The sequence below is a fragment of the Megascapheus bottae genome, chromosome 5, assembly GCF_031878675.1.
Source record: "Megascapheus bottae isolate mThoBot1 chromosome 5, mThoBot2.hap1, whole genome shotgun sequence".
NCBI lineage: Eukaryota > Metazoa > Chordata > Mammalia > Rodentia > Geomyidae > Megascapheus > Megascapheus bottae.
The window spans coordinates 8,741,270-8,813,358 of record NC_143513.1 but is presented as its reverse complement, the minus strand read 5'-3'; the positions used below and the strand labels follow the sequence as shown (position 1 = coordinate 8,813,358).

At 39.2% G+C, this 72,089-nt stretch overlaps 1 protein-coding gene across 1 annotated transcript; it reads left to right on the top strand.

Annotated features, from left to right (window-relative positions):
* The first annotated feature begins 25,379 nt into the window (after positions 1 to 25,379).
* On the top strand, positions 25,380 to 60,573 carry Septin7 (septin 7). The gene is made up of 13 exons (XM_090332643.1): positions 25,380 to 25,456; positions 27,268 to 27,370; positions 34,587 to 34,693; positions 39,242 to 39,342; positions 40,220 to 40,354; positions 45,469 to 45,586; positions 47,552 to 47,644; positions 48,570 to 48,666; positions 50,164 to 50,215; positions 52,061 to 52,186; positions 56,141 to 56,276; positions 58,110 to 58,249; positions 59,522 to 60,573. The coding sequence occupies exons 2-13, from the start codon at positions 27,361 to 27,363 to the stop codon at positions 59,559 to 59,561; spliced, it is 1,155 nt and encodes a 384-aa protein (XP_090188769.1). The 5' UTR covers positions 25,380 to 25,456; positions 27,268 to 27,360; the 3' UTR covers positions 59,562 to 60,573.
* Positions 60,574 to 72,089: the final 11,516 nt, after the last annotated feature.

Here is a 72,089-nt window from a genome sequence, read left to right as displayed (position 1 = left end):
ATTTTTGGCAGATTACTTTTAGTAGAACATAAAACATTATTGATACAACTGAGCTTGTCTTGTCACAGTCCATTCCCTTTCTCTCTGGAAGTAATTATTATCCTGAACTTGATATGTGCGTTATTTATGGGATCTCACCTTGCCTTGCTGCAGGTATTATGTGAATGCATGCTATTCATACAACACTAGTAGCTTTGTTCAGTGATTTTTTTTTTTTTTACCCTTTAATGTTCTGGTAAGTCCATGTCTTCACCAATGTCACTCACCCGCCAAGTTTCCTTATTCGTGGACACTGTTTCACTAACACAAACTATGTTGCTATGAACATTGTTCGGTGTGTTCATGATTATTTTGTATACCTGCATTTGTACATAACATTTCTTGACGTGCAGTTGAGTGGGGCAGACACAGATCCGTGAACCCTCCCTGGAAAACAGCCTGCGGCCTGGAGAAAGGCCCACGTTCTGTGGAAGGGTTTGTCGTGCGTCCACCGAAGGCCCCTCCACCAGTAAGTACCACGGAGGGTTCGTCGTGGCTTGGGATGACACCACCGGCCCTGCCTCATTCTTTCATCCTCAGCTAACCACAAGTCCCACCCAGGCCCACGGAGGAGCTTCGCGGGGCCTCCACCCGGCCACAGCAGGCCCAGTCCCTCCCGGTGTAGCCCAGCTGGACACCCCGGAAAGTGACAGCTGGAAAGGGAGCGCTGGGGGGACGGGGCCTAACCTCACTTTCCACCCCTGAAGACAAGCAAGCCGAGGAAAACGTCGGCCTCTTCCCTAGGATTCACAGAGACGCCAGGTCCCAGAGCTGAAGGCCCCGCGGCGCCCCCAGCCTCACGCCAGCTCGGTAGGGAGACGCTGCGGAGGCGCCGCGCCTCGCCTTACTCCACCTCCGTAAGGCTACGCCCCCGCCAGCCCCGCAGCCCCAGCCGCTCCCAGACCTGACGCAAAATCGCGCGGGGCGACACTGGCGGCGGCCATCTTTGATTCGGGCAGGACCCCACCCACGCCAACCACCGATTCCTCCCTCCCAGCCTCCCCACGGCGCCCCCGCCCCCTCCCCCACCGCGGGAACACGGTGTAACCTCAGAGGCAGGGTTGGAGAAACACTCGGACAGGCCCCAGCCGTCCACGACCACGGAAGTGACAAAAGCGGCCACTCCAAACATGGCGGCTAAAAGCGTGCAGCCAAACACCGCCGACACCAATGAAGTCATGCTCCACACGGAGCCCGGCGGCCCGGCAGGGCAAGACGTAGTCTCGCGATATCCCAGGCCGGCGCGGCCGGGCCCGGAAGCCTCGTGGAGGGGGCGGGTGCGGCGTAGGGAGCGCAGTCGGCGAGAGCCAGTGAGGAGCGCGCCTGCGGCCGTGTGCGTAAGCGGCCCGGGGACGCTGGGCGGCTACGCCGCGGAATCGGCGTAGGCGGCTTTGGAGAATCGGCGGGCTGCGGCGCGCCCGGGCTGGTCGCGGCGGGGGGAGGGGATGTCGGTCAGTGCGAGATCCGCTGCTGCCGAGGAGAGGAGCGTCAACTGCGGCACCATGGGTGAGTCTCAGCCCCGGGCCGCCGGGGCTCGGGGTGGGCGGCGGCGGACGCGCGGGGGCCCGGGGCCGCGGGGGCCGAGCCGGGGAGCGCCTGAGCGCGGCCGGGGGACCGCGGCGAGGGAGGGAGGGAGGAGGGAGGGAGGGAGCGGGGCCGGCGGGCCCGGGGCGGCGGCGGGGGGGGAGGGGAGACGGCGGCGGTGACAGTTTGAATTGAACGTGAGCGGATCGCGGGCGGCGGCATTTCCTGGGCGGCGGCGGGCCCGGAGCGCGGGGCGCCGGGGGCCGAGGCCTCCGCAGCCGCAGCTGCCCGAGTGGGGTTGTAGTGTTGGCTCGGCCGTTGCCTCCCGGTGTCGGGCGCCTTCGCACAGCCGCCGCCCTGGCCAGCGGGACTCTGCGTGTCCCCTGGCCGTGGGGCCCTGCACATCCCCGAGGTCGGGGGCGAGGTTGGCTCGGGGCAGACCCGGCCTGGGGAGGCCGGCGGGGACGAGCGTGGGACGGCGAGAGGGCACAGGAAGGATGCGCCGGGCCGGGCCGGGCTGCGGTGCGGGCGGCAGCCCCGGCCCCCTGTCCCCGGCCCCCGCGTCGCTCGCCAGCCCGCCAGCTTCTCCATCCCCGCCTCTCAGGCCGGCCTCATCCCGGGCGCTGCCCCGGAGGCCGGTGGAGGGCGGGAGGGTCTGGGGCGGGGGATGGAGAATCGGGGGCTCGGCTTGGGGCTTGGGGCTTGATTTTAAGGGCAAGGGAAGAGATCGCCTGGGAAGGGCGCCCTCCCAAGGAGGTGGAGAGGGGAGGGAGGAGAGAGATGGATTGGTGAAGTTGAAGGAAATTTTAAGTTTCGAAAATAATTTCAGTTATTCTCATTAGGAAAAAAAAAATCTCCCCCCCCCCCACACACGTATTGGAAAAAGGACAAGCCATTTCATTCACATTTTCCACTCCGGAGTTCCATTTCATACTGTGTGTAGTCCGAAACTAGCCAAGCCACTGAGGTTTTTTTTTTCTTTTTCTTTTTGCAATACATTTCCATTTGCTGATTTTTGTTTTTTTTCAGTTGAGCGTACACTGTTTCAAATCTAGGTTTTCAAAGAACCTGTGGTGCTCAGGTGTTTGTTTAGTTACTGAAATAACTAAGGAGATTTTTTTTTTTGAGTTGATTGCTACATTTAGCAGTAACTTTAAGACCTTGAATTATTTCTTTTGGCCTTGTTACTTTCATGAAATGAAAGAATATCTTCCCACAGAATTCAGATGAACCAGGTAATCTAGATTCTCAAGCGATTTCATTTATTTTGTATGTTCATACAAGTGATAAGTATTGTTAGCTCCACCCCAAAGTTATACAGATGTTTCCTGGGGGGGCTTGATGCTGGTAATTGGACCCAGGGCCTTACACATCTAGGCAAGCTGCCTTGAACTACATCTAGCTCAGGCTGAAGTTTACATTTAAAGGAGAAAACCCTTTGGGCTTTTAAATATACAGGTAGGGATGAAATTTATAGAATCCTGAAATTTATAGAATCCTGCTAGGGTTGGATGGAAACTATTACTAAGCCAATTGGCTGTCTGGATTCTTTATTTCTCCAAATAGTAAGGGAAGGAGTGAGGGGCAGCCCTGGCTGGGGGAAACAGGAAACAGTTTTTCATCCCACCCAGCTGTTCAGTGGGTGGAACCCAGAGAGAGTTGAGTGGCACTGTGAAAAAAAAAAAAAAAACCAACAACCACAAACATGGAAGCCCTGTAGATGTTTGTTTAACATCAGTGTCATTTTGTGATGAAGCTGGATCCTTTTAATATAGTTAATGACAATATTATAGGCTTACAAGATTGAAGACAAATTTATTTTGTGTGTATGGCCGGTAGATACTGGTTTATGAAAGGGATATCATGCTTTCTAATTGAGTTTAGCAGGTTTTAGTTTCTGGGTTTTGTTTAGAGAGGTTCATACATAATTAGATGAAAGACAATATGTCAAAGGATTGTACATTGGAAGTTTGTTATAAAATTGGTTGTTTGGGTCTGCTTTTTTTTTTTCCCCTCATAGAAATAATCTAGATGTTTAAGGTGGGGTCTGCAATAAAGTAGGATTCCTAACAGATCTTACGTCAGTTGAAAGGGTTATGCTTTAACAACAATAACAAGGCTAGAAGAGGAAGGCAGGAAGGAAGAAGAGTTAGATCTGTGGCTGTATTGGGGGGTTGATCAGTCATATGAAGGTAGTAGTTTCAGACTGGATTTCATGTGTACATGCTACTATAGATGATGGCTTGGAAATTGCTAGCAGACTGTTGTTACTTGATTAGATTGCCAGCAGGAAAACTATATTCCTATTTTGACTTAAAAAGCATCTTCAGTTTTTTATTAGACATTGAACATTTTTATTTTAACTTTATTGATGCATTTGTTTATGTATTTTACTTGTGTAAATAAATTTTATTTTTGGTACAAGCTTGCACTGCAGGTAATAGTTTTTGATGTAATGGGAACCCATGTAGAAAAACAGAGTGAAGGAGACTTCTTAAGGTATCATGATTATGGGGTTAGATTGCCAGATAGCTCTCATACTGTTAAATGTTGACAGTGGACTCTACAGCAGGTATACTGCAGGTTTTATATCAGTTAGTGGATCTTGAAATCAGTTTGTGAATTTCTACTAATACCTCTTTAAAGAAATAGAGAGTAGCTTGACATTGCACTTAGTCCCTAGGGAGGCTTTTAATTGGAAAGGAATTAAATTATGTTTTCTAACTGTTGTGTATTTTTTTTTCCCCTCTAAGGATTGTTATATAGGTACAAGATAGATGGGTAAAACTTAAAGTCTTTGACCTCATGGTGTAGGGATGGGTGGGTTTTGGTGTGAGGGAGATTTCAGAAAGTCCATTAGCTTTTTCTTGCATTCATACACCATGTAGCTAGTATGGTTAGAGAAGTGTAGGAACTATTCCTTCCTGAGCGGAGGTCATCTCCTAAGTTCCAGTAGGAAGCAGGGTGGCGGGACCCAACAAAAAACACCATTAGTCATTGACTGTGCTATAGGCTTGAGGAAAATGCACTTTTTGTTTTTTCTTGTCCTTTGCATCATCATATATAGAGACTAAGCTTTGAGCATGAGTTTGGAAAAGGAGGACCAAATATGTAGCTTTGCTTGTGCTTTAGATCAGACACACAGGAAGGCTTTGTGACTCATATCCATGCTTTCCAGCTCTCCAGGGGTAGAGATTACACAGAGGAATTTGAGTTCAAAATCTTAGTAGAGGGCTGAGAGTTTGCTTAGAGGTATAGTGCTTGCCTAATATGCACGAAGACCTGGGTTCAATTCCTTGGTACCACATAACAGAAAAAGCTGGAAGTGATGTTGTGGCTCAAGCCTTAAGAAAGCCAAGGGCAATGCTCAAGCCCTGAGTTCAAGCCCTAGGACTGGCCAAAAAAAACCTCCATGCTGTCTCCTAGCTGTCAGTCAGAATAGGTTAGTGCTTTTCAAACTGATCAAGACTCCCTCTCTTCTTTCCTGTCCCACGTCTCTCTTTCTTCTATTGTTTGTGGACTTATAGTTATTATAAATATAAGAAAAGTACTACAGAAATTTTAACTGAAGATGATATAATAAAGACAGCTTTTTTTAGGGTTAGGTCCTGCATCCATATAATTGTTCTACTATAAAAATATCATTTCTGAGATGGACTGGGGGGGTATAGCTAAGTGGTAGAGCATTTACTTAGTGTGTGTGAGGCCCTGTATTTGCCCATCATCAACCACCCCCCCCAAGCCCACATCTTTGTCTGTGCCTACAGATTCCATTGCAACTTGACATAAACATCAGATTATTCTATGTCAATAGAATTCATACACTGGTTCATTATAATTTCAGAATAGTCTTAATGTTGTAACCAATAGTATTAAAAATTGCAGGGATTTAAAAATGAATATTTGGTGAATATCACTGTAAGTCCTCTATATATTACAATAAAAAATTTAAAAAAATGAATCTTGGTCTGTTAAGTTAAAGTTTAAGAAAAATAACCCAATGTTTCTTAATTTCCAACATACCTTGGAAGTCTAAGAAGATGAAGTCTGAGTGTACCTGGTGCTTTTGAGTGTACCATGAAGATGCTCTTACTTAAATTGTTTTGAAGTATTAATTTGGGGGTATTCATAGGCGTTTTATTCTATAATTGCTTTATATAGAATATAATATGATATTATTCATTTTTACTAATCCATAAATAAAAATGGACGATCCTGAGGATGTTATTTCTGTTGTTTAACTATGAGTAGTCTTGTAGATTATTTTGAAGTAAGGCTCCAGCTTAATTTCTCATTCTTAGCAGTATTGACATGTCATATTTCATAATTGTTTGTTGGAAGTGGCTGCTGACCTGTATATGTGGGATGCTTACTAGCATACCTGGCTTCTACTTAAAAGATGCCAATAGTAACACATGCTCTCTTTAGTTATGACAATGAAAAAAATGTATGTGGTGGTGTATGTATGTGCACATGTGGTATATATCACTGGGAACCACTGTACTAGATAATGAACTGTTGGAGGATTGTAGGAGATTAGAAAGATGTGTTTTTAACCAGTTTAGCATATATCATTCTTCCTTCAGGAACTCCTATCATATAGTATTAGTATAGTATTGGTAAGCAGAATCATTTAGGTAGCTGTTTGCATTTATTTTCACTGGTATTTTCCAAAGTATAACTGATAATTCTTGCGTATAAGAGGTCATTCATGGCCTTACGTTTAAAAAAAAAGTCAGACAAACATTCTCAGTATATAATAGTAGGTTGTTTACAATTTCTGTGATGGGCTCAGGAATCTCCATTTCTGAATGCTTCCCAGAATAAGAAACTGTGTATGTGTGTGTGTGTAGGGGGGGGGGGCATTACTAGGAATTGAGCTCTCACATGTGCGAGGCAAGTTCTTTACATTTGAACAATGGTCCCTACCTTTATTTTGAGGAATAGTTTTTGTATAGTTAAATGTATAGACCTTATTTATTTCTGTGAACTTTCACATATGTGGATAAAATATACATTGTAGCCTTTATTACAAAGATAAAGACATTTCTATCACCCTGGTGTTTTTTGTACCCCTTTGCAGTTTCCCCCTTCTTCCCCAAGTTATGTAACCACTACTCAAAAGTGTTTTTCTTGGTAACTTATACTTTTTTTCCCTCTAATTTGTTTATATGATTTCAGATGTGCAGAAAATCTGGCAAGTAACATGGGAAAGGGGTAACAATGTTCAAGAAGTAATGTATCCACTGATGAATGTAACTGTAATCCATCTGTATATCGCCTGGTCAATAAAAGAAAATATAAAGAAAATCTGGCTAGTTAAAATGATCATCTTGGTACTTAAAAAAAAAAAAAGTACAGATTCTTGAACTGTTCCAGAAGTGGCAACCATTGATTGCTTTTTAGGAAAATCAAAAGTTTTTTCCCTCATTTTTCCTTTGTAAAATATATTTGAAATGTTTTTTTCAGTGGTTACTAAGATCTTGGAGCTTGTACTCTGGGCCTGGGCACTATCCCTGAGCCCTTCAGCTCAAGGCTACCACCCTACCCCTTGAGCCTCAGGGTTACTTCTGGTTTTCTGGTGGTTAATTGGAGATGAGTCTTACGATCTTTAGTGCCTGGGCTGGCTCTGAACCAGCCTCCTGAGTAGCTAGGATTACAGGCATAAGCCACTGCCCCTGGCAATATGGTTTGCAAACCATATTCATTTATGGGCCCAATAGTTGGTTCCAAGGCTCTACCACACATTGAAATTTAGACAGCTATGTTTTATACCTCCACAGATATTTTAGTAGTTGTGCTTTCCTTTCTAAAGCAGCTTTTTGTTTGTTCACTGGTAGTTCGTTTTTAAACAGGTGATAGAAATACTTTATTCAAAACTCAAGATTGTTACAAAAGAGATACAGTTAATTCATCTTCCTTTTTTTGGTGGTAGAACTGAGGCTTGAACTCAGGGAAGGCTTTACGGGCTCTCACTTTGGCTTTTTTGCTCTAACTATACCACTTAAGCCATGACTTCACTTCTGCCTTTTTGCTGATTAATTGGAGATTGGAGAATTTTTTTAGATTTTTCTGCCTGAGTTGACTCTATAATTTGATCCTCGGTTCTCAGCTTCCTGAGTAGTTAGTATTATAGCTTGGATACGGCTGTATGCACTGGGCCTGCCATTTTGTATTCTTATATAATCATAGTTGAGGATTTGGGTATGTACTGTCAATCAGTTTTAAAGAAAATAAAACATTTTGAGTGAGACTTTGTATAAAGAGAAAATTCTTACAGTATTATTTTATAGTTTATATTTAAAAGTAACTGGGGTATTTGTTACATGTAGCATTCTTAGTATAAGGTGATTTTCTGAAAAAAATCTCCAGTAGCTAGTATGATTTCATATGTCAGCATTTTAAATGATCTTTAATAATTCTTACAAATATATTTGCCTTTATGATTAAACAGATTAGCCAGCAGGAGGGAACACCATTATATTGTTCTAATCATTACAGGTTAAATTGTATTCTTTCATAATTAGATTTTTTTTCATGGTTGTAATGTGTTTGTGGTTAGTTGTAATATGTTTATGGTTAGTGGCTCCAAAACTGGACATTGGAACTATTTTCAGTGCTTTACATAGTTGGTATCTCATTAGTTTACTAGGTGGGAAATGGGTTCAGAAATTCGTGTTTTAAGTTCCATAGGTGATTCTGAAGAGCAGAATTGTGAACTTCTGTGTATTGTGTTTTGAGACAATATATGTGAAAGTATTTTGTAAACTTATTTCTTACAAAAGCATGTTTTTACTAAGTGTAGTTTTGATACATATATACAGGCTATATTGCAAATGTATATATGATGCTGTTAGTTTGTTTAGCCATTTTATTCCAGTGCTTTTGGATATGCCTTAGTGTCAGTATTCTCTCTCCCTCCCCTTCCCGCCCCCTTTCTACTCCTTGGGCTTCAACTCAGGGCCTGGGCACTGTCCTTGGACTTTATTTTGCTCAAGGCTGGTGCTCTGCCACTGAGCCACAGCTCCACTTCTGGCTTTTTCTGTGTATGTGGTACCAGGAATCGAACCTAGGGCTTTGTGCATGCTAGGGGAGCAATCTACCACTAGGCCAAACTCCCGGCCTCTATTGCTCAGATGTTTATTTCCTGACTTATTTATTGATGGTGTGCTGTTAAGTTAGATTTGTATGTGCTGTTAAGTTAGATTTGTATGTTTGATTTCTAGTTATATTCTACATAATTGGGGTGCTGATCAAAAGAGATCAACTTAAATGGGAATTTCCTATTCTATGGCTATATAGACTAATAATGGAAATAAGTTACCAAAAACATTTAGGCAGTTGTGTTGCAAATAAAGTAATGCATTTGCTTCAGTGTACAGCATGTACATGATAGCTGTCTCATTACTGAGTAGGGTGAATTGAGTAGTATGGTTATGATTTCTCTGATTTAAATTTTGGGAAATGAGAACTGGCACAAATGGGTGACATATGTGATCTGTAGAACTTACCAGTCTTGTCTTGGGGTTGGTATTTGAATGTAAAGTTGGCTAAACACAGAACAATCAGAGGTTAGAGAGATTAGTTCAGCTGTGATTCAAAAAGATAACAAGAATGACATAGCCTCTAAGTAGATCCACAAAAACACTTAAATTTGTGTTGGAGCATTGTGTTATGTTGTTAGATAATCACATAATCATAGCTTCTTGACATTTTGGTAAAGAGAAGTTTAAAGAGTCATTTCTAAAGAACAGTCTCTAATGTTTCAATTACATTTCTCCTCACTAGAAACATAAGGCAAACCACATATGCATGTATTCTCATATATAGATTAAAAAATAAAAGTAAAAAGATGAAATTTAATAATGTCCAGCATCTTATGAAACCAAATTTATATGTAGGACTAACATTTAGTATTTTTGCTTCTTCTTATAATGGCAATTACTATTCATTAAGGGAGGCCCAGCTCAAAACTACTTATTCTGAGAAGCTTTCTCCAACTGTTTATGTCTATCAACTTCTATAACAACTACTCTTACAGCAAGTTAACTGAGTAGATGCACACAGTTGTTGGGGTATATCATGCTGTCTATAGTTAATGTTTAGGATATTCCTGGTATTGCTGTGTGTGACTGGTGGCAGACTGTTTTCAGCATACATTGACCTTTAACTTCATTGTATCATCTACCAGTCCTGTATAGACTATTCTGCTCTGTTCTTTTTTTTTTTTTTTTGGAGTTGAAAAAGCATTTAAAAAACTTCGTATTGGTGTGTATAGAATGTAGAAATAGAAGTACATTTTGAAGACCTAAGCTGTTGTTGGATAATTACATAATCATAGCTTCTTGACATTTTGGAATCGTTTTAGGTTTGTTGAAGAGTTGCAGCCTCTGCATGAAAATGAAATGGTTAACATAGTAGAAATGCAGAAATGATCTTATGAACATGCAGATACATTATATATATATATATATACACACACATAAGTACATCTTATACATACATACATGTATACACACTTCTTTCCCTGCAGCTTCTCCAGTGTTCTTTTTTGCTTCTGGCCTCTACCTACTTTATTAAAAATCTGTGTTTATTATTCTATAAGTGCCCTAAAATGACCTAAATGAATAAATTTAAAAAATATGTAAGGGAATCAAGCATAAGACAGTGTAAGCAGGCTGGGAGTTTGGCCTAGTAGTTAAAGTGCTTGCCTAGCATGCATGAAGACCCAGGTTCGATTCCTTGGTACCACATATAGAAAAAAGCTGGAAGTGGTGCTGAGGCTCAAGTGGTAGAGCTCTAGCCTTGAGAAAGTCCAAGGACAGTGCTCAGGCCCTGAGCTCAAGCACAGGACTGGCAAAAAAAAAAAAAAAAAAAAGACAGTGTAAGCATAGTTGGAAGTCTGACTTTCAGTAACTGCTCAGATCACACCTTTCTAGGTCTTCAGTGGAAAAATATCCTTCTGAGGTTACTGTAAGTACATATGAACTAATAATTTTCTGGCACTTCACATATAGTAAGTACAAATAAATGACAATTACAGTAATTGTGCTGTAGAAAACAGTTGTTAAGGCCGATGAAAACTCTTGTGATTGAAATCCCCACACCTGTCTGGTCAGGAAGCTTTGATAAATATACACTATTTGGTGGCAGCTTAGAAATAGGGAATTAAAACCCTACCGGTAAAGCTCACAAAGTAGTTTTTTGGTTTTGTTTTGGAATAGTTTTAGTTTTGTTGAAGGTTGCAGCCTCTGCATGAAAATGAAATGGTTAACATGGTAGAAATACAGAAACAACCCTATGAACATGCAAATACATTATATATATGCACACATAAGTACACCTTATAGGTACATACATACATACTTCTTTCCCTGCAGCTTCTCCAGTGTTCTTTTTTGCTTCCAGTCATGGGGCTTGAACTCAGGGCCTAAGCACTCTCCTTGGACACTTTTTGCTCAAGGCTAGTGCTCTACCACTTGAGCTACAGTTCCGCTTCTAGCTTTTTCTAAGTATGTGGTACCGAAGAATTGAACCCAGGGTTTTGTGCATGCTAGCGTACCACTAGGCTATGCTCCCGGCCCAAAAAATAGTATTTTTTAACAATAAACCTAGGAAACCACACTACAAATAACAGAAGGATAATTAAAGATCTGTAACAGGTAAATTATTTTACAGCAGCAGAATACTTGTAGAATAATAACCTAGAAAAATCTAACACTTACATTTGCTAGTTAAGAAACTTTCATTTTACCTTGTTCCTCAAAAGTGGCATTGATTCCTCAGCTTTTCTTCCTGCTCTAGCTGGCATCACCGTCCTGGGGGCATTTTTAGTGCCTCTGCTTAGAAGTGTTTACTCAGTTTTTTTCCTTGACTGTGCTTGAGTCACTTAAAAATTCAGCTAAGTAAAAACCAAAGTATAACAAACTTAACCATACTAAGTCTGGTTGATGCTGAAGTTCATGATACCTAGAAAACACTTCCTTTGTGGAAGCAGGATTGTAGTTAGTATGTGATAGTGCATTTAGGCATATATGTAATCAAGAAGAATCATAGAACTGGAAGCCACTAGAGAAGATAAAGCATAAAGAATGTTTTATCACTTCATCCCAGAGCATTTCACTTTTTTGAGGGGGGGGGCAATCCTGGGCTTGAACTCGGGGACTGAACCCTGTCCTTGGACTTTCTGAAGGATAGAGCTTTACCACTCGAGCCTCAGCACCACTTCCAGCTTTTTTCTGTGTATGTGGTACCAAGGAATCAGACTTTTCTCTCCCCTCCCTTTTTCTCTCTTTCCTCTCTACCTTTCTCTCCCTTTCTCTTTTTCTCTCTCTTTCTCTTTTTCTCTCTCTCTTTCTCTTTTCTTCTCGTCAGTTGTGGGACTTGAACTCTGGGCCTGGGCACTGTCCCTGAATTCTTCAGCTCAAGACTAGTGCTCTACTCACTTGAGCCACAGTGCTACTTCCTGTTTTCTGGTGGTTAGTTGGACATAAGAGTCTCGACTGGGAGAGAGTTGTAATATAAGTAATTGGAAGATTTTTTTTGAAAGATTTTTATTAACACTGATTTTTACATCATATTTCAAATGTCATGTTTAACAAACAAGTATTCAAGAAGGGAATCTATATGTAATCACTGGCACATAGATTTTAGAACATAAGTAAAAACTAAGCTGAGGGTTATAGGTACAGATCAGTCTATACAATATAACGTTATGTCTGTAGAGTATATAGCCCATCATAGATTTTTATGTCTATGTAGTTATGTTTATATCTCCAAAACTATGTCCATAACCTTGGATACTTGAATATTGAGTCATCGCTCTTGTACTGTTTGGATCTAATATCTACATATCAAGGATACCATGTGCCTTTTGTTCCTCAGTCTTGACTTATCTTACTCAACATGATTCGCTCAGTTCCATACACTTCCCATAATTTTATCTTGTCTGTTGGCTATGTAGAATTCCATTATATATCTATATATATGTGTGTGTGTATATGTATGTATATGTATATATATATATATATATATATATATAGTACCACATTTTTAGTATCCATTCATCTGTAGTAGAGTATCTGGGTTGTTTCCATGTTTTGGCTGTTGTGAATAGTGCAGAAATGAACGTGGCTGAGCTGGTGTCCTTATCATATCCTGGGTTATGATGCTCAGGGTAGATGCCCAGGAGTGGTATGGTGGGATCATAGGGAAGGTCTATTTTCAGTTTTTTTAAGAAACCTCCAAACTGCCTTCCAGAGTGGCTGTACTAGTTTACATTCCCACCAGCAGTGCAGTAGGGTTCTTTCTCCACAACCCCACCAACATTTGTCTGTTGTCTGAGTTCGGAGTATTGGCCATTCTAATTGGAGTAAGGTGGTATCTTAGGGTTGTTTTTATTTGCATTTCCTTTATGACCATGGATAATGAGCATTTTCTCATTTTTTTTTTTTTTGGCCGTTTTAACCTCTTTTGATGTCTCTCTTTAGTTCCCTTCCCATAAGTGATTGGTTTGTTGGGTTTTGGGGGGGATTAGTTTCTTGAGTTCCCTGTAGATATTGGATATTGAGCATTTCTCTGATGTATTATTGATAAATATCTTTTCCCAGTTGGTTGGCTGTCTTTCTACTTTAGTAGCTATGTCTTTGTGCAGAAACTTTTTATTTTTAGGTAGTCTCATTTATTGAGTCTTTCTCCAATCTGTTGTGACCCTACGACTCTGTTCAAGAAGTTTTTGCCTGTGCCTATGAGTTCCAGTGTCTCTCCTACTCTATCATGTAGCAGTTTCAGGGTTTCAGATCTGATATTGAGGTCTTTGATCCATTCTGATTTAATGCTTGTGCATGGCGATAGGCTGGGATCAATTTTTAGTTCTCTGCATGTGGCTGCCCAGTTTTGCCAGCACCAATAATTGAATAGACTGTGTTTGTTCCATTATGTATCTCTGGCTCCTTTGTCAAATATAACTTGACTATAGGTATGTGGTTCAATTTCTGGATCTTCTATTCTGTTCCATTGATCTTCTGGGCTATTTTCATGCCAAAACCATGCTGTTTTTATTATTATGGCTCTGTAGTAGAGTTTGAAGTCTGGTATTGTAATACCACCTGCATTGCTCTTTTTGCCTAGAATTGCTTGGCTATTCTAGGTCTTTTTTTGTTCCATATAGACCTTTGGATTACACCTTCTATTTCAGTAAAGAATGTCTTTGGGATTTTGATGAGGATTGCATTGAAATTGTTCATTAATTTTGGCAGTATGGCCATTTTCACTATGTTGGTTCTCCCTATCCATGAGCATGGGATGTCTTTCCATGTCCTGGTATCCTCTTTGATTTCTTTCTTTAGGCTTTTATAGTTTTCATTAAATAATTCCTTTACATCTTTGGTTAGTTCCTAAATATTTTATTCTTTTGGGGGCTGTTGCAAATGGAATCATTTTCTTGATTTCTCCTTCTGTTTGTGTATTGTTGGTATACAGAAAAGCTACTGATTGGGCCAGGAGTTTGTCCTAGTAGTAGAGTGCTTACCTAGCGTGTATGAAGATCCAGGTTTGGTTCCTTGGTACTACATATACATACATAGAAAAAAAAAAACTGGAAGTAGTGCTGTGGCTCAAGTGGAAGTGCACTAGCCTTGAGAAAAGTCGAAGGACAGTGCTCACGCCCTGAGTTCAAGCCCCACAAGTGGCAAAATAAGAGAAGAAAAGAAAAGCTACTGACCTTTGCAGGTAGATTTTGTATTCTGCCACTTTGCTAAAGTGGTTTATTAGTTCTAAGAATTTGGAAGTGGAGTTTATTGGATCCCTCAGGCAGAGGATCATGTCATCTGCAAATAGGGATAGTTTTAATTTCTTCTTCTTTCCCTATGTGGATCCCTTTGATGTCCTTCCCTTGCCTTATTGCTCTGGCTAAGGATTCCAGCACTATATTGAAGAGAAGTGGAGAGAGTGGACATCCCTGTCTTGTTAATTGGAAGATTTTCAATGCCTTGTTTTTCTTTTGGTTGGTTGTAGGACTTGAACTCAGGGCCTGGGCACTATCCCTGAGCTCTTCAGCTCTCAACACTAGCACTTTATCACTTTGAACCAGAACTCTGGTTCTGGTTTTTGAGTGTTAATTGGAGATAAGTGTCTCATGGGCTTTCCTACACAAGCTGACTTTGATCAGTGATCCTCAGAGCTCAGCCTCCTATGTCATGAGGAGTGGCATTGAGCCACTGGTGCCTGAAAGCCACAGATTTTTTCAAAGGGTTCATCCTCTGACAGCCAGTGCTTTGGGCTTTAGTTCTTCCTGTTCCATCCCTCAGTGCATATTCATGTGATTTACTTTCAGCTTGTTCTTCAGTATATGTCTGGAGCCTCTTGTTGAAATCTTGCTTTACTCCTTTGGTCTCCAAACCACCACCACAACATTCTGCTTTAGAACAGTCTTCAGTGCTGTCTTGCTACTTCTCCACCTGTACTCTTGAGTCATCATTTTAGTATTTATTGATTTTTTTTCAATGATGTTATGGAGTTAAGCTCCCACTGGCTCATGAGAATGGTTGTGTATCTGTCATTTCAGTGCACGTTAGGATATTTCACTTTGGCTTTTTTTTGTTCTTCCTTCTTTTTTCTTCCTTTTTTCCCCTCCTTCCTTTCCTGTAAGTAGAAAACTAGGGGGAATCAAACCTAGGACCTATGCATTCTGTGCACATAACTACTGAGCTACATCCCTTACCCAAACCATTTTTTTTTAAGAGTCATAGGTTTTTATATCTATATAGTTATGTTTATATTTCCATTACCATGTCCATAGCTTTGGGTATGCAGATATTGAGTCCTTGCTCTTGTACTCTTTGGATTTAATAGCCACATATTAAGGATACCATGTGCCTTTTGTTCCTTAGGTCTTGACTTGTCTCACTCAACATGATTCGCTCTAGATTCATCCACTTCCCTGCGAATACAATTATTTTATCTTGTCTGTTGGCTATGTAGAATTCCATTGTGTATATATATATATATATATATATATACTATATATACCACATTTTCTGTATCCATTCATCTGCAGTAGGGCATCTGGATTGTTTCCATCACCTGGCTATTGTGAATAGTGCAGAGATGAACATAGCTGAGCAGATGTCTTTATCATACCTTGGGTCATGATGTTCAGAGTAGATGCCCAGAAGTGGTATGGCGGGATCATAGGGAAGGTCTATTTTCAGTTCTTTAAGAAACCTCCACATTGCTTTCCAGAGTGGCTGAACTAGTTTACATTCCCACCAGCAGTGTAGTAGGGTTCCTTTTTCTCCACAATCCCGCCAGCAACTGTCATTGTCTGAGTTCAAAATCTTGGCCGTTCTTGTTGGGGTAAGGTGGTATCTTAGGGTTGTTTTTATTTGCATTTCCTTTATGACCATAGATGATGAACATTTTCTCATATGCTTTTCTGCCATTTTAATCTCTTCTTCTGATAAGTCTCTCTTTAGTTCCCTTGCCCATTTAGTGAATGGTTTATTGGGTTTGGGGGGGATTAGTTTCTTGAGTTCCCTGTAGATACTGGATCTTAAGCATTTGTCAGATGTATTGTTGGTGAATATCTTTTCCCAGTTGGTTGGCTGTCTCTCTACTTTTGTGACTCTGTTTTTATCTGTACAGAAACTTTTTATTTTAAGATAGTCCCATTTATCGAGTCTCTCTCCAATCTGTTGTGACCCTGGGATTCTGTTCAGGAATCTTTCGCCTGTGCCTATGAGTTCCAGTGTCTCTCCTACTTTATCATGTAGCAGTTTCACAGTTTCTGGTCTGACGTTGAGGTGTTTGATCCACTTTGAGTTAATGCTTGTGCGTGGCGAAAGGCTAGGGTCAATTTTTAGTTTTCTGCAGGTGGCTGCCCAAACCATTCTTTTAATGGCCTTAAAAGGTCTTAAATTTGAATTGGATGGTTCATTTTTTTGTTATGTCATATTCTTTCAGATACTCACTACCTTCCAACATTAATCTTTTTTTTTTGTAGGAACATTTTTTTTTATTGTAATTAGTAAAAGGGTTACATGATATTTGCCAGATTGAAGGTACATTAATTCACATACATTGATACCCTTTCACATGTCTTGGTACCCATTACCCTCCCTCCCACACCCCCCACCCATCTTGGTTTTCCCCCCTTCCCTATCAAATTTCAAATAACCAAATACAAATAAATTCAATATATCAGATAACAAAGTGAGATACTATAACAATATGAGATAACCAAGGGACAGCAAAGGAGATGAGAGACAACATAGTACATTAAGGACAACAATCATTCGTTATATGGCTTTTGTTTCAATATCCTGGAGGTCCTTTCAATTAGCTTCATACTATATGGCCTTATGTATCAAGATTTTGCTCTATTGCAGATCTCTGCTAGTAGAGCCCAAGGTTTCTACTGATTATGACAAATGAGGGAAACCATTGAGCCTATATTCCTTTGAGTCTGGCTTACTTCACTTAATATGATTTTTTCTAAGTCTTTCCATTTCCTAACAAATGGGGCGATGTTGTTTTTTCTGACAGCAGCATAGAATTCCATTGTGTACAAATACCACAACTTGTTGATCCACTCATCAACTGAGGGACATCTAGGTTGGTTCCATATCTTTGCTATGGTGAATAGTGCTGCAATGAACATTGTTGTGCTAGTGGATTTAGTATGCCCTTGTTTCTGGATGGTTGGGTAAATGCCAAGTAGTGGAATTGCTGGGTCATAGGGGAGTTCTATCCAACATTAATCTTTTCCCCATGTTCAGCGAATGATTTCAACTATATTTGTGTACTTTCTCAATCTCTGTTGTTTTGTGTATCCTTCATGAAAATAACCTTTTGTATTTTATAAATTTGTTTCTTAAATTTTTTCTAATCCTCCACTCCCTTCTTGGAATTAACAGGTTTGGTTTTGTTGTTTTTGTTGGGTCATGGGGCTTGAACTCTGAACCTGGGCACTGTCCCTGAGCCTCTTTAGCTCAAGTTGAGTGCTCTACTACTTGAACCACAGTGCCACTTCCAGTTTTCTGGTGGTTAATTGGAGATGAGTCTCACAGAGTTTTGTGCCTGGGCTGCTTTGAACTGTAATCCTCAGATCTCAGCCTCCAGAGTAGCTAGGATTACAGGTGTGAACCACCCAACACCTGACTGGGGAATATTTTCATCTCAGATGTTAGATCTACTTCCCTTTTTTTGTATTTCCTTTTACTTACTTTTTCTCTTTGGTTGCTCTCCCTCTTGAGCCATGCCAGCAGCCCTTTTTTTACTTTAGTTATTTTTCAGATTGATAGAATGTTATTTAGCTGGGGGCTGGTCTTGGATAAAGATCTTCCAAGTTCTTCTTACTGGCTGAAATTACAGGCCTTTGCCACCTTGCCTAGACCCTATTTTTTCCCTTCATAATTACACCTTCTTTTCTTCCCTACTTCCATCCTTGCTTATCTTTTTTTTTTTTTTTTTTTTTTTGCCAGTCCTAGGCTTGGGCTCAGGTCCTGCGCACTGTCCTTGGACTTTATCAAGGCTAGAGCTCTATCACTTGAGCCATAGCACCACTTCTGGATTTTTAAAATTTTCTCTGTATGTGGTACCAAGGAATTGAACCCGGGTCTTCGTGCATGCTAGGCAAACATTCTGCCACTAGGCCAACCTCCTGGCTCCCTATCTTCTTTTTATGATTAGAGACCTCTCTCTTTTCTTTTATCCTTCTGCTTTGTTTTATTGCTCCTCCCTTCCCAGGTAGCATTCAAAGAATAATTGTTTACACACTCTTCATCTTGCCACTTGCCACTTCGTCTTGCCACTGATAGAGCCTAGGTAAGAATACTCATTAATGGTAAGAGTTTTCTGCCTTATGTCCACCACTCCACAACATGTAGTAGAAGTAAACACTTAAACCCATTTCTGTTGGTCTTTTACTTCTCGTCCTCCTCCTGTTCTTCCTCCTCCTTTTTTGGTGATACTAAGCTTTGAACTTAGCACCTTAAGTTTGCTAAGCAGGAGGGATCCCTACCATTTCAGCCAATTTATCCCTGATTTTTCCTTCCTTTTTTACTTTTTCTTTTTTGCCAGTTCTGGGCCTTGGACTCAGGGACTGAGCACTGTCCTTGGGCTTTCTCAAGGCTAGAGCTCTACCACTTGAGGCACAGCACCACTTCCAGCTTTTCTATGTATGTAGTACCAAGAAATTGAACCCCTGTCTTTGTGCATGCTGGTAAAGCACTCTACCATTAGGCTAAACTCCTGGCCTGATTCTTCCTTTCTTCCACCTTCTTGTAGTTTTGTTTTTAGATGGTGATGATGGGATTCCTTGCCTGCTTCCCCTTCTATTGTTTATGACCATGATCCTTAACCACTTAAATGTTACTGATTAAAAATATTAATATCTGTTTAGCCTAGATTTATGTTGCATACATGCCATTGCCTTCTACTGGACATGGGTCTTCCCTGAAGTTGTCATTACCTTAAATTCAGGTGATACCTGTTTTAGTTGGTACCACTGTTTATCTGCTTACTTAAAACTAAATCTAGATGCCTGAAACCTCCCATAATTTAGTTATAGCAGCTTGTCATTTTAATTTCTGACCCTTATTGCTCACCAGACTAAAACCTACTTGTTCTTCCAGATCTGAAAGCTCTGGCCCCAGAAAAGAATGAAACGCCCTCCTTGGACCTCCTTCCTTCTCTCACTCTTTCTCTCCTTTCCCTCTCATTTTCTCTTGCCCTTCCCCTTTCTTTTTCTTTTTTTTGTTATAGTATTCTTCCTTCTGTGCTTTCTTTCATGACGGCATTTATCATTGTACTTAATGCCCTCTGACTTTCTTGACACTTCCCCATTAGACGCTTAGCTGCACAAACTGGGACCTTGCTTTTATTCTAATTGCTAGCATCCACATAGAAACCTGGTGTGTTACAGGGTTCATAGCTAAATGAATGAGTGGGGGCATGAGGCCAGATATTCTAGGAAGCAAAAGATCTGAACCCTAGCTTCAGAGCAAAGGGAAAATTTTTATTTCATTTTTACATATATTCATAGAAGTAAATATTAAAATCTTTCAAACAGAACAAGAATCCAGAATAAGATTAAACAAAGTGAGAAATGATATGCAGTTGTCCTTCTCAATAAAAAGTGTAGCTGTAAACAACCATGCAAGAAGATAACTTTTAAAGCAATTAGAAGGTTGAAGACTTAAAAACTTATGTGCCCCTATTTACCATAGCGAAGATATGGAACCAACCCATATGCCCCTCAGTAGATGATTGAATCAAAAAGATGTGGTACTTATACACAGTGGAATTCTGTGCTACCATCACATCAGAAAGAATGACATTGTGCCATGTGTAAGGAAATGGAAAGATTTGTAAAAAACCATATTAAGTGAGGTAAACCAGACCCAGAGGAACATCTGCTCAATGGTTTCCCTCATTTATAATTAGTCACATCTAGGACTCCCCTAGCAGAGTATTACAGTAGTTCAAAACCTAGGTACATAAAATCATATAGAATGAGACTAAATGAAAGGATCTCTAGGATATGGGAACAAGAACTTTTTCTTGTGTGATTGTTGTTCTTAATGTACCTATTATTTCTCTTCTTTTGCCCTTTGGTTAATCTCATATTGTTACTGTATCTGACTTTGTTACCTAGTTTAGTGTATTTACACGTTTATTTATTTGAAATAGGAAAGGGAAGGGAGGAAATAAGATGATTGGGAGGGGGTAGGGGAATGGAAATGGGGACAAAAGCATGAGAAAAGGTATCGATGTGTGAGAAGCAATGCACCTATTACCTGGTGAATGTAACTATAACCCCTCTATATATCACCTTGACAATTAAAAAAAAACTTATAAGGCCTGTGTAATCTGGCAATGTTTTAAAGTTTTCGTTATATTAAATAAAATTTTTTAAGAGCAAGTTTTTAAACTGACATTTAAGTGGTAGATGAACTCCAACTTTTCCCTTGGGCTATGTGAGAGGTGGTAGGAATTTGATTGCATCATAACATACACACTCTCTTTCTCTATCTCTTTCTCTTTCTCTCTCATATATATGTATATATATGTATATGTGTGTGTGTATGTATGTATATGTGTGTGTGTGTGTGTATATATATATAGAGTCTAACTCCTTGTTAGGAATACTAAGGATTAGATAGAGTTCTGTCAAGATCTTTGCTTTTACAATCCATAGTTTTCACATTATTATTATTATTACTGTTACAGTTATTATTTTGTTTGGGGTCTCACTTTTTTGCTTAGGCTGCCCTTGGACTCTTGTTTAAGCAATCAGTCTTCTTGCACCAGAGTCCCTAAATACTACTGCTATGTACCCCAGTGCTTGACTTGAGGTTTTTATGTTTAGAATAACTGAAACTTTAAAAGAGATTTAATTGTTTTTATTAGTATATATAACAATATGCAGTATAAATACACTTTAAAATTCAAAGAAGGAATATTAAACTCAAAGTTTAACTTTTCTCAGGCAATGGTGGCTCTTGCCTAGAACCCTAGTTTTTCAGGAGGTTGAGAATTGAAGATCATGGTTCATAGCCAAGGCAGGAAAGTCCCTGAGATCATCTCCAATTAACTACCAAAAAAGCCAGAAGTGGAGCTATGGCTGAAAGTGATAGAGCATTGTCCTTGAGCAAGAAAGCTCAAGGACAGGACAGGTCCAGGCCCTGAGTTCAAGCCCCAGGAACCCCCCCTCCCCACACACATATTTAAATAATTTTTCTAAATGGAAAAGACCAACTGTTTATGTTGCCAAGAGAAGAAATAGATTTCTGAACATATTAAAGCAATTTTGAAAGTGTGCATTATTATTGGTTACCGTTTTAGTAGCTGGGATTACATTCTGTGCCAACATTTGCCTAGCCCATTGTGAGGCTCCAGTCTATTTGGCTCCTATCCCTTGGATAACTTGTCCTTTGGCCACCACCCCTTGGAGATTTTTGTCCTTACCAGAAAGCATGTTTAACAGATTTCAGATATAAGGTCATTATAGCAAATACTAATATTGTTGCCTTTAAAAAATGATATTTCATATACAAAGATTTTGGTAACTGAATTCTCTGGAATAAGACCAAATGGTAAGAAACAAATACTTCTTTACACTAAAACATTAGAACTTGTTTGAACCAAAAGGTTCTTGAAGTGTTTTCAATTTCTAGAAATAACTTTACTCTTACCCAATGTAGTTACTTTCCATCAAGCAACAAAGTGGTAGTTTTCAAAATATTAATTTTGATGTAGAAGTTGAGCATATTAATAAGACTTTCAATAATTTGCTTTTAGAAAAGGTGATTAGTGTTTCTCTCTATATAATTGGCTTGACATGAAGGAATACTGTCAAGATCTAAGACTAGAAGTGAGTATCTCATGGTTCTTTCCTGGAAAATCAGTTATATGGGGGAGCTGAAAGGCTGTTTTAAATAATTTATAGTGTTATAATAATTATATGCAACAAAGTCTATTCTGAATCAGCTTATCTCTTAAGTCAAGTGACTTCTCATTCCTTGGGCTGGTTTTTATTTTCTTCCTCTCTTATTGGCTGGTCTTTTTTTGCCTAAAGGGTCAGTGTTTTTGTGTATTCCAAGGTGCTCCTGGGGGATCCTTCCCCTTTAGAAAACAACCTCAAGTCTGTTTACAGATGACTCCTCAGTGATGTTTCCAGCACCATCCAACCCTGGAATTTCTAGCATTGCCTCCTGGACTTTTGTTCTTAAATATGTAGTAGAAATACCAAATTATAGGGCTGGGAGTTTGGCCTGGGAGTAGAGTGCTTGCCTAGCATGCACAAAGACCTGGGTCCAATTCCTCGGTACCACGTACATAGAAAAAAACCAGAAGTGGTGCTGAGGCTCAAGTGGTAGAGCGCTAGCCTTGAGAAAGTCCAAGGACAGTACTCAGGCCCTGAGCTCAAGCCCAGGACTGGCCCCCCCAAAAAAAAGAAAAAAAAAGAAATATTAAATTATATATCAGAGCAGGCTCTCAGTACAAGATCTTTTCATCCCCTACTGCTCCCTGTTTCCCTGAGATCAAGCAGTAGCCATTGAGTTGCTCAAGCCCCAAATTCAAGAGTTATCCTTTGCTATCTTTTTCATTAAAACGACATCTAAATAGTCTGGCTACTATTCCTTCTTATTTTGAATTCTTTTAGTCTCTCATTGCTTCCTACTGTCTTAGTTCAATATACCCTCTTTTCTGTATGATTGCAAGTAGCCTCCTTACTAGTTTTCTTCCACTCCTTCACTTGGCAGTGAGAGCTATCTTTAAAACACTAATCAGGTCACTTGCCTGTGAAAAACCCTCCAGTGGTTTCCCATCATGCCTAAAATAACATCCAAACTTTGTACTTTGGCTGAGCCTCAAATGATCTGACCTCTGCCTGCCTCCCTGACCTCCTTTCCTGTCTCTCATCCCCTTTGTCTCCTGTTTCCTTATGCTATATATCACATACCCTTTCCTTTCTTTCTGGAAGTAATAAGCTTATCCCTAGTTTAGAGCCCATCCTTTACCAGGAATGCTTTCTGGGAAATCAGTCATAGGGGAAACTAACCAACTAAGTGTATTTGTTTATTTCCAACTATATGAGTCAAGTCAAAGACTGTATTGAGGATAAGGCAGTGAATAGACACAGAAACAGACTTTCTGGTGCTTTTGTTTGTTGCCTATACTAGGTCTTGAACTCAGAGCCTTGAGCTGATAATCTGGTTCTTTAGGCCTTGCTTCCAATCTGGCATTTTGCTTTTTAATTGGAGATGAAGTCTCAGTGAATTCCGCCTGGCTTTTGAACATCTGTCCTGCAGGTCACAGCCTCCCGAGTAACTAAGCTAAGATTACTGACCTGAGGTGTTTCTACTGACCTGAGGTGTTTCTACTATATCTTCTGTCTGGTGCAGACACCAGTTGCAAATGAAAACACCATATTCTTTGAAGCCTTTTCAACTCTCCCAGATGGCTTTATCTTTTTTTATATGAATTCGTTGTATGAATTCATTTAATTGCTACATTGGTGGAGCTTACAGTTCTAGTTAGAGACAAGTTAAGAGTGGGTGGGTTCCCAATTAAAAAGCTGAGTAAATGTATGTGAAGTGGTGGTAAAAGCTAAGAAGAGCTAGATGCTGGTGGCACACGCCTGAAATCCTAACTACTCAGGAGGCCGAGATCCAAGGGTCACAGTTCAAAGCCAGCCAGGCAGGAAAGTGGCATAAAACTGAAGTGGTGCCCTGGCTCCAAGTGGCAGAGTGCTAGCTTTGAGCAAAAGAGTTTAGGGACAGCTGAGTCAGGCTCCATGACCAACACAAGGTAGCACCCTAGTGCCCAAGTGCTGGAAGAAACCTTTTCAGTGGGTGGACTGGCAGGTCCTTCTGAAGGTGACATTTAAGTAATAGTGATGTTTGTGATGTTTCTGTTTCTGATGGGAAATACTTCTGTTGGGAAATAGTTCTGATGGGAAATACTTCTGTTTCTGATGGGAAAAGCAAAAAGTGCAAACATCAGGAAGTGATAGCATGCTGGTGTTTTGTGGCATAATTAAGAATAAGGTGGCTGGCAAAGATGTAAGCAAGGAGGCATAGCAAGAGAGGAGACTAAAATAACAGAACAAGATCATCCTACTTCAAGGCATCCTACTTTAGGCTAATGTTGCTCAGCTTTCACTGCACTTTGAACTATCTGAAGAGCTTTAAAAACACTAATGGAGAGGTCCTATTCCCAGAGATTGATAATTGATCTGTAGGCATTGATTTATAGGCATTTTCCAGGTGATTTCTGAAAGGCAGCCAGGATTGAGTTCACTGTTGACCATTACTAGGACTTAGAATTTTTCTTTTGAGGGCAGTGGAAAGTAAATCATGAAGAGTTCTGTTGTGGGAAAAATAAATTGTTAAGAAGTTGGCTTTAAAACTGGACTAACATTGGGCTGGGAGTTTGGCCTAGTGGTTAAAGTGCTTGCCTAGCATGCATGAAGACCCGGGTTCGATTCCTCGGTACCACATACATAGAAAAAAGCTGGAAGTGGTGCTGAGGCTCAAGTGGTAGAGCTCTAGCCTTGAGAAAGTCCAAGGACAGTGCTCAGGCCCTGAGCTCAAGCCCAGGACTGGCGGAAAAAAAACAAAACAAAACAAAAAAAAACAAAACCAAAACTGGACTAACATTTGTTAAGTCCAGTAGCTTTAAATTACAAAAACAAAAAACAAAACCCAAAAAAACTACAGGTAATGCCTTAACTACCCCAAATTGTTTGGAACAAGTTGTTACACAGTTTACAGATTTGTCATATTGAGGTCTGTTTTCCTCTGTGTGTTTTATTAGTTGCTTTCAGTTTTCAGCTCACAATTTACCTCAGCTTTCCTGATGCTTCTGTCTTTAGTTTCTTTTCTCTTTTCTGAAAGTTTTTTTTTAACTAAAACATGTTTTTCTGATCTTATTAGTAACTAAACAAAATTACATGGAATTTGTAGTATATGCTTCTGAAATTTTATACTTGTACATCTTCACCATTTACTTTTAATAAAGACTTGAGGGATAAAGAAATTGTGATTGACTTTTCTAGAAAGAGGCAAGCTTTTGTTGTAATATTTTACCAGGAATACTGCTGAAAATGGATTTCAACTCACTGGGCCTTGTTGTTCACACCACACACACAAATACAAATATTTCAACATGGCTAAAATAGAATCGCTAATTTGTTTTATGTTTTAATTTGTTGGGTTACATGTAAGTAACTTTAATTTTTCTATCTTTTGTTATGTTCCAATGGATTTGCCACTCTTGTATCATTACAATTCTTCTTGGAATTCCTCATTTACTATTCCTCTGTGAATTTGTTATATTGAAATCTGGAACACTGGAATGATGGAAATTTGTCCCTTACAAAGTAGCTGTAAGTATACGGTTGTAATTTACAGACACTGTTTTTAGCCTAAGTTAAATTTAACTTACAGTTGGATGAATATTAAGCAAGGAAATGTTAAATTATACATATATATATTCAGATGTTTGACTTTAAAGATACTGTATTCTGCTGGGCACTGGTGGTTCATGCCTGTAATCCTAACTACTTAAGAGGCTGAGACCTGAGGATCAAGTTCAAAGCCAGCCTGGGCACAAAAGTCCTATGAAACTCTTATCTCCAATTAACCACCAGAAAATTGGAAGTGGCCCTGTGGCTCAAGTGGTAGAGCACTAGCCTTGAGCTGGAGAGCTTGGAGTATGCCCAAGCCCAAAATTCAAGCTCCACGACCAACAAAAAAAATCCCTAAAACCTGTATTCTGATTAGTTTCCTAATTCTGTTTAAAATTAGTTGTTTTATTTAACTGCATAACTAGAGTTATCAACATTTAGATTAAAATTAGTTTAGAAGAATAAAAAGGATAGAGGATGAATAGATTATCTATATAAGTGATACTAGTGATGAATGTAGACTTCCATTTTCGCTAAATCCAAGTGTGGTGAATTGATGCTTTAATCTCGTCATTAAAAAAAAAAAGAATTTCAAGTGTCACAAAAAATTTTAAGGGAAATGTATACCTCTGAGGAATATTTTGTCTCTGTATTTTAATGATGAATAAGACAGACTTCTCGGGTAAAATTAATCATTCAGACTCCATTCATATGATCTGAGCTATAAACAGTATTTCTTATCAGTGGGTGAGTTAAAAAATCAGATTTATTTAAAATCCCAACTTAGAATTTCCTTTCTTTTTTTTTGTAGTCTTGGAGCTTGAAACTCAGAGCCTGAGCACTGTCCTTGGACTTTCTCAAAGCTATAGCTCTACCGCTTGAGCCACAACACCACTTCTGTTTTTTTTTTCTTCTGTGGGGTATGTGGTACCGAGGGATTGAACCTGGATCTTTGTGCATGCTAGGCAAGCACTCTACCACTAAGTCAAACTCCCGGCCCTAGATTTTCATTTTTTAAATTACTCATGAAATAATTGATGAGAATAACAAATCCATATAGCAAGCAGCATTGCAATTTAAAGTCTGGACACATTTGATTTCCATGAAAATAGGCACAGAATCATGTGAAACTTTGAAATGGTATAATTGGACCTGGCAGAGCAGCTTGAAAGATATTGTTTGCCAATTGACACTTATCCTGAAAGCCTTCAAGAATTTATGAAAAAATAACTTGACTAGGAGTTTCCTCAATACCACATACATAGAAAAAAGCCAAAGTGGTGCTGAGGCTCAAGTGGTAGAGCTTTAGCCTTGAGAAAGCCCGAAGACAGTGCTTAGGACCTGAGCTCAAGCCCAGGACTGGCAAAAAAAAAAAAATTACTTGAAGCTCAGCATTTTGATTGCATTTCACGAATCAGAAGACACATTCAAGAAACCCTTACCTGTAGTAATTAATCAATGTGACTAAAGATGATAAAAATTTCAGTGGACTTGGAATTTTTTTGGTGCTCTTTTGTTATTTTAGTTATTACAATTGTTTTAATAACTTATTGTCAATAGAAATCTTTGCTGTGAGGCAGTTTAAAAAAAACTTTGTTTTGGAATTTAACAATGTTAATATTGTACATTAATTTGTGCACAATTAATTTGTCCATTCTATAATTAACTAATATCAACTTCATTAGTAACGATATACAATAATCTGATTTGCTAAACTAGGTTATTGAAGGGAATTTGAAAGGTGGGTTGGGATAATATTATTGATACTTGCTTCTCTTTCTATTTCTCAGCAACAGAAGAACCTTGAAGGCTATGTGGGGTTTGCCAATCTCCCAAATCAAGTATACAGAAAATCAGTGAAAAGAGGGTTTGAATTCACACTTATGGTAGTAGGTAAGAGACCATTTCTCACTAAAATGGAATTTTGATCTAAGTATTAAACTGTTGATAAGCTCTGTATAAATTTAAGAAAATAGTAGCTCAAATAACTGCAGTGAATGTTGTATTTAATGCAAATACATTTTTTCTTTCTGGATATTATTTTTACTTGCCTTACTGCTTCACTTGAGAGTGTCACTAATTCTATTACATTTAAGTATTTATACTAAAGGTTAATTTTAAACAATAATTTACTTGTGTTTGAGAGAGGATTTTGTGAAAGTATCTGAGCTGTCCTCCAACTCCTGGGCACAAGAAATCCTCCTGCCTGTACTTCCTCAATAGTTGGGACTATAGGCATGTAGCACTGCATCATGCTGTACTTTGCTGGGGCCTACCGGCAGCAAATTGGGGTTCCTGAAATAGGGGGCAGGGACTGGAAAAAATGGAAGAGAGACAAACACATCTGGACGTCTGCAGCCCAGGTAAAAACTGCAGCCTCGGTTTATTGTCAACTCCAGGCTTATATTCCTTCTTGAAACCAGGGAACTTCCAGGTGTTACATTCATATGGTAAATCTCAGGTCATTTAAACAGAATAAGGCCAGAAAACAATAAGACAATAAAGCAATTGTCTGATGCAAATCAAGGTACAGTTTGATTCCACTCTGGCTCCCAACAGTACTTTATTGTAATTTTTTTTCTTTCTTTTTGTGTTTGTCTTTGTTGTTTGAACTCAAGGCTTGGGTAGTGTGCTACCACCTGACCTACAGCTCTACTTTTGGCATTTCTGGAAATAGTCATGTAGACTTTTCTGTCCAAGTGGGCTTTGAACTGGCATACTTAGCCTCCTGAGTAGCTAGGAATACAGTTGTCAAGTCACCACCCAATGCCCTAGCTATTGAGAAATCTTTTTGTTAAAAAAAATTAGTTGTATTTTTTTTATTGTAATAGAAGGGTTACATTATGTTCTCCAGATAGAAAGCTCATTACTTAACAATCATTGCTACCTCTTCTCATGTTTTTGTTTTCATTTCCCTTCCCCACCCTCTCCCCTCATCTTGTTTTCCCCCTTCCCTATTCTGTTTCAAATAAATAAACATATACAATATATCAGATAACAAGGTAAGATACTGTAACAATATGAGATAACCAAGGGACATAGAAGAGATGACAAATAACATAGTACATTAAGAACAACAGTCACACCTTATATGGCTCTTGTTTCTACATCTTGGAGGTCCTTTTATTTAGTCTCATCCTATATGGCCTTATGTATCTAGGTTTTGCCATGTTGTAAACCTCTGCTGGGAGAGTCCTAGGTTTCTACTGATTATGACAAATGAGGGAAACCATTGAGCCTATGTTCCTTTGAGTCTGGCTTACTTCATTTAATATGATTTTTCTGTCTTTCCATTTTCTTACAAATGGGGCGATGTCGTTCTTTCTGACAGCAGCATAGAATTCCATTGTGTATAAATCCACTTTTTTTGTGTGGTGGGGGTTGTGAGAAAGGAATGTAATGATGTAATGTTATTGTTACTTAGAAAATGTTAAAGTAATCTTCCTAAAACCATATATTATAAATTTGACATTTAAAAATATGCTTGAGCTGGGCACTGGTGGCTCATGCCTGTAATCCCTAGCTACTCAGGAGGCTGAGAATTGTGGATCAGAGTCAGCCTGGGTAGGAAAATCCCTTATCTTCAATTAACACTCAAAAACCAGAACCAGAATTGTGTCTCAAAGTGGTAGAGCCCTCACCTTGAGCAAAAAGATGATCAGGGATAGATAGCACTTAGTCCCTGAGTTCAAGCTCCAGAACCAGCACCAAAAAAAAAAAAAACAAGCCTTTTTATATGGCAGAGAAAAAAGTGCTAAAAATCACCTCTCAACTTTTTAAAAAAGAGGGGCTACAGTTATATAAGTAAGGTAATGACTACATTTCTTGTCACTGTTACCTTTTCTCTCATTTCCTTCCACTTTCACTCCCGCCCCCAAATTCCCCTCCCCACCAAGTTGTAAAGTTAATTTCCCACATAGTGTCCTATGAGTATTGCTGTTGCACTGGCTCATCCCTGGTCCTTTGTCTCACCATTTTGTTATAAGGTAAAGGATACAAAAACAGAACAAAACAAAGAGAAGGAAAGAAAAATGAAATAGCTGCAGCAGGACAAAGGGTGAACTAGTGCAACAATGATACTAGACACAAGTTAGAAATGAACTTTACAACTTGGTGCAAGGAGACTGGGGAGAGAGAGAGCCGGGAAAATGAAGGAGAGAGTAACATTGTCCAAAAACAAATGTACTCACCTTACTTATGTAACTGTTCATAATCTTGTAAAAAATAAATAGAAAAAAAATTACATCTGAAACCCTACAGACCAAGAAGAGACCTGAATAGTTTATCTGTACTCTTGGAAACTAAGAAAGGTGCTCAGGCCAGCCTAGGCAAGAAAGTCTGCAAGACTCTTATCTCCAGTAAACCACTCAGAGAAAGCTGGAAGTGGCATTGTAGCTCAACTGATAGAGCAAACCAAGCTCAGAGGTAGCACCAAGGCCCTGAGTTCAACCCTAGGACTGGCACACACACACAAAAAAGTGTCTCTCCCACTAAGTTTAGTAGTTTTTTTTAATCAAACTACTGTAATTAAAGTTATAATATATACTATATTAAAGTTATAAATTACAGTAATGTTATTGTGTGTGTTATTTGTTTAGGACCTTCATTGGTGTTTATGTTAACTAAAAGAAATAGGAAAAAAGTAAACAGAAACTAAAATAACTACAGATTCTAATTTTAGAAGGAAATATACACAACGGATTTTATTTACTCAGGGAATACCTGCCTCTAAAAAGGAATTTTTTTTTTCATGATAATGCCCAAATAATATGGGAAATTAGCAAGGACTTTAAAAAATTATAATGAATGAAAATGATTTACTATTTAATAAATGCTATAGTGGTACATATTTTATGGAATATTGTAAACAGCAGTTACTTGGATTTAAGGTGGTAATGTCTAATCAGTACTTACTATTTGGATTTAAGGTGGTAATGTCTAATCAGTACTTACTATTTGGATTTAAGGTGGTAATGTCTAATCAGTACTTACTATTTGGATTTAAGGTAGTAATGTCTTACTAGTCTAGTAGGATAGATTTCTGAATTCTGAAGCCATTAACTTATTATGTTAAATTTTAAATGCACAATTTATTTTGACCATTTTGTAAGTAGCCCATACTCCAGCTCCTTTTTACATTGGTTATTTTCAAGGTTCAGTCTTGCTTTATGCTTCTGATGGTCTGGGCTGTGGTCCTCTTGTTTGTGCTTCTCTGTTGTTGCTGGGGCAGATAGCATGACACTACCCAGCCATTGGCTGAGATGTAATCTCACTTTTATAAGGCCTAGGGCTATCTTTAAACCTCAGTCTCTGATCATCTCCAATCTAGTAGCTAGGATAATAGGCTCAAGCCATCATGCCCAGCTACCAAGAGTTTTAAATGTAGTTTGATTATTTTTCTCTTGCTTGATTTCCAGAAGTGGATGTTAGAGTAAAGAATATGCACTGAAAGTGTCATACCAACTGATACACAGGTTTTCATCCTGGCCAGTATTGAGCAGAAATCACTTCTAAATGCCAAATAAATATGATGTTGCTAATTAGGTACTTCATACAGGTAGCCACATTTAAAATGACATGCTTTTAATTAGTGACTGGAATTTGTTTTAACCTTTCTATTAACACTAATGACAAGTACATTTTAGTTGTCTATTTCATATTATCCATACTCGTATTTTTTTTAAAAACCAAGACAGATGCACATACTTAGATTTTTTTCTCATAATATAGTTCACCTACTTAAACTATGCAGTACAAAGAGTACTTTAATCTGAGGTTAGTAAGACAGATGTAGCAAGTGAAAGCCATTTGACCCAGCCAACAGGAAGGGTAGTTACTGAGTGGCTGTTTTGAATGTTTGTTACTGGATACAAAGCAGAATTGTTACTTCCCTCTTAGTCCTGTTGCTCAAGTACTATAACTAGAATAAGTGAACTTTAAGATAATTGCAGAGCCAGTTCCTAGAGAACCTGTTTAACTTGTATTTTAGGATTAGGGTGTTGGAGAATACTCTTAATAGATATATTAAAGAGGAGTAATAGTCTTTTAGCAAATTCCAGATTGCATATGTGTGGAGTGGTTTAAAAGTTACCAGTATCTAACTGTAGCCCATTCTTAATAGTTCAAATTTTAATCAGACAAACATATTGAAAAGCAAAACAAAAACTTGTACCCTCCCTGGCAGCCTGTCTTGAAGGATTTCATGGGTTGTATCTTGTCTTGACATACAGCTAGGTAAAAGGAAGGGTAGACGTCTACTTTTAAATTCCTCTCTGTTTGACTTCTTGACCTTTGATAGACTGTTAATAGGGCCTGTTATTGTGTTTCAGTCACTTTTTCAAAGCCTCTTGTCATTGCTATCTTATTTTTTCCCTTGAAATTCCTTCTTATTTTTATTGCTTCTTGGTTCATTGGTTATACTGAAGCCTGCTTTATTAAAAGGGTCCATTCCTGCTGGCTTGTCTTCAGATGGTGGTATAAATTGTGCATACTGCCCTGTGTCATCTTATTTTTACTATAATTTCTTTTGACATTTTAATTTTAAGTTATTTGTGAAGTCATCAAAATGTACTTGAAAAACAACGTGCTTAAATATTCTGGGCTTTTAAGGTCTAGGTATAGGGTTAAATAGTCATGGGTTTTGAAGTAGCTATTATGCGATAGTAGTGTGATTCTAGTTAAAGAACTAAAAGTCAAGATCCTCCTGATCCTCCAGCCTCTCCTGAGTGCTGGAATTGTAGGAGTGCCCCATTTTTTACCTCTAGGTAGTGTAGAAAGCTGAAATGTATACTAAAATGACACACTAATTTTCCCAGCAATTCTTTCACTCTGGAGTGTCTCTTTCATGATATTTGTTTTATGGTTTGCATAGTGTCCCTCTTCTGTCATACTTAAAATAAATTGTTTTTAGTGTATTTGGTTTTGGTGGTGCTGGCTGGGGTTAGAGCTCAGGGCCTAACACTTGGTAGGCTGATAATGTGCTACTTGATCCACACCTTTAGCGCTAGTTTTTGTGAGTTAAAGATAAGGTCTTACTTCCCACTCTTTGGCTGCACTCTCCTACTTTTGGCTCCTATGACTCCAGGATCACAGGCTCACACCACTTCAAACTCATTTTGGGGAGATGGAATCTCTAAACCTTCTTACCTGGGTTGACCTGGAACTGCAGTCTTCCTACATTGCTTGAGATGACTGGTACTTATTACTAGATCCACCTGTGGGCTGGATTCTGCACAGTCAGAATTGCAGTTTTCCTCTGTAACTTAGATTACAGGTGTGAGCCACTGGTACCCAGCTCAAGCTTAAAACCTTTTTGAGAACAGGGTCTAGATCTTATATTTGCATTCCCTATTTTTATATATAAATTTTAATTATCATCTACAAAACACTAAGCCACAGACCCAGCTCGAATAAACAGTCATATATAGAGTTTTATAGTGATTAAGGTGATTGAACACTTGCAATATGCCCTTTTTATAGTTGTACAATAAAATTGTTAAGTACATTTGCTATAAAGATACTGGCAAAATATCCATTCAGATTTAGACTCCATTCTGGTTTGCCCAGTTAGGAATGTACTTGGGAATATTGGGGTAGAGTCACAGCAAGAGTTGAGAAGAGATACTTTATTACCAAGATGGCAGAACATGAACTCCAGAATCTTGACTACTTGGTCTCAATTAATGTTATAATTTTTTAGCTGTGTGATGTCAGGAACATTATTTTACTTTATGCTGACATTTTTCACTTTTATCTGTTAAAGTATCCACAACAAGGGAAGGCAGGAGAATAATAATGGGCAAGAGATTGATTGTTAGACTGTATAAATGTGTGAATATGTCACAGTGAAATCCCCCTGTATAATTAATTAAGTTAAAGGTGAAAAAAATACAAAAATTACCAGCTGATCACTAGTGGTTCGCACCTGTAATCCTAGCTACTCAGGAGACTGAGACCTGAGGATGGCAGTTCAAAGTCAGCCTGGGAATGAAAGTTGGTGAGGCTCTTATCTCCAATTAACCACCAGAAAACTGGAAGTGGCCCTGTGGCTCAACGTGGTAGAGCACTAGCCTTGAGCTAAAGAGCTTAGGGATAGTTCCCAGGCCCAGAGTTCAAGCCCCAAAACACACACACACACACACACACACACACACACACACACACACACACACACACACACACACACACACACACACACACACACACACACACACACACACACACACACACACACACACACACACACACACACACACACACACACACACACACACACACACACACACACACACACACACACACCCCAATACTTCCTAATTCACTCATAGGAATCTGTTTAAGGACCTCTCCATGATCCATAATCAAAAAACTTTGGTAATTACTCTGTGTGTGTGTGTGTGTGTGTGTGTGTATGCACGTGCACGTATGTGCGCATGCACACGTGCTCGTGTAAGATTTAGAATTTTATACTGAAGTACAGTGTGTTTTATTTCTACTTTGGATGCTTTTTGGCTTTAGTTATTCATTATGGTCTATTATAAAGATTTTAGGTTTACTTGTTTCATTGAAGCAGCAATATATAATCTAATATATATTGTTTTCATCACCGGTTTTTAAGGAATATATTACTGTTAAAAGTGTAGGTTGATTATATAGTATTGGGTATTCTTAAAGAACATAAATGGCAGTAATTTAAAAGTCATTGGAAATGTGAATTTTACTTGGTATGAAATTGAGGGCAAAAAGATTCTAATCCATATTCTTTATAATATTTTCAAAAAGTATTTGCAGGGCCGGGAGTTTGGCCTAGTGGTAGAGTGCTTGCTTTGCATGTACAAAGACCCAGGTTCAATTCCTTGTTGCCATATACATAGAAAAAGCCGGAAGTGGTACTGAGGCTCAAGTGGTAGAGCTCTAGCCTTGAGAAAGTCCAAGGACAGTGCTCAGGCCCTGAGCTCAAGCCCAGGATTGGCAAAATAAATAAATATATAAATGTATAAATAAGTAAATAAGTATTTGCAGAAAAAGTATTTGTACAAAGCAAAGTTGATTCTAATATTCAATGGGTAAAATGACCTCAGTTTGACAGATTTCCCCCTCTTTCTTCTAGGTGAATCTGGACTGGGAAAGTCAACATTAATCAACTCATTATTTCTCACAGATTTGTATTCTCCAGAGTACCCAGGGCCTTCCCATAGAATAAAAAAGACTGTACAGGTGTGTATATCACTTGTTCATTGACAGTAAACTGGAATGTAGTACACAAACCTCATGCTGGACCTTTAATTTCTTTGCCTAGTGTTAGGATGTAAATGACTTTATAAAACAGGAAAACACACACACACAGAGCTAATTAGAGGGATTATTTTTGATTAGAGCCTTCCAGAGATTTTCTGGTGGGAGGACTCCTAGAGATGACTCTGTGAGGCAGCAGCAACATTTTAGAGATGTATTCTACTGCAATAGCCACTTGCCATATGACGGTAGTAAGTTGAAATCAACCAATTTATTAGTTGTAGCAGACACATTAACAGCCACACATGGCAAGTAGCTATCATTTTGAACAGCACCTTCATCATTGCAGTAGGGCAGTATCATATGGTAGTTTAGTGGGAGTAGCAATTATGCAGCACTGTTTAGGCTACATATGATCTGATTTACTGCTTCTTAATCTTTATGAATACAGATCCTTGGTCTAGAGTGGAGATCATCAACTCTCTAATAAGATCCCAGAAAATGTTGGGTACAAGGCTACACTCTGTACTCTAGATCACCTCTTTCTATTATAGTTGCCTCTAGGTATGTGTAGCTATTGAGCTTTGGAAATGAGGGTGGGTTATAAGAGGACCAGTTGTGAAGGTTTATGTCTGTAATCCCAGCTACTTATTTAATTTGTGACTACTAAAAAATATAAAATTAACCCTTCTATTAATTACAATAAAAATAGAAAATTAGTTATTTGACTCAAACTGTATTTTTGTTTGGTAGCACCACTCCAAATGCTTGATTGAATAAAGTATTGGTAGACCACCAGGGAAGTGCATAGCCCAGGCACAGAGAGAGGAGAGCAATGGACATTTCTGAGGGACAGTGTTTTTAAGGCTGAAGTTGGCTCAGCTGTATTGGAAGGCATGTAGTGATTACTGTGTACAAGATGGAAGGACAGCCTGTAGATTTGGTGCAGAAACACATATGTCCACCACAAGCTGTCATCTAGTCCCTTAGGAATGAGTTTTTGAAGTAAATATTAATTTTTCACTTAGTTTTTCTCTGTTTTAGGAAATTTGTGTGTGTGTGTGTGTAACCTTCACAGAACTTAAAACTTTAAAGTTACTCACCAAAAACATGCTCTTATGAATTTGATTTATGTGTTTTAATTTATAATTAGTATTGGAAATTTAAATCCTGATCAAGAAGATAACTTGTGCAGCTTTATCAATTTAGGAATGTAAATAGTATTGGAAATTAAATGAATTCCACAGCATACAGTTGTGAATTTAAAAGGATGTTTGCCTATTTTGGATCTTTAATCATTAATGAGGGGATTTTGAGTTTTCATTTTTATCCATAGAGAACATAATGAAAATTCTGCAGTGATTATAAAACTTAACATTTAGTGAGTTGCTATTGTGTTTTCCAGATACTCTTCATGTTCTAAACTGAGGTCCTTGCACTTGCCAGCCAAGTGTCCTATCACTTGAGCTATTTCCTAAGTACTGTTGTAAGAACCTTCAATGCATCAGCATTTTTATTCTCACAGCAACTTTATATGGTAGTAGTAGTACTTAATTTATTTTACTGATGAGGAAATGGAAGCACAGAGATGCTGACATGCCTGTTATCATGTAGTTGGTGACTAGCAGGGAAATGATTCAAATCCAGGCAGACAGGTGTGATCTATACAAAGTGGATTGGCTTTTCTTTACTACTTCTTCCTTTATAGGCAGTGGTTTAGTCTTATAAGTTACTTCTTCTGCATATTTAAAAAATTCTGACCTCTTCAGAATAAATTTAATCATGGTTTTTAATCCTCCCTAATAAATGGCTTATAAATATTAGGTTAGAAAAGTATAATGTAAAAACCAAAAAAAAAATGTATAATTTACTTGAATTACCAGTCTTTGGGTTATGAAGTTATATAAGAAACATTGAATGTTTGACTGCAAGTTGAAAAACTGAATATCTTAGGAATATAGGAAGCCACATGAAACCTCAGTAAGTTAATTACATATAAACAGTCTAATAGACTAATTTTATTATTTTTCAGAGAGAAGCAGTAGAAATGCCCTTGCCTCCAATCTTTGGGTATTAAATTATGTACCTAATTTTAGAGAACTCTGAGTGATTCCATAAAATATTCTGATGTGACCTGCTTATGGAAAGTGCATGGGAAAGTGGCCATTTGTAATAGATTTGTTAAGAAAAGTTTGAAATTCCTGAACTCAAACTAATTTATTTTCCATGGATCCCATGAGGGTGCACAAAACCAGATGATAGGATATCATTGGATCCTGTGAATCTCCTTAGTTTACAGTTAAGTTTTCTGGATCTCTTCCATATGACTTCTTTTTATTTGACCTTGTATGGATACACAGAATTCATTAGCCAGAGGAAAAAAAGAAGCTTTATAAACAGAGTTTTAAAGTACGTAAAATCTTCATATTTTTTTTACCAAGTTAATAAGTAATTTAGTGTTAGAATAGTAGAAACATATATAAATCCAGCTTAGAAAGTTAGGTAACATTTAAACATTTCATAACCAATAGTGTAAAGGAGGCGAGTCATTGTGAAGTAATTCCAGAATAATTTTTTTGTTGTTGATCGATACTTTATTATATCTGTAGAGTACTTCTTAACATTTAATGTTCAGATTGCCAAGTGTGCAAGTTTGGTAGATAAACATACTTACATTGAGAAACTCACAGTTTTCACTGATAATATAGGGCCAAATCGAGGTAGTCTGAATAGTACTGATTTGAAAGATAAAATGCTGGCTTTTTATTTATCTAGGAGGCATGAAAACTTTCCATAGACATGGCAGTGTAGGTATTTTTTTCTTTGCTCTCTAAAGTTTCACTCTTGATAATAGTCTTTTGTTAAATGGCTCTTGATTCCTGCAGTCCTGCAAGTTGGTAGTTACTATGCACATGTGTGCTATTTCAATTTGAGGTTAAGTGACGTGAAACTAAACATGCAGCTCAACAGTTGTATTAGTCAGCTCTTTTGTTTTGTTTTGTTTTGTTTTTTTATATATATTTTTATTATAATTAATAAAAGGGCTACATGATATTTGCCAGATAAAAGGTGCATTAATTCACATACATTGATACCCTTTCACATGTCTTGGTACCCATTACCCTCCCCCCACCCACCACCCACTCCCCGTATTATTAGTCAGCTCTTGAAGAGCTTAAGTAGCCACATGACCAAGTGGTTGCATATGGAGTAGTACAGAAGTGGACCAGTTCTACTGTGTTGGAAATGCTGTCTTGATCAGTAGTTCCTTGTCTGGAGCATCTGTAAGAAAAACCAAAGACAAGTGAAAAGATACCTCATTTCCATAATCCCTAAACTACACCAAACCTTTTCTGTGCAGTAGTCACTTTTCTTGTTGTCAATGTAAACAATGGATCTGGCTTTTCACATGCTAACAAGTAACCTGTTTCCCAGAAGTCTAGTAGTCTTTGATGTATGCCATTTAATGATTTTAAATCTTAATAAACACTGAGGAAATGATGTTTTCTTCTTTTCTGCTTGAATCAGCATTTGTGTTCTCTCTGGGTCCTGAAAACAGGTTGTATTTTGCAGCAGTATGAGCCTGGGATGTATGATATATACTTTCTATCACACACTTGAAATTGTACAAAACATGAAATTGGGTGGATATCATTTAAGTCTAAGGCTCTTTTCAAACAACATTTTTAAAAATTACTTAAGACAAGATATTCAGCCAGGTATTGGTAATCCTGGCTACTCAGAAGGCTAAGATCTGAGGATTGTGGTTCAAAGCTAGCCTTAGCAGAAAAGTCCCCATGAGACTTACCCCAATAAGCCATTCAGAAACTGCAAGTGGAGCTATGGCTCAAAGTGGCCAACTACTAGCTGTGACTAGAAGAGCTGGAGAACAGCATCCAGCCCTGAGTTCAAGCCCCACAACTGGCAAAAAAAACAAAACAAAACAAAAAAACCATGGTTTTGTCCAGAAGGCAGAATATCACATTTGAGAAGAGAGTAGGATATTAGCCATAACATAATTATAACTAAGGCCAGACTGAGAAAAATCTGGGAATGATGAAATAAGTTCACTTGAGTAGTTACTTTGCACAAGATTGGGTAGAGGTAGTTTGAAGTGAATGGTAGATGAATTGTAAATGGTAGATTAGATTTGTTTTTCTCATTATAATCACATTTGAATTCCATAAAATTACTAAATGGAAAAATTCTTTATATTGTTAGAGGGTACATATAATTATCATGGCTTTAGCAACTACTGCCAGTTTATCAGTTTCCCTTTCTTTCTTTATACCAAGTATGAGACAGAAACCCCAGAAGGCATTTGCTGGGAGTTTGGCAGACCTTTTAAAAAAGCAACAGGTGCTTTTTTCTTCTGCGTCCACAGTCACTGATTCTAAAGAAAATGTAGTCATGGGTAGTTTAATTTGCTTCCACACTAGTTCTTACGAACTTATATGTCCTGCTTCTTGTCCTTTTTAGGAAGTCATTGGTGTAATGTATAATTAATGTCTTCTCCAATAAATGTTACAGGTGGAACAATCCAAAGTTTTAATCAAAGAAGGTGGTGTTCAGTTGCTGCTCACAATAGTTGACACTCCAGGCTTTGGTGATGCAGTGGATAATAGTAATTGGTAAGAAGAATTTGTCTTTATTTACTGCTTTCCAGAACATTTAGGGAGCCAGGGTGGGTATAATTTTTCCGTTGAACATTTTGAAGTTCTTATCCTAGCAGAGTACATTGAATTTTAAGTGATGATTTGGGTTTGTATACCACTTTGCCACTTACTGGAAAATATTGCTTGACAAATTTATTTGATTTTTTTTTTACTTTTAATATAATGGGCTTATAAAATTATTAAGATGGATTCTAAAAAAGTTGCTAGATATATAAGAATTTTGATTTTTTATAAAGAATTTAAATTTTGTACTGCAATATTGTCTGTATAAATTACTGTCTGTCACATTATTCTAAGCCTTAAATTTAGACCTTCAGTCTTGCCATAAGATGTAAGTAAATAAAGGACCCATAAAATTTTAGCCCTGTGTACTCACTATTTTATACACAGTTTTTTTCTTGGATTTCTGCATTATTTTTGAGATTATTTTCTCTCAACTCTTAAGACACGTAAATAAGTTCTTTGGGAGGTTTTTACGTGTGATTGGAAGTAATCTCTTCATCTGAAATTTAAAGTTGTCAATATAGTTGTATGCATATTGAAAAGTATCTTAGCTTTGATATAATTATCATTGCAAATAGTATTCCAGTTACTTAGGTGTGCTTTGACATTAAACAGTTCATTTTCTTTGATTTTGAAAGTTCTGTAATAATTAGACTTCCATTGGCATACTTTTTTCCCCCCTATTTTCCTACTGGTTGTATTTACCTAATGAAGCATTTAAATATTAACATCAGTTATGATTAGTGAATGATTTAGTAATGTCCTTTAATTGTCATCAGTTATTTATTTGTAGAATTACAGTTTAATTATATTTCTCTTGGTTCTATAGCTGGCAGCCTGTTATCGACTACATCGATAGTAAATTCGAGGATTACCTAAATGCAGAATCCCGGGTGAACAGACGTCAGATGCCTGATAACAGGGTGCAGTGCTGCTTGTATTTCATTGCTCCCTCAGGACACGGGTCAGTACCCTGATGCAACCAACTGCTTGTCTTGTGGGTTAATATTACTCACTTGTATGTACATATTTTAGAATCTTTTGTCTGTGAAGTACATACCACATATGCCAATGATAAAGTACCAAGTTCTATGTAGAAAGGGCTTATAATAACCTTTAAGTCCTATAGTAAGCCAGCAACAGTTTCAGTGCTTTTAGATGCTTGTGCATTTGAAAGACTCCACTGTAGTTTGAGGGTTTAGAGTGACAAGTATTTCTTGATTATATTTTATCACTAGTTGAACTATCTACCCAGTAAGGAGGGCAACTATAAGATCTGGGTTTGGACATAGTCTAAGATACCTCAAGATATTACTTATTAATCAAAAAAGCTTAAGTGTCACGTTCCTTTGTGGATTTTCTTTATTAAGGAAGTCTGGCTTGTTTGCTGTCATATTCACATTGTTTAGGTTTTCTTTTTATTAGTAACTTAAACCTAAATATATAGACATTCATGTGATCTGCTTATTAGTGATTAATCAGAAATACCCCTCCCTATATCTCTTCCCTTTTTTGTAAATATTGGGATTTGAACTCAAAGGAATTGTGCTTGCTAGGCAGAGACTATGCTTGAGCCACATACCTTTACCCCATTTTTACTTTAATATTTTTTAGATTAAGTACATTTTTACCCAGACATGACCTCAGACCACAGTCTTCCTTATCTAAGACCTCTCTAGAAGCTAGACTCTCGGGTGCATGCCACCTGATCTGTTCATTGATGTGAGGTCTCACTAACTTTTCTCTAGCTTGGGCTTGAACCCCAGTATTCCAAATAGCTGTGCTTCTAGGTGAGAACCACCTTGTCTGATAGTACTCTTTTTTAAAATCTTTATGCTTTTCTGTCATTTTGAGTAGCTATGTCTCATCAGTTGAAGATGCTTCTAATTCTTCCTCTTTAATTATTTTCTTTGAGAAAGCTATTGACCATAACGTATTGTAATTCCCCTATTACCACTAAAGAACTAAAGAACCCTATAACATCAGACTAAATAGTTCTGCTGTCCAAAACTAAGACACTAGTAAAACCTGTCTCTTGAAGTCCTCCTTTTCCCTTTATTTTAGGCTTCTGCTTGTTGCATTTTTTACTAGATAGTTTGTTTTTATTTTCATTCTTCGTCAATGGAGCAAGGAGCCTTAATTATGTACTTACCATTTTTGTCCTATCAGTTGGGAGTGGTAAAATGTTCTTCTTTGTCCAATGCTTGCATTATTCTTTCTATTTTTTGCCAGTCTTGGGCATGAGCTCAGGGCCTGAGCACTGTCCTTGGACTTTCTCAAGGCTAGAACTCTACCACTTAAGCCTCAGCACCACTTCTGGCTTTTTCCATATATGTGGTACCAAGTAATCAAACACGGGTCTTTGTGCATGCTAAGTGTCTTCATGCATGCTAAGCAAGCACTTTAACCACTAGGCCAAACTCCCGGCCCCCTATTTATATATTTTTATCACTTTACTGAATGAGCTACTTCAGTGGCTCAAAAGGAACAATCTCCTTTTAGGAGTACCTACTAGCTTCTGTTTAAATATATATTATATTTTGGAGGGCAGACTGTATTTGAACTCAAGGCCTCCCCATTTGCTAGGCAAGTACACTACCACTTGAGCCATGTCTCCTGTCCTGAATATATACTTTCTCATTATCATGGTTTGACTTAACTTAGACTTTTTCCCAGAAATTTTAATCTGCAGTTAAGTCAGTAAAAGTTAATTGCTGACAATCAGTTTTACTATTATTACAGATCTTTTGGGTTTTTTCCAATTTTGAATAATTCTCATGAAATCTTATTTCTTCAATTCCCCTGGGAGACATTTTATTCCTTAAAATTGTATGAGAAAAAGTTTGCCCTTTTTTTTTGTTGGTAAAGAAAAACCATTTTCGATGTTTCAAATGAGATGTAAGTTGGAGCCATTGTTCTTTCCAGTCCTGGGAGTTGAACTCAGGGCCTGGGCACTGTCCTTGGCTTTCTCAGTGCTAACACTCTACCAATTGAACCACAGAACCACTCCTGGTCTTTTCTGTGTATGTGGTACTGAGGAATCGAACCCAGGGGTTTGTGCATGCTATGTGAGCACTTTACCACTAGGCCATGCTCTCGGTCCCATAAAGGAATCATATTAGCCCAGTGCCAAGTATAATTAATTATTAGGTATGAGCTGAATTATTCTTTCAGCATTGTTGCTTCATTTGCCTTGTTCATTAGTGGGTAGGTACTATTGAACAAAATCCCAACTTGAAAAAATTTAAAAATTTAAATAGTTTTTTCCTTTTCAATTGCCACTTAGGTTTTTTCCATACACGTATTTATCATTTGTCCTGTAGTCATTTGTTTTGCTGTAGGCTTAGTGGTCTAGTTCTCTTTTCTTTTGATTGTGGGTTTATCTTTGAAAGTTTTTAAAAAAGATTATTCAATAATATAATACTAAAACTAAATATGTTGCTAAAAAGACAAATCTCTATAAAGTAAGCAAAAGCCAGTATCATCAACATGTAAATTAAGTATTTCCTGTTGACATTTTGTAAGCTTCTTAATTTGTATAGAAATTTAGAAGAGCAAAAGAGTTGCTTGGAAGTTGATAAGATTTTACTATTTTAAGCTGAGGTGTTTTTTGTCTCCTACTTCGTTACTTACTTTTGTCTGTTTATTTATTTACATAGCTAGGTAATTAGCTTTTTGAGACAGGCTGTTACTGTGCAGCCTAGGCTGACCTGGTTCTCCCTGTGAAACCCATGCTGACCTCTTACAGGAGCCTCTGCCTCTACCTCCCAAGTATCAGGACTCCAAACACGAGCTACCATGCCTAGAAACGTCATTCCATTTGTCTTACTTTGTTTTTGTTTTTTTTTTAAATATATTTTTTATTGTAATTAATAGAAGGGTTACATGATATTTGCCAGATAAATGGTGCCTTAATTCCCACACATTGATACCCTTTCACATGTCATGGTCCCCATTTCCCTTCCCCCTCCCCCACCCCTCATCTTGTTTTCCCCCGTTCCCTATCCAATTTCAGATAACCAAATACAATTATATCCGATATATCAGATAACAAAGTGAGATAGTGTAAAAATATGAGATAACCAAGGGACAGTAGAAGTGATGAGAGATAACATAGTACCTTAAGAACAACAATGATTAATTATATGGCTTATGTTTACATCATATTTTAAATGACAAGTTTAACAAACAATTGTTCAAGGAGGAAATCTCTAATTACATTCTCTGGGACTTAGTCTTTAGAAGTTAATCAAAATTAGGCTAACGGTTTGTATGTCATAGACTTACTTTGTTTTTAATTGAAGTGTTAGGTACCACTTTGGAGTGATATTTCTATACAGAATGTCTTACCTTCATTTGTTCTTGTGGAAAATTGATTTTTAGGCCACAGTATAGTCTACATATGAAAAAATTGCTCTTTCAGTTTCTAATGAACACAGAAACTCATGGCAGTCTTTTTTGTCACTAAGTATGTGAGCTCTTTCACAACTTCTCAACATTATGCTAATGGCTAAGAATACAAGTGAGTGAGTAGAAGCCCTGCTCTAGAGGCTATTACAGTGATAGCATGAGAAAATGAATGTGCAGGCAGTTACTATATATGCATCAAGTATGGACTACTTAGATGACTAGTGGTAGGTAAGCCTAGAAGAAGGATCCCCAGAGGAGATTTGGCTATAAACCAAGTCTAAAAGAATGAATAAGAATTTAGCAAGCTGAACAGAATGGAAAGTGTATCAGGCAGAGATAGCAGTCTGTGGTCAAAAGTTCAAGTATGGCATTTTCAATGAATTGTGAGGTGTTTGATTAATAGTATGGCACAGTAGAAGTAGGAGGTGATTAAATAAAAGAAAGGCCAAGAATGTTGAGAAAAAAATCTTTGTCCTCATTGCCAACTAGCTAAGAAATGTGTCTTTTATTGAGGTTTTAAATCAGGTTATAATCTGATTATATACAGTATAGATAGATAATTTAGAGGGAAACCAGAAAGGCTCATGTAGTTATCCATTCTAGGGTTCTTTGCCTAAAGTAATAGGGGTGTGTGTAGTGTGTAGTGTGTGTGTGTGTGTGTGTGCGTGTGCATGTGTGTGCGTGCGTGCATGCATGCATGCATGTGTGTGTGTGTGTGTGCACTCGCGCGCACGTGCTTCAAATCAGCATTAATGAATCAGAAGTGAGGAATAATGGAATGAAGAATTCTATGTATCAAGATTGTTTACTGAGGTGAATTATAGGCTCTGTCATTTACTGATATAGGAAGCGTTGAGACAGGAAGGAAATGGAGATTAAGATTGGGCTTTTGACTTTGAGGAGTCTATGAGATATTCTAAGAGGATGTCCACTAGTAAAGTCTGAATCTTCAGAGTAAGATCTAGGCTTGATGTAAAGATTTGGAGGTAATTGGCCCACAGGGGATAATTGAAATCTGTTATAGGGATGATAATCATAATCGTGCAGTATAGAATGTAGTAAAAAGAGAAGAGGGACTAAGCATTCTGAAGAATGTCCCACTTAAGGGACTTAGCTGTAAAGAGTTCTTGAGAGATGAGGTTCTGTGAGAATTCTAGAATAATTTTGAGGAGTAATGTCAGGAGTGCATCATGGGCAAAGTAGTGATGGTAAGTACCACTGTAACCTTGAAAGCACAGTGACTAAGGGATGATAGCAGCCAGATTGTAATGGACAGAGAGTCAAATTGATGATTCACTTGTGAGCATCTTGGAATTGAACAAGGATTATCCTTTTTCATTTTTAAGAAGTCTTGCAAAGTTTGAGTAATACAGAGCTGATTTTAGGAAATTCTATTAGGAGCCTTTCTGGTTTTTCCAATTCCTCTTTAGGGTCAAAATCCTATGGCCAGGGTGTTTCAAGGGCAGGAGTCAAAATGCCTTCTTAGCCACTCCAATGCTTCTTGAAGTCTTGTTCTACCTAACTGTTGGCTGGCCCAATACATCTTCACAGAGAGTGTTTCTTATAAGTAAGTAAAGGAGTTCATTGTACTAAATTGATCATTGGGATGTGAAGAATGTGTTTTCCCAAAATGACCAATTTAGTCACATTAAATACTATATATTTCAGACTAAAACCATTGGATATTGAGTTTATGAAACGTTTGCATGAAAAAGTGAATATCATCCCACTAATTGCCAAAGCAGACACGCTCACACCAGAGGAATGCCAGCAGTTTAAAAAACAGGTGAGCAGAATTATTCCACCCCTGGGTTGCTTCTACATTCACATAATTTGCAGCTTTTACTGTTTTTACCCTTTTGAGTTAATGCTTGTGCATGGTGAAAGGCTAGGGTCTGTCAATTTTGTTGACTCTTTCAAAGAACCAACTTTTTGATTTATTTTATGTATAGTAGATCTTATTTCAATCTCTGATAGTTCCAATTTTATTTTCGTTTTTTTTCTGTCCTTCTAGTTGTTCTAGAATTTTTCTTATTCCTCTAGGTGCTTCATATTCTTCTTTAGGTTATTTACGTGCTCTTCCTCTGTCTTTTTTTTTTTTTTGCCAGTCATGGGCTTGAGCTCAGGGCCTGAGCACTGTCCTTGGACTTTCTCAAGGTTAGAGAGCTCTACCACTTGAGCCTCAGCACCATTTCTGGCTTTTTTCTATGTATGTGGTACCGAGGAATCAAACCCAGGTCTTCATGCATGCTAGGCAAGCACTCTACCACTAGGCCAAACTCCCGGCTTTTTTTTTTTTTTTTTTTTTTTTTTTGCCAGTCCTGGGCTTGGGCTCAGGGCCTCAGCACTCTCCCTGGATTTTCTCAAGGCTAGGGCTCTACCACTTGAGCCACAGCACCACTTCTGGCTTTTTGCTACGTATGTGGTACCGAGGAATCAAACCCGGGTCTTCGTGCATGCTAGGCAAGCACTCTACCACTAGGCCAAACTCCCGGCCCTTCTGTCTTTTTAATATGGGCTCTTAGTGTGATAAATTTGCCCCTTAGAATTGCCTTTGCTGTGTCCCATAAGTTCCTTGGTGATGTATCTTGATTGGCATTACATTCAAGAAAGTTTTGAATTTCTTCTTTGATTTGTTCTGTAATCCAGGAGTTATTGAGAAGTGTGTTGTTGTTCTTTGAGTTTCTTTATTCTTACTAATACTTGAGCATTATTTCTTTTCTTTTTTTTTTTTGGCCAGTCCTGAGCTTGAGCTCAGGGCCTGAGCACTATCCTTGGACTTTCTCAAGGCTAGAAGCTCTACCACTTGAGCCTCAGCACTATTTCTGGCTTTTTTCTATATATGTGGTACCGAGGAATTGAACCCGGGTCTTTGTGCATGCTAGGCAAGCACTCTACCACTAGACCAAACTCCCGGCCCCATTGAGCATTATTTCTAGGTTATGTTTTGTTTTGTTTTGTTTTTTCTATGTATATGTCCAGTCCTAGATCTGTTCCTTTGTTCCTGGGTAATTGTGTATATACATTTGTTCACATAAGGATATTGTCTAATCACAGCATAAAATCTTCTCCAGGGTTGTGCTTAGTTTTGCTTACCCATCCATCTTTAGGTAAAAGTTGTAGGTGAGTTTGAAAATCCTATTGATTTAGCTGAGTAAGATAATTGGTAAGCTGTGTCCAGAGAAAGAACACCAGTCATTACAGCTAAGTGAATTGAAACCATTATATTGGAAACTCCCCGCATAAATCCTTTCTGGAATGTTAACTTTGGAACTCTTTTGGGATGATAACCACATGACTTAACACTTCTGAAGTAATTAGGCTTTGTTTGGTGTTTATATATCAACTTTGTAGTTAAAAAAAAGAAAAAGATCTTTAGCATACTTTAGATGATAAGTTTTGTGTGTGTTTGTGTATATGTGTCCATGCGTCAGTCCTTGGGCTTGAACTCTGACCCTGAGTACCATCCCTGAGTTTTTTAGCTCAAGGCTAGTGCTCTACCATTAGGGCTATTGTTCCACTTTGGCCTTTCAGTGGTTAATTGGAGATGAGTGTCTCATGTACTTTCCTGCTTGGGTTGGCTTCAGACTTTGTTCCTCAGATCTCACCTTCTTGTGAACCATCAATGCCTGGCTAAATTATAGTTTTATATAATTGAAAAACAAGCAGGAACCAGAAACAGTTCTCACATAAGAATCCAAAAGGTATACTATGTGTTGTGTTACTTTGCTGATTAATTCTTCTATTTTAGATAATGAAAGAAATCCAAGAACACAAAATTAAAATATATGAATTTCCAGAAACAGATGATGAAGAAGAAAATAAGCTGGTTAAAAAGATAAAGGTAGGTTTATTCCTCAATATGCACTGTAATGTTTGGTTACTTATATTAATATAATATCCACAAGAAAAACCAAAAGTATCTTTGCTCTATATAGATTGTTTGCTTACATAATAAAAATTATTTAATAGTGAATTCCACATTATAGTTAGCTTTGCTGATAGTTATTATATGTAAGTAGGCATGCATTGAATAGAGAGGTGAATAATAAAATCCTTACTTCAAATGGTTGTCAGAGGATTGGTTTCATATCTCATGTAGTTCTTTTTTTCCTTAAAAAATGAGACATGAGAAGAGAGGATTTGTTTTAATCTTTTAAGAGCAAAAGTTTTTTTCATTTGTAAAAGCTAGCACAAAATCTCCACCAGCATAATTTTCTGTATGGTAGATGATTTTCTTAATAATTTTGAACCTAAAAATGGTTTGATAAATTAGGGCATTGTATAATTAATGAAATACTTATATCTGATTGATTTCCAAGGTTTTATAGAAACGGCTTCTTCTATCTTCTGGGAACCACAAATATTTTGAAAAGTTTGTTGAGTTCGTACAAGTGGTGCAATCATCTGGATGCCAGGCTCCAATGTTAGAGTTTGCAGACTCAGTTTACTAACCACAGACCTCGATTTGCCCTCCCCAATGCCAGTATTCTTAATATTCTTTCTTGCCCAGTATGAGATAACAATTTGACCAGAATATGCTCTAGTATTCATTAATTCTCAGAGAAAATAATATTATATTCATTATTTATCTTGGTGATAATTCTATGTACTTGTAATTTACTGAATATGGAATGGCTTATGATAATATGTCAAACTTTCACAGTAGTTTGTTTTTTAACCTGTTAGAATGTAACTTCTTCATATTTGAGCTTGTGACTACAGAGGACTGTAGAAATGTATTTGAATATGAGCACTTTATTTTCTAGGACCGTTTACCTCTCGCTGTGGTAGGTAGTAACACGATCATTGAAGTTAATGGCAAGAGGGTCAGAGGAAGGCAGTATCCTTGGGGTGTGGCTGAAGGTAAGGCTTTCTGTAGTTAATGACTTCCTGTAAGGTCTCCCAATTATGGTAAAAATGTATAAGTAGAAAATATATATACCATATGTATAAAATATACATAATGTTGATACACTCCACATTTTGCAGACTAGTTTGGATTTTTTTTTTTTGTAATCTCATTTCTCTCCTAAGTACAATTTTGACCTCCAGACCCTGATTTTTGTTGGGCAAGTATGCATTAAGTCCTAAAGTTGTGATATTGTAGATGTCAGTGGTTGCTACCCTACCACTCTTGCCTCTCCTTTCCCCCATAAGCCTGTGTTTGTTTTCTTCCTTGAAAATATGCTTGTAATTTAGGGCTTCTTGACTAAGGACCAAAAGATCCTTGCCAGGGATCTAATGAATCTTCTGAAAATGGGACAGTTTGGAGGGAAGGTTCACCATTTAATCTGAGCCAGAATGCTCAGAGACCTTCAAGAATGGTTTAAAAATATTTATAAGCCTAGTTCAGTTTTCTTTTTGTCATCAGATATATATTTTTGGGGGCGAGGGGGCTGGATTGTAGGACTTGAACTCTGGGCCTGGGCGCTGTCCCAGGTAGCTTAAGGCTACCACCCTATCTCTTGAGCCACAGTGCCACTTCTGGTTTTCTGGTGGTCAGAGATAAGAGTCTCATGGATTTTTTAGTGCCTGGGATGGCTTTGGACCTCAATCCTCAGATCTCAGCCTCCTAAGTAGCTAGGATTAATGTAGTGATCCCGCATTTGTCACCATATCTTTAATTTTTTTTTTATTTTTAAAGTAATATTTTTTTTACAATTTAAAGTTTTTTCTTTTATTTTTATTGTTTTTACTTATTTTTTGCTGATATAGTACTGAGGAATTGAACTCAGAGTCTCGCATGTACTAGGCAAGCACTCTACCACTAAGCCAGATTCACTACAAAGTTTAAATACTATCATGACCTTAGAACAACACACCTTAGAATCTTCTTAGCTATACGAGTGGTCCACAGTTACATTTTTTATATTTATTTATGTTAATATTTCATCTTCTGTATTAGGTAAGCTAGAGTCATGACTATTTTATTTGTTGGACACTTATATAAGTTTGGAAAAACTCTTTCAGATTACTCTCAGCAGTAATTTTTCTCACCATGGACCCTGTGCTTTATTCCCAGCTCAGCTCTGTGATACCCAGGCAGGTCACTGTTTCAAGAATTTGATATTCCTTACAAATGTGCACTGCAGAAATGTCTGCATTTCTAGGTTGCTCCTCTGTACCCAAATAGTGATATGTTTTTTAAAAATAGGTAAAATTCTCAGCCATTTTCATTTTGGTTACCTCATAAGGAAGTTGTTATAAAGTAGTTCTCAACTATACTAAGCTTACAAAAAATATCTTATTATAGAATAAATATACTTTCTGAGAGTTAAAAGCTAAAGCCCAAGACTGGCAAAAAAAAAAAGAAGACCAGATTTTGTGAAAATATGTCATCTTTTGTTTTTTTTTTAACAGTTGAAAATGGTGAACATTGTGACTTTACAATTCTAAGGAACATGTTGATAAGGTAAATGTGAGCAGTGATGAAAACTATAACCTTTTTTGGTCCTAAATAAAGTTAGAATTGGACAGACTGACTTTGCTTCTGTAGAAATAAAGCCTTGTATATCTGCAAGTCAGAACTGAGCAGTTGTAGAAGATTGCATTAAAAGGAGTGTAATTTCTGACATGGTAAATGTTTCTGTAAAGCTTGTATTATTTACTGCAGTCATCTTTCTCAGATTTTTTCAGTGTACAGTGATAACATGATACAAAAGAGTATAAAATGCAATTCTCTATTCTAGCACAGGGACTTGTTTTTGTTCTCTGGAGAAAGTGGCAACTAGTTCCAAAATCCAATGGTATTTATCATGTGTTAGCTTCAGTCTTTAGTTATTAATTTTTAAAATTCCTATTTGCTGTCTGTTGTGTCCAAAATAAATTACTCATTGCTGGTAGAGGGGAACTCAAAGTGTAGCTGCTAATATATTGTTGCCTAAGGCATACTGGTAACCAAAAAGATAAGTGACAGTCAATCGAGGGTTATGTGTTGTGATTTAAGGAGGAAATGAAGAGGGCTCCTAGGGTACTGCAAAATGAAACTCCGAGGGACTTTGAACACCAGATGCACTTAGGAATTAGGAATGCCCTGACTTCACAGAAATAGAAGATAGACAGCTTGGAATGTAACCACTGTGGCCATAAAAAAGAATAAATATAATGAGGGACAGAATATAATGGGAGGTGAGGTGACTTTGGAAATTTAGGACTGGGAGGAATGAACCATGAGAGAACTTCATGGAAATGTCAGGCAGAAGGAGAGGAGAGCACCCACAGTACTTAAATGTTACATGCTCTTCACAAGGGCTTTGAAGAAAGTACTCCATGAAGTTGAATAAGAAGTAACAGTGTTTTAAGGAAGGATGAAATCAGTATTATCTCGATTCTATGTTTGTCTCTCTGAAGGGAGTTATGGTAAAATGGTGAAGATTGAAGATGATGAGCACAGGAAGTTCAGGATGAAGTGGGTGATAAGAAAAGGGAAGGTAGAATGGGTAAGGACTCCTGGACTATGCCCACTAAGAATACTGCATTGGCAAAGGGCATAGAGCAGCTCTCATGATGAATTTTCAAGGTTATCTCCCATATATTGATTGATTCTCTGTGTTGGAATTACCTCAAGCTAGAGTAGTGCACACACTGGACAGCCTGAATAAACAGAAATTAAGCTGGGTGAGGTGGCTCACACCTGTAATCCTAGCTACTCAGGAAGCTGTGATCTGAGGACCAAGGTTCACAGCCAACCTGTAGAAAATGGGAAATGGGGCTTGGCTTCAGGGCGGGGTTATGGTAGCCTTGAGCTGAAGAGCTCAGGGACAGCACCCGGGTCAAGTTCAAGCCCCATGACCCACCAAAAAAAAAAAAAAAAAAAACCAACTAAAAATTATGCTGCCCCAGTATGAAAACAACTTGAAATGTGTTCTCAAATGTCTTTATTTAAGTATTAATGTAGTGAAAACTCAGTATTACTTGAGTTACTTCGCCTAAAGAAAAGCACTTTCATCTAGATTTTGTAAATTTAAGTAGTAGCAAATCTACTTTTTCTAATAAAATTACATAAATGCTATAAAGATGAACTTTCTGTTGAGAAAGTTTATTTTAAAGTTTTTGCTTTGAGAGATTTTGAAACTAAACTCTGTGGGTCAAATTAGGGTTCTTCATTTTGGTCTTCTTGAGGCCTAAAGGTGAGAATACAGGAATGCTGTTTTCCTTAAGAATAATCTTTTGCTCATTTTAAGGCTGAAATGTTGATAAATATTTAGTTTACATCAGGGATTTTCTTAATAGAGTCAGCTTGTGCTCTTTATGACAGAACACACATGCAAGACCTAAAAGATGTCACTAATAATGTACACTATGAGAACTACCGAAGCAGAAAGCTGGCGGCTGTGACTTACAACGGAGTGGATAACAACAAGAGTAAAGGACAGCTTACCAAGTAAGCCTGGCTTCGTTTTCCAGGGTTTTTTTTTTTTTCATCTAGTGCCTCCTGACACTCATTGGAAATTCTAGAGGGTGTTTGTTATGTGATGCTAGATAGCCTGATGTTTCTTATAATGGAATAGAAAAAATGTCCTGTTTATTTTAAACCACAGGATTCTACTGGAAATGTTTCAGTGCATGACTTTTTTTTTTTTTTAATCTTATTCTTCCTAGAAAACTTTCTGTAACCTTCTCCATCTGTCTGCTTAGGAGAACCTTGTTAGGTAACTGAATTCGTAGAACGAGTAAAAATACATGTTCATGTAATACACATTGGAAGGCAGGTTGTTTACTTTTCTAAGACATAAATAGTTTTAGTATGAGGAGGTTTTAGTACTTTGAATTTAAAAACAGGAGTTATTTAAATAAAAATTGAGGACAGGGCTAGAAGTATAGTTCGAATGGTAGAGTGCCAGCTAAGTAAGCAAGCCAAGCTAGCCTGAGACCCTGCATTCAAGTCACAGTGCTAAATAAATAAAATAATAGAATAACAGAGTTTACTACTCCAAGGCAAACTGATAGTCTTTCATGTGAAAATTACATTGTTTATTCTGTATTCTCTCAAGGATAAAGTAAAATCTGCATTTTTATAGATAGATTGGTACCAATAGAAATGTGTAACTTTAACATTTAAATATCTAATAGTCTTTAACTGTTCATGTATGCCCTTCCCCCTTTTTGGTGTTATATTTTGATTTTGGCTTTAGCTTTTTTGTTTGTTTGAATGCACTAGAGATTGAGCTTAGGACCTCACACTTGCTAGGCAAACACTTGAACCATGCCGCTAGCCCCTTTTTTCATTAGTTATTTTTGAGATTGGACCTTCCCTTATGCCCAGACTGCCCTGAGATGCTTGTGGTCTTCCTGCTTAGGGCTCTCTGTGTGTCAGCCTGGGCTGAACTCAAACTGGCATTTCCTGGTCTCTGCTTCTTAAGTACTTAGAATCGAGAGGTACAAGTCATGTTTTGTTGAGACAGGACCAGTCTCTCTGTAGCTAAGTCTTCAGATTCTTACTCTGCTTCCCTTAGTCTACACAGTGTGGGGAGTTCATACACACACATCATCATCTGTCAAAGTACTGGGTTTTGAATCACAACTATCTTGTTGCATAATCTTAAACTGCTTTAAATACATACATTCCAATTACTGAAAACTGTCAATTAAAAAGTAGTTGTTGTCTAGGGGAGTTGAGGGAGCAGTAGGGCTAGAGATCCTTTGAAACTAATCGCCCCAACCCTCCACAGCATGCTGTTTCTGACCGCGTACATTGCTGCCCAAGAGATAAGGGCACACACACACACACACACACACACACACACACACACACACACACACTGGATCTCATGAACTTCAATGAAATAGTAATTGTGTATTTAAATTTTTTATCAGTGGACTTTATTTAAAAAAAAAAATCTTAAGCTGGGCCTGGTTGCTCATGCTGTCATCCTAGCTACTCAGGAGGCTGAGGTCTGGCGATTAAGATGCAAAGCCAGCCTGGTCACTAAAGTCCCAGAGATTCTTTGTCTCCAGTTAATCACTAGAAAAGGGGGAATGGGGTTGTGGCTCAGGAGTAGGGTTGTATCCTTGAGCTGAAGAGTTCAGGGACAAGTGCCCAGGTCCCGAGTTCAAGCCCCATGACCCACCCCAAGAAAAGAAAAAAAAAAAGACTTATTCTAAGTTAATTTCTAATTTAGCTACATTTTCAGAATTTCTGATTGTTTGATTGCTTGGCAAAATACCACATGTCTATGTATATAGAAGTTTTTTATTTTTTGTTGGTGCTAGGGTTTGAACCCAGAGCTGTATTTAGACTATTTTACCATTGAGCCTATGTTATTTGTTTTCCTGATTCTTTTTGAGGTAGGATCTCCAGAGCTTTGCAGCCTAGGTTGGGTCTCGAACCACAATTTCTCTCTGCCTCCCTGGTAGCTAGGTACGAACCACCAGTACTCAGCTTTAGAGGTATGTTTTCTCTCTTGAGCAGGTTATCAGGGTTTGAACTCAAGACCTTGTGTTCTCACTTTTTTATTCAGATTTGGCCCTCTACCACTGGAACTACACCTCTAGACTAGCACTTTGTTAGAGTCTCTGATTTCTCTACCTGGGCTGGATTCAGACTGCAATTCTCAAATTCAGCCTATTGAATAGTTAGAATTATAGGTGTGAGCCATTGGTGTTCTTATGGTGAAAAAAAAATCCTTAATTTAAATAACATTTTATTTTAACTTCTAACTATAAAAAACCTTTTTAATCACAGGGAGGTGTAATACTAAGAACAATTGGGATTTTCTGTTGTGAAGCTATGTCCCTCCTCCTCTTGCTGGGGAAGAAGAGTGCTGTGACAGCTAGAGATGCTAAGCTGCTGGTGGGAGGGGTCACCATGAGCTAGGCACTCCCGTTGGGGACCAGGCGGAAGTGGCTAAAATTCAAAGCCTCATTGTGGCTTTCACATCACAACGTAATTTAGAAGAAGAAAATAAAGCACTTTATTGAGATCAAATCTACTCATTTAAAATGTACAACTTGATGTTTGGTTAAAGCCTATTTTTTAAGGAGTTAAAAGTAAATATGTTTTATCTTCAGAGTCATAGAGATAAGCCTCTCTCAGTGTTACCCTCATGATTTAGCTAAACTTTAGGATCCCTCCCCTCCCACCTCGTTGTGGTAGTTACTAACACCCTGCTTTTTCTTGTGTCTTTAAATATAGCAGCTTTGACATAAATGTTTGTCAGCATAAATATTTGGAACATAATTATACAAAGATACCCATAGGCTTAATGTCAGTGGTATGATAGACTATTGTCTATTTGACTGTGCTTAATGCTATTTTCTGGCACACTTTAGCTAGTATCCAAATCTTGATCTGTATATGTGAATGCGTGCGTGTGTGTGTGTGTGTGTGTGTGCGCGCGCGCGCGTGCGTGTGTGTAAATCACTGAACGTGTCTAAAACTTAAAGAATTGGAATCTTTAAGTATAGTGAATTCTCGAGAACAGGTACAAAGTGTCTACAGACATTCTGCCTTTCTACACAGTGTATTAATACTGACTGTAGTTGTTTCCAGCATGTCAGTGCATTAGCAACCAAATTGCATTTTGAATTTTTGTAATTAAATATAGTTGTGACATTAAAAATTATCTTAAGTGAGATTTTGATACTTGAAACTTGGGAAAAACTAAAAATGTTCTCATACATTAACTGTGTCAACTTGGTTTATTTTTCACACTTGAACTTTTGCCTTGCATAACATTTCATAGAGGATATGCATAAGGTTTGGTGATGGTGTCCTGACTGGTTTAGATTTCTTGTAGGGGACACAGCGCTGAGGTTTGAACTTAATACATTCCATTTGCTACATGGGTGCTCTATTACTTGAGCCATGCCTCCATCCCCCCACACCTTTTTTTTTCTTTATCCAGCAGGATTTTGATTTTTGCCCGGGGCTGGTCTCAAACCATTATGCTCCCACTTAATATATTCTCCTTTGTAGCTGAGATCACAGCAGTACTCTACTTGCCTGGCTTACTGATTTAAGATGAAGTTTTCAATATACTTTTTACCTAATCTGGCCTCATACCACAATCCTTTGACTTTCTACCTCCTCAGCAGCTGAGGTTAGGTCTTTGTCTTAATAATGATTCACTGGAGAGCGAAGTTTATACATGAAACCTTATGAAGGGAAGTTCCTAGGTTACAAGTATATTTACATATATGCTCCTGAACCATTGGTTCATTGTCCATTTGTACATAAAACTTAGGATTTATGTCCTTTGTCACTTAAAATGCTGTAAATAAAAGTTTTCTGGTTATTTTTATGCATCTAAATAATGCATGTGTAACATTGGCTATTTCAGAGTTTTGTGTTAGTTTCCATGTACACACTGAATGATTGTCTTAATGTTCATGACAGAAGTCCTCTGGCACAAATGGAGGAAGAAAGAAGGGAGCATGTAGCCAAGATGAAGAAAATGGAGATGGAGATGGAGCAGGTGTTTGAGATGAAGGTCAAGGAGAAGGTCCAGAAACTGAAGGACTCTGAAGCTGAGGTAACCAGTCTATACTCCTGTCTATATTCCTTCTTAAGGAATAGCTACCAAGCCAGACACCTGTGGTTTACACCTGTAATCTTATCTACTCAGGAGGATGGGATCTGAGGATTGAAGTCAGCCCAGTAGAAAAGTCTGTGAGTCTCTTATCCAATTAAGAACAAGGAAAAAAAAAGCTGGAAGCAAAGGTGTGGCTCAAATAGTAGAGCCACTACTTTAGAGTACTAAAGCTCAGGGAACAGTGTTCAGGCCCTGAGTTCAAGCCCCATGATGAATGTACACACACACACACACACACACACACACTCCATAAAATTTGTATTTGTCTACATATACCTTTGTTTCATATTAATTTATTGCCCTAAAATGTACTAATGTGGAGAAATAAGGCACAATCTGTATATTACAGAGTAATCTGTAAGGGCTAAGCACATTATAGTAGGTGGGAAGATTTAGAGTACTTGAAATACTTCAAATGAATTGTTAAAGCTACAGTGAGCAATAGAAACGTGCTTTTGAGTTATGGCAAAATTATAAACATTATATATAAACAGTATAAGAAAACAATGGATACGAATTTAGGTGGATATAAGAACAGAAACTGGTGTTAATGTCATTATTAATTGATCAGTCTGGCTAGATGACACATAGTAATCCAACTACTCAGGAAGATCAGCCTGGGAAAAGTTAGAAAGGGACTCTGTACACACTACACACCATGCACACACACGCACACATGCATGATGTTTGTATGTTTACAGATGTGTATATAGTATAATAGTGTGTGTGTGTGTAAAACGACTGGAGATATGGCTCAAGTGGTATACCACTTACCTAGCATGTGAGGGATTAGTCCCAGGACCTCACATGAAACTGTTGATCAGCCTTAGGAATAAATGAGAAGGAATGAAGTAACCTTAATTGAACTTATCCTTCCTGGGTACATTGTAGACAGTGTAGGGGAGGAAATGAGAGGATATGATATCCTGGTACAGGTTGAGTCATATTTATAATGCAGTGTCAGTAACTCCCAGCCCTGAGCAGCAGTGATAGGAACCCAGTAGTTGGTCCACTATTTTCAACTCACCATAGGTGTTGAAGCTGGCATTTAATTTCTGCTATTTTAAAAGCAAAAAAATCTCAGAGGTTATTTCCTTCAGTAGGTGACAAGGAAAGAGAGCAAGACACTGGAAGTGAAAGGCTTGATTCATGTCTGAGTCTAGTACAAGACAGTTGTGAGGTGATTTCACTGTGTTTTTTTACTATATGTTTCTTACTGTTCTAAGTTAAAAATGAACTTTTGAAATTCTAGGATGATGATAACAGAAAATATGACTTATGAGCCGTCTCAGGCACCTATGATCAAGCAGATTGTTTTAGGTGTTGTTTTTCTCCAGCAAAACAATAAATATTTACAATAAATCAGATGATTCCTAGTTCTAGTTCATTTCCTTTTTCTGCCTTTTTTTTTTTTGTGCTAGTCCTGGGCTTGAGCTCAGGGCCTGAGCACTGTCCTTGGACTTTCTCAAGGCTAGAGGTCTACCACTTGAGCCACAGCACCACTTCCGGATTTTTCTGTGTATGTGATACTGAGGAATCGAACCTAGATCTTCATTCATGCTAGGCAAGCACTCTACCACTAGGCCAAACTCCCAGCCCTCTAGTTCATTACTTAAGCCCTTTAGGGGGCTTTTTTTTGGGGGGGGGGTCATCCTGAAGTCGGATGACCTCCTCCTGATCTCCAGTCCTTCAAATTAATTAAGATGCATGCATGAAACATTTCTGTCTCAGGTTCTTCAGCTGTTTTACTTTGTGTATCATGCTGTCATTTAGCTCCAACGGCGCCATGAGCAGATGAAAAAGAATTTGGAAGCCCAGCACAAAGAATTAGAGGAAAAACGGCGTCAATTTGAAGAGGAGAAAGCCAACTGGGAAGCTCAGCAGCGCATCTTAGAACAACAGAACTCTTCGAGGTAAGTTGTGCTAGTTCTGAGATGTGTGTGAGTTGTGATATTTAAGGGATTTGTTCTTCTGTTTAATTTAAAAAGCCACCACCATTGGTTTGTGTCCCCAAGCACAGTTATTTAGTAGATTGTTTTTTACGTGCATGAACCCATACTCTGTTAACTGCATTTTTTCCCATGTAAACATTTCCAGGACTTAGTCTTTATAATTACAAATTTTCTGCTTCCCAACAGAAATATTGTAATTAATTTCTTACCTTCCCCCAATTGCTAGAAGTAGTAATGATTGTTTCAGTTTTGGCTTACTTACAGAACAAACTACTACTGCTACAGATACCTTTGATACATAGAAGGGTAAATTTTAATTGTGTCAAGTTGCTTGTTAAATTATTGAAGATGAACTCTGATATGTAATTTTGATGCATGTCAGTTCTTCCTTGATTTCTGTGGAACTCAGTCCTCCTTCCTTGACTTTCTTCTGTTGCTTATTGGTCATTGGTCTCAGGGTTTTGATTTTGGTTTTTGTTTTTTTAATTAAGTAGTTGTGCAGCGGGTTTGCAATTACTAAAGTCAGATTATGAGCACAGTGCTTCTTGGTCAGTGTCACTATGATTGATCTCATTTTAAACGGAAAATCTGCCTATCCCTGAGAGCTGCTCACTGACCAGATTAGATAGTTCAATGACACCTTGTGTGAAGAGGACAGTAGGTTTGCAAGGCATCAGATGTCCTCCAGAACACAGTGGCAGTGAGGCAAGTGGACCCTTGGGTGGTCTTCTGAATTCGTTGTTTCATTTGAAAAAAAAAAAAAAAAATTGTGTGGCCGGGAGTTTGGCCTAGTGTTAAGAGTACTTGCCTAGCATGCATGAAGATCTGGGTTTGATTCGTCAGTACATGCATAGAAAAAAAGCTGGAAGTGGTGTTGAGGCTCAAATGATAGAGCTCTAGCCTTGAGAAAGTCCAAGAACAGTGCTCAAGCCCTGAGCTCAAGCCCAGGACTGGAAAGAAATAAACAAACAAATAAATAAATATTGTATGTTAAAATGATTAAGAGGAAGTTTTACTGCTCATCTTAGAATTTTGTCAGGTACAGTTGTCTACAAAAATACTGTCACAAACTAACATTGTTCTCATTACTTCTAAATCTTGTTACCTTTTTCATGAAAATGTAGTGCCTGAAAATCTTGCACACTGGTAGCTGTGTTAGCCATTGCTACCATATGTTGTCTCCATGGTTATAATGTGTTCACTCATCCTAATTATTTTCCTTCAATTGTTTAGAACCTTGGAAAAGAACAAGAAGAAAGGGAAGATCTTTTAAACTCTCCATTGACCACCAGTTACGTATTAGTTGCCAATATGCCAGCTTGGACATCAGTGTTTGTTGGATCCGTTTGACCAATTTGCACCAATTTTATCCATAATGATGGATTTAACAGCATGACAAATACTATTTTTTGTTGTTGTTCTCAATGGAGATTAAGATGCCTTGAATTGTCTAGGGTGTTCTGTACTTAGAAAGTAACAGCTCTAAGTACCTTTCTACATTTTCTTTTTTATTATTATTAAACAGATGTCTTCAATTTAATGCAAGAGAACATTTTACTGTTGTACAATCATGTTCTGGTGGTTTGATTGTTTACAGGATATTCCAAAATAAAGGACTCTGGAAGGTTTCCATTGAGGATAAATTGCCATACTATGACGCAGACTATGCTTCTCTATGATAATTATAATACAGAGGTTCCATTCAGTGCAGCCTATACAATAATGTAATTTAGTCTAACACAGTTGACCCTATTTTTGACACTTCCATTGTTTGAAAATACACATGGAAAAAAGAACGTATATGCTTACAGTGCACCTAGAGCTTTTTATAACAACCTTTTGTTTGTTTGTTTTGGATTCTTTACATATATGTTATTCTCATTTAGTACCCTCTTTAGCCAGAATCTCATTACTGCTTCATTTTTGTAATAACATTTAATTTAGATGTTCTTCATATATTGGCCCTGCTAAAATAGAATATAGCATCTTTCATATGGTAGAAACCAACAAGGAAACTTATTTCACTCCCTTTTTACACTTTATGGTAAGTAGCAGGGAGGAAATGCGTTTATAGGTCATTTCTAGGCGAATTGTGGAAATAACAACAAGCCTGTTTCTACCTATATGCAGTTTCTTATTTTACTAGAAATGGGAATCATGGCCTCTTGAAGAGAGAAAAAAGTCACCATTCTGCATTTAGCTGTATCCATATATTGCATTTCTGTATTTTTTGTTTGTATTGTAAAAAAAAATTCACATAATAAACAATGTTGTGATGTAACCGAGTATGGTATCTTGCATATTTTCTGTCTTTTACACGAGAGTGGAGTCTGTCTACAGGGCATCCCAGATTGTCTCATGTGGAATCATGTATGCTCATCCTCCAGTGTAGACACACACCCATCTCTCCATTGCTGAGAAACCACATCCAGTGTAAACACACCCATCTCTCCACCGCTGAGAAACCACATCCAGTGTAGACACACAACCCATCTTTCCATCTTTGAGACACCACATTCAGCTCATTTAGATTAAATACAGTTGTAGTTCCTGGAAACTTTAGTTTTTAAACTTTCTGTTCACTAAGCTCAGATTATTATGTTTACTATGTCTGTTTTCATTTTTAGGTTAATGACCCAAGAGAAACATGAATGGTTGTCCCAGTTAGCAACTGTTTTTAATTCAAGACTAACAAATTTAAATAAATTTCCTTGAAAGAAGGTTTACTGCTTTTCAAAATATCTAAGATTATTCATGTGATAGAGTCTTGACTTTACATAAAAAATTCATCTAAGGTGATTTTTTTTTTCAGTTGTGGGGCTTGATATCAGGTCCTGAGTGCTGTTCCTGAGCTCTTTTTGCTCAGGGCTAGTGCTCTACCGCTTTGAGCCATAGCTCTACTTCTGGTTAATTGGAGATTAGTCTCACAGGAAACTTCTGTCTGGGGTTGGCTTTGAACTGTGATTCTCAGATCTCAGTCGTCAGAGTAGGATTATAAGTGTGAGCCACCAGTGCCTGGCAAAGTAATTATTTTTAGAGTAGATCTCATGAGACATTATAAAAGATGATTTAGGACTACTTCAATAAGAGTTTACCTGTAAGAACCATCAGAAGTCAGAAATTATCTTGGAAGTCTTGTTGACTATAAAATATTGACTTTGGATAGCATGAGAGAATGGTGTGCTTTTGACATCACCTGTGGTCCCATCTTCCAGAAGTAGAGGTAAGAGACTGGCTATCTGAAGCCATTCAGGACTCCATGCAGGACATCTTATCTAGAAAACCAAGAGCAGAGGACTGGGGACATGCCAGGTGCTAGGTACACCCTGATTTCCACCTCAAGGATGGCTCCTGGATGAAGGGATGAGTGCCCGTAAGGGTATGTTTGCAAAGCATTACTGTAAGTGTCCAGTGTGAGTTTTTTCCTTTACACCCACCATAAAATATGATTTACTCCAAGATCATAATCAGAAGTTCAAAAATAATAGCCATGAGTTCTTGCTTGAGATGCTTCTTATCCTACCCCTACCCTTTCAGTGGTTAAGAGTAATTTAATTAAAAACTAACCAGAAAGTCTTGGTTTTAGAGAGTCAAGATTTGTGTACTTAATTTGGAGAATGCAAAAGTGAAAACGTTTAAGCTGTTTGCTTCCCTGGTGAAATCTGCTGCTTCTAGAAAACAGTTGCCACTGAAAAATTGTGTTGTACTATATTGCTAAGCTATTGTAAGTCTTCTATCTGTGTCATTCCTGGGGTTTACCTGAATTGACAGGAACCTGTGCAACTTTCCTGGGTTTTCTCACTGTTGGCTGTTTTCTGTGGTTTTCTTTCTGCTCATCAAGTAAGTCCAACCAGCCAGCACTAATCCTATTGAGTTGCCTGGATACTGTGTAGTAGTTTTACTGCCACCTAGTGGGATGGGATCTGATTATTTCCTCATTCACATTGAACCAGGGGTAGGCTGCTAGTGAATCGGGCATACTCAGTATCCTGCCTGTAGTCTTGAAAGCTGAAGAAATACAGGCATTTGTGTCCCATTTGGGGACTCATTAGCTATATGCCACACTGCTGATGCTGAGAGCTTGGTCCCTGGACCTGATGCTAATTCACAAGGTCCTGGGAGGAGATAAAAGGTTTAGCAATTGTCTGGGCCAAATAAAGGATCACATTTCTTTCCTGCTTACAGGACTTAGGTATCATCCTGATACCTGTAGCACTGACAGACATGTTTGGTTCTCTTGGAGAAGACTGGCCCTGCTTAGGAAGCCAGGTGAGTGTAGCCAGAGCTACTCTGAGTTATTGGGCACTGGCCACACATGTCCCTGCTTCCAGTGTATAAAGAAGTTCTATGTACATGAATGTACCACTGTGCCAGTGTGTGTCTTTGTAAGCACTCGAAGAGTGAAACTAAAAGGTTAGCACTCTTCCCAGGTCACATGGGGGACATTTGATGTAGATGGTACAGGACAGTTAATACTCTGTTGTGGCAGTACTGGGGTTCAAGTCAGGAATTTACATCAGGCAGACATCCTATCACTGAGCCACACCTCTAGCCAATTTGTAATTACTGCTGAGTGTGATCTGAAAGGAACAGACCCTCTGATTCCCAGGAGACTGCTTTTGACAGCCCCCCACACCCAAATCCTCAGGCTGTACACGACACTAGCATACCACTGACAGTTCATCAGGGTCACCTGAGCTGGGTCAGGTGAGAAGCACCTGTCCTTGTCTGAAGTTCTTGATGCTGACTGAGAAGCTTACAAGTGTAAGTCTATGTTCGTCGATTAGGAACTTCCCTCTGGTCATTTTGTGATAAATATAACCATATGTTTCTAGACTGGAAGCTATGTCATTTATATGCTTTTTCTTTTTTGATATATTTTTATTGTAATCAATAGAAGGGTTACATTATATTTGCCAGATAGAAGGTGTATTACTTAACAAACATTGCTACCCCTTCTCATGTTTTTCTCCCCATTTCCCTCCCCCCAGCCCTCCCCTCATCTTGTTTTCCCCCCTTAAGCTTTATTTTTCATCCTCGACAAGTAATCCTTTTTCAGAAATGACTATTGAAGGGCTGGAATGTGACTCCTTCTGGGGGACACCAGGCCTGGCCATCATCACCTGGTCAGCTGACCTACCTCACTAGAACAGTGTGTGAGACTCTACAGGTAGCACAAGCTGTGCTTACTGGTGAGAGGTGTCCTCTGGCTCCAGAAAGCACTGATCACTATCCCATTTCAAGTCATAGCTCTGTGAGAATTGGACACACTTCTTTCTGAACCTTTCCTCAGCTATAAAGTAGAGCCCTGGCCTCCACTGCTGGTTTAGGGTAATCAATTAGGATGTTTGGACCTGGACTGCCTGTCCCAGCGTGCATGGTGAAGGAGACGGCGATCTGATGTGCCATGCCTGACTAAAAAGTGTAGTTTGTTACCAGTAAGTGACTGGTACTTTAAATCCCTGGACCTGCTTCCTATTGAATATAGACTTATGGAGTTGAGAAAGGAGCCCCGTTTCAACAAGGCCCTCTGTGGAGACAAGGTAATGAGAGGACAGGTTCAATGGGAGCTGGAGCTTCTTTGCACATGGTGCTGCTGAGGTGGCTTATTAGAGTTACCACCGATGGAACTTCTGCTTATAACACAGCTTGCTTGCCTTCATTTGAGATCAAATGTTCAAAGCTGGTTTCCTGCCATATCCAGGCCTGGAGCGTCAGTGTCCTGTGTTCGGAAGCCTTTCAGAGGATCGTGAGAGGAATGAAGACTCTTTAAAGCTGAGCATTGACACTGAGTGCTGGATTACCTGATGAGAAAAGGACAGGTGAGTGACAGGAGACCTTGTGTGTGGCCACTGAGACATTGCTGGCCACGCAGAGCATGTCTGCTGTATGATTTGTGGTCCTGCTCAGTCTAATTCCATTCAGAGCCACAATGTCTTTGGAGGTCACTTGACACCATCTCCCCATGTGGCAGTTGCAGTGTCTATCATTTCTGTTCAGGGTTAGGAGAGCTGTACAAAAGTCAGAGTGCTAGAAGCTGCTATCTGCAAATCTGCCCATTTTCTAGTTAATAGTGTATATTTTGCATTTCTGTACACAAACCCTGCTCAGTTATGCAAGGGTGCCTGTTGCTTGTGTGTCCATATAAGCAAAGTCCCCAGACCTGGGCTTTAGCTTCAGTAAGCTCCTGTTAGGATTCCTTTGGTGCATTGCTCAATTATGAATCTGCTTTCTCCTCTCTACTGGGACCCGGTGTTATACTGGCTAGAGCCTCGGCTCAGTTAACTCAGGCTGACATCTCCAGTCTCCTAATTATAGAAGATACTAGGATCTCTCTCTGCCTTAGCATTTGATAAATCCCTAGAAAGAACTGACAGTCTTGATGGTTGGGGTAGCACATAAGCGCCACACCAGACAGACTTGTCTACCCTAAAGGGTTATGGGTAAATGAGATACCAGCTCTGCAGCCCACTGGAGCCTTTGAGTCAACTCAGCCAGCAGATTTTGATCCAGTTCCCAGCCCACAGGTGAGCTGTCCTGGGGCTTTGCCTGCACGCCCCCGCCCCCCTTCCCTATACTCAGACAGTCCTTGAATCTGGGCCCTCAGGCGACCCCACATCTTTCCATCCCTCCTTGCTTACACCAACCCCTGCCCCTCAAGCCCTGGCTGGCTTCCTACTGCTTTCCCTCATAGGCCATCCAGTGCCTGTCCTCCATTACAGATTTTTTTTTTTTAGTAATTTGGGTTTTTTTTGGGGGGGGCAGTCCTGGAGCTTGAACTCAGAGCCTGAGCACTGTCCTTGGGCTTTCTCAAGGCTAGTGTGCTATCACTTGAACCACAGCACCACTTCAGCTTTTTCTGTGTATGTAGTACTGAGGAGTTGAACCCAGGACTTCATGCATGCTAGGCAAGCACTCTTCCACTAGGCCACACTCCTGGCCCTCAATTACAGATTTTTGATTAACTTTTTAATCTTTTAATTGCAAACTTTGCAATAGGTTCTGACTTTAAAAGTACCTGAAAGTTCCATCCCCCCCCTTTTTTTCTGAACTACTCTTGAATGATTGTAACCCCTCCCCCCATGGTGTTTGTACTACTTGTATGTGTATTTCTCAGACACAAGGAAATTCATGTAACAGGTCAGTGATCAAAACAGGATACAATTTAATATCCTTCAGATAAAAGTTTAAAACATTTACTTTCAAATACACATTTACATGTTCACATTTATACCTATACTTTGCTTTTTCACATTAGGATCCTACAAGCTGCCAGGTCAGTTAATGTGCCAACTTCTCCCTTTAAATGAAAGGAAGGGCTCCCTTCAGTTTCTTTGGGCCCAGTCTCCTTGAGGGCTGGCCTGGAGTGGGGTGTGTCTGGCCTGCTTGAAAAGACCCATGAAATCACTTGATACCTGTTGGGGTAAGAAGGGAACACACATGTCTTCCTGCTGCCTTTCTGTGGCTACCCACAAGCACTGAACATTTTGTCTGGTTCCTGAGGCTTCACCACTGGAGTGGTACAAGGAGAAAATTCAGAACTTGGGCTGACTCCAGGATCTCCAGGGGCGCCCTTCCCTCAAGCCGGCAGGGTCCTGACTTGGGTGTGGGAGGGCACGTCAGTGGGCCTGGCACACTTAGCACCTGTATTCCCTGGGGGAGCCTCTGGTGGTTAGCCATCGGCCTCTTGGTTTTTTCTTTTGCCTTCCTGTGAGGATCAGACCTCATTCTGGAGCTGGTCTGGACCTTAGTCTGCTTCTGCCTCACACTTCACCTCTATAAGGAGCAACAGCAACTGTTCTGGAATCTGTCCAAGTCCTCAGCACAGATCAGTGCCAGGGCAGGGGCAATCGCTGGCTTTCCAGAGACCTCTTCTTCTTTCCTCCTCAGTCCTCCTCATGTTGCCTCATTTTTTATTCTTTTTTCTTTTTTCTTTTTTTTTAGGGTTCTCCCTGCCCATTTTCCCTTTTAGGCAGAGAATGGGGGAATCTTGACAAGGCCTGCATGAGAACTGGGCGCAGTGCTAAGTGTGGACACCAGAGGGCAGTGTCGTCCCAGAGATCATTTCCCTAGGCCCCTCCTGGGTCATTGGCTGCAGAGCAGGGCCACTGGATTTGGAGAAGGCCTGAGCCTGGTGCAGGCAGGGCCTTGCACTTAGGCAGGCACTCTACCACTTGAGCCACACCCCTAGTCCCTTTTGCTTTGGTTTTAAAATAGGATCGTGTTTGCGCAGAGGCTGACCTGGACCTTGGTCCTTCTATTTATTATTCCTGCATCTAGGATGTCAGGTGTATACCACCATGCCCAGCATTTTTATTGGTTGAGATATGCTCTCATGAACTTTTTGCCAAGCTGGCTTTGAACCACAATCCTCCCAATCTCAGCCTCTGATTATTAGACTTACAGGTGTGAACCATTGAAAAAAGGTCTCTTTTTTTTCCCCTTCTGTGGCCCTAAACCCTGTCAAATTATAGATTTTACAGAACCAACACAGAAGTCTTAGGCACCTCTTGGCCACTAACCCTTAAGTGATGAGTTTTGATTGTGGATTTTCCTTACTGGAAGATGGGTGTGACTGTAGTTCTGGTCACCAAGACCAGTGATAGCCTTTTCCAAAGAGGATACAGTGCTGTTTGCCCCCTAATTCCCCCCTCCCCCAGCCCTTTCTGGGGACAGCAGTTACCTCAAATGGGATGGAGTCAAACCGAACAGTATGTTTTACATCTATGAAAAGTACTGTTTGAAATATCCTATGAACATAGGGGAACCATTAATGTTGCATGGCCATTGGAATAACCAACACTTGAGAGAAGCTTTGCCCAGAAGACAGACTAAGGGCAGATGACCAAGGGTTCACACAAACCACGTGAGAACCTTCTGGAATGAACTCTGGCAGGACAAACTGTTTACCATCCCATAGCTGATTGGTTTCCTCTTCAGACCTCGTGAGCCAGAGGCGATAGGACCAGGATCACCCAGTATTTGAGCCAACCACTGGGTGCCGGACGATCTGTGAGGAGAGCTATGGGCAGGACCCACCCCCCACCCCTGCCCACTAGGTGATCAGTGAGGAAAGCCATGGGCAGGACCCACCCCCCACCCCGCCTATCCCTACATGCTCTAGTGCCAAGTCCAGCCCTCAAACAGTTTCCAGACCCTCACCTCTGGATTGAAGAGTGCCAGGAGAAAAATAACACCAGACTTTTGGGGTATTTGAACATTGAAAAGAGCCCAAGAAATGCAGGCAGCCAGCATACCCTTGTTTTATGCTCACGCCACTGCAGCAGCAGGGCTAGATTCAAAAGTTGGGTTGACTTTCTTGAGGGTGGCCTGACCTACTGGAAGTGAGCAAGCCTGCCAGAAGTTGTCTCCATCTGGCTACAAGTGGGCCTGAGCCTGGCCCGGCATGGTTGGGTTGTAAAGCGCAGTCTTGTACATTCTGACAGATACTTGTAGTAGTGTCTCCCTGTTCCTGGTTTTGAAGTTTTTCAGACAAATGTTATTGAGGTTAGTGTATAAATCAGTGTGCTGTTTATTTAAATTAATTAATTAATGTATTTGTTTTTGCTGGTTCTGGCTCTGTGAAGTCATGCACCTTCTATCTGGTGAATATAGTGTAACCCTTCTATTAATCACAATAAAAAATATTTAAAAATGCTCATGCCAGATACACATAATTGTCTAATTCTTGGCTCTTTTTGTTAAATTTGATCTGAGTTTTCAAGTGTCATCAGCATGATCAGAGTTCTGGAATCAACTTCAGTCTCTGATAAAAAATCATTTTTCAAGGTAGTAATTTTGTTTATTTATTTCATATGTTAAGAGAGAGAGGCAGAGGGGTGGAGGGGCATAGTGGTGGAGGGGAGAGATAGAATCGACTCCTTTTCAGCTTCTCCTATAGCTTTTGTACTGACCCTGTTGTTAGCTGGCAGACACATAAGTGCACATGTTAAGTGAATAAGAGTCTTTGAAAAATTCAAGAAAACATCCCCTAGCTTAAGAATGTTTGATAAGGTGAGAATTGAAATTTTCCTTTGCTTCTCAAAGGATTTCATCTTTTGCCACAGTTTATGTGGGGCAGGGTCTTTATATTTGACACAGATTGGCTTCTAGCATACCCCAACTTTCAGTCTATTTCTTCCTAGTGCTGGGATTGCAGTCATGTGCTGCCAAGTCTGGCTTTTCTCCCTTCTTTCCTTCCTTCCTTCCTTCCTTCCTTCCTTCCTTCCTTCCTTCCTTCCTTCCTTCCTTCCTTGCTTCCTTCCTTGTATCCCTTCTTCCCTCCCTGTCTTCTTTCCTCTTGGGTCACAATTATTGAATCTGGAAAACTTGAGACCATGTTATATTAAACTTGAGGCTCCTGGCTAGCATGAGACACATCTCCAGGACACAAGCTGGACCAAGTTTGATAGATGCTCCTTAGATGTATTCTCCATTTCTTTCAGCCCTGGACTCAGGTCCAGGTCTGTCCATCTATCTTTCCTAGCTTGCCTGAAGAAACACTGACATTTGTCATAAGGCTTCTTTTGGGTTGCTGTTGTTTTCTGTCTTTGCAGTACTGAGGCTTGGACTCAGGGCTGTGCACTTGCTCTACTTCTTCATCCATACCCCCAAGCCCATGGGGCTTTAATGAATGGATGGTTTAAAGAATGAATGCAGTAAGCTAAGGGAGCCATGGCTCACCAGTGCTAAGAGACAAAGAAGAACCTGTGACCAAATGCCCAGGAAACTGAACCGGTGTTCAATTTATCCCACATCAGCCCAGCTGTGTAAAAAATGGGCCCTCTGACCTCTGGCCTTTGACCTCATGGAGGCTCCAAGAGCAGATGGAGGGGTAAGGGGACCCCCTCTGTATCCTCTGCATGGTCCCCTAGGAGGTTCCCATTATATTCTGTCCTGATCTTCCATTTCTACCTTTTGACCCAGACAAGGGCTACTTGCTTGCCTTCTCCTGGCCCTGCCTTGGCTCTGGCCTTGGCTCTGGCCTCAGCCCCCCTTCACACCTGCCCTGATCACCTGACAGCCGGATCACATGACATGCTCCTGTTTCTGGAACTGGTAACGAACCACTTGAGCTGGAAATCTTCCCTGTGTCCTGGCTGTGAGCCAGAAGGACAGAGGGGCAGCCTGTGGGGGATTCGCTCCCCCTGCTCATGCATACAGTGCTCTCTGGCCAGCAGTTCTAAGGCCCTTTTGTTACACTGTGGTGTGGGAGCCCAAGAACACACTCAGCATGGCAATGCCCACTGTTCCTGGAAAGCCCTGCTTGTGCCCAGGCGAGGCATGACTGGTCTTCTTGGTGGAAACCAGGACTATGGTGGGGGTGGGGGGGAATATTGGAACCAGAGGACGTCCAAATCCAGCCCACAATATGGCACTCTTCCTCTGCATGATTCTTAAAGTGAGACTTACATTTTAATATAATTATTGCAAAATTCATGTATACATGTCTACTCATGGAAGGAAAAATTAAAAATATAAGAAAAAAATGAGGTCATCCATCATCATCTTAGGTTAACTTCTCTTTGTATTCGTATTAGTGCTGTGTGTGTGTGTATGTGTGTTTGTGTGTATGTGTGTGTGCTGGGGCTTGAACTCAGAGCCTGCGCCCTGTTCCTGCAAATTTCCAAGAAGCTTTTTAATAGAATTCCTTGGGCAGCAACCCCAACAAATAAAGAAAGAAATCAGTTTGGTTGTGAGGTGTCCTTTTTGTTTGTTTGCTTGCTTTTGTTGTCTGACTGGTCCTGGGACTTGAACTCAGGGCCTAGTCCCTAAACCAATTTGTGCACAAGGCTAGTGCTCTACCACTTGAATCTCAGCACCACTTCTGGCTTTTTGAGTAGCTTATTAGAGACAAAAGTCTCAGGGATTTTTCTTTCCAGGTCTGGCTTTGAAGTGTGATCCTCAAATCTCAGCCTCCTGAATAGCTAGAATGGCAGGTGTGAGCTACTGACATCCTGGTGGTTATGAGGTTTTGAAGAACTTTAACTGTTGTTTATTAAAATATTATTAAGGTCTTGGAATGTGACTTAGTGGTAGAATACTTGCCTAGCATACATGAACATGAAGCCCTGGGTTCAAATCCTTAGTCCACATACCGCAGTTAAAAAGCCAAGAGTGCTGCTGTGGCTCAAGTGGTAGGGTCAGAGCCTTAAACAAAAGAAGCTCAGATACAGTGGCTAAACCCTAAGTTCAAGCCCCAGGGCTGGAAAAATGTATATTATTGAAATACCTTATGAAGAGACAGAGTGTGATGCAATTTCCCAAACCCCAGGGTGAAAATGTGAATCAAAGTTATATGGTCTGGGAGGAAGCTGGAGGTCTTAGGGCTTAGCAGGTCACTTCCGGCTTAGAAATATCCATGCCACCCACAGATATACACAAAAGCCTAAGTGCATCTCTCCCCTTTTCTTTCCTTGGTATTTTAATAGACTAATGAATCATTTATTCCCGATAACAATGATAAAATATCCTGCATTGCAATTTAAGCACTTTTTTTTTTTGCCAGTCCTGGGACCTCCAGGCTTGAGCACTGTCCTTGGGCTTTCCTCAAGGCTAGAGCTATACCACTTGAGCCACAGCATCACTTCTGGCTTTTCTATGTGTGTGGTACCAAGGAATCAAACCTGGGTCCTTGTGGGTGCTAGGCAAGCACTCTACCACGAAGCCAAACTCCCAGCCCTAAACACTTTTCTTTTAAAGGACATCCTGCATACCAAATTTTCCAGGAAATTCAGAGTCCCTTTCAGTTCTTTGGCATTGTGGATTGATTCTGGTAGGTTCTACCTCCATTTTAAAGACAAGGTAACTCAGAACATAGGTTTGAAATGTTACCAATGGGGGTTCTGGGGTGCCTTTTTCCTTTCTCTATCAGATAAGGATAAAAACCCATCAGGAAAACAAATTAACTTCTCAACTTGAAAAAAAAAAAGTAATCACACAACACTGGCTTCCAATTCTACACATTTTCATCTTTTGTGTTCAATTTTTCTGAGGACCCAATTAAGTCCCCTGAGTGTATCTGATTGCCTTTCACACCTTTAAAAGGTGTTTGTGAGCTTCCTGGAGAAAAAAAACATGGATCACTTGTTCTCTGCTGGTCTTTCTGACTTGTTTATTTGTTACTTTTTATTTTCCTTCTCTTTTCTGTCTAGAGGAGACAGGACAGTGAATGCTTGTTTCTTCTCTCTTTGCTGGGCCACAAGGACAAAGGCAGGGCAAGAGACTCACACTTGGGAGGCCTGTGTGCTACCCTGGGGTTTCCTACACTGCCCAGGGCCAAGGGATATGGCTGACAGAATAACAGCTGTCAATGCTGATGCCTTGCTGTTCAAGACCCTGACTTCCTGGGTTTGTTTAAGCTTCTTTGGCTCACAAGTATGAGCCACAGCCCTCCAGCCAAAGTAGGCATTCATTGGAAAGCATCTGGGAGAAAACTGGGTCCATCTTGATAGTTTCTTCTCCTGTTTCTTTGTTCTCATTTTTTTTTTCACAGACAGATTTCCATTGCTTTGTGCAGCATGGGGCCATGGCTGGTGAGTGTGTGTGTGTGTGTGTGTGTGTGTGTGTGTGTGTGTGTGTGTGTGTGCGCGCATGTGTCTGTGTGTTATACCTGCATAAGCCACATCTGGGACCAGTGCTCTGTCCAAATTCCAAGTGAGGCAAATCTGATTGTCACCACTGGCTGGCTAGGGAGGTCACTGTCATGTAATAGGAAGACAGCTCTCAGGGGATTGTTGAGACTGAAGTCATACGCCGCTGACTTGAGAATGTGCCTCTAAGTGTCTGGACCTTCTACCAA

Excerpts from the sequence above, each read along its gene's own strand:
- Septin7 (XM_090332643.1), top strand. Across the intron at positions 45,587-47,551 it reads GCCAGCAGTTTAAAAAACAG|ATAATGAAAGAAATCCAAGA; the intron begins GTGAGCAGAATT and ends CTTCTATTTTAG. Across the intron at positions 48,667-50,163 it reads TCCTTGGGGTGTGGCTGAAG|TTGAAAATGGTGAACATTGT; the intron begins GTAAGGCTTTCT and ends TTTTTTTAACAG.